The sequence below is a fragment of the Dama dama genome, chromosome 12 (genome assembly GCF_033118175.1).
Source record: "Dama dama isolate Ldn47 chromosome 12, ASM3311817v1, whole genome shotgun sequence".
Classification (NCBI taxonomy): domain Eukaryota; kingdom Metazoa; phylum Chordata; class Mammalia; order Artiodactyla; family Cervidae; genus Dama; species Dama dama.
In genome coordinates, this window is record NC_083692.1 from 52210776 (window position 1) to 52282864 (window position 72089).

Genomic DNA, 72089 nt, shown 5'->3' on the forward strand with positions numbered 1-72089 from the left:
AAGGCCCTTTACTTTCTTTTTAAACATTCATTTAAAAATTATTTATTTATCCATTTTTGGCTGCATCGGGTCTTAAGATGCTGCCTGTGGGATCTTCATTGTGGCACATGGTCTCAGTTGCTCCACAGCATGTGGGATCTTATTTTCCCAACCAGGGATCAAACCTGCATCCCCTGCATTGGGAGGGTGGGTTCTTAACTACTGGACCACCAGGGAAGTCCCAGGTCCTTTACTTTCAAGTAAATAGAGCGTGCCTCTTTGCCTTAGAATTTAATGTAACTACAGTGGATTCGTAAACAACATGAGTGTGAATTGTTGGCCACCTCATGCGAAGAGTTGACTCATTGGAAAAGACCCTGATGCTGGGAGGGGTTGGGGGCAGGAGGAGAAGGGGATGACAGAGGATGAGATGGCTGGATGGCATCATTGACTCGATGGGCATGAATTTGAGTAAACTCCAGGAGTTGTTGATGGACAGGGAGGCCTGGCATGCTGCAATTCATGGGGTCGCAAAGAGTCGGACACGATTGAGCGACTGAACTGAACTGAACTTATATGTGGATATTTTTCTAAAGTAAATATTACAGCACTACACAATCTATGGTTGGTTGAATCCATGGATGCTGAACAGGCAAGTATGGAGGAACCTTATGTATGGAGGACCAGAGGGCTGGCTGTAAATTACACATGGAATTTTGACTACCCAGAGATTTAGCGCCCTTCACCCTGACCTTGTTCAAGGATCACCTGTACTGTGAAAATTGTTAAAAATTCAACACAAATATAAGGTATTTTATTAGTACTCCTCAAGTTTAAGCACAGATCTGGCAACCCAATCCAAATACTGTCTTTCCTTCTCTGGGATGCTGGAATCTATAGCAAATTAGAATCTTCCCCAGGTATCTGAATAACAAACCAAGTAAAAATTATACTACTTTCTATTCAAGTGCCCAGGCCACAAATGTGCAAATCGGTTCAAAGTGAAGTCTCCCTCAATGAAATTTTCTTAACACTCTTCGGAATCTGTCTCCGCATGCAGACTTGGCCCCACTCTGTGCTATATTACCCTCGTGAGGCCAGGAGCTCCTGGAAGGCAAAGTGTGTATTTGGTTCACAGTTTCCCTCTCCCTGACACTCGCTTTGACACAGAGCAGGCCTCCAAAAATAGGTATTAGTGAACAGGCACAGGAGCACTGGAAGAGCTGAACCCTCGGAGGGCAGTGTGTGTTGATGGCCAGCTCTCTGCCACACTCACTACATTCTCCTTTTCAGCCCATCCGTGTGCCTTATAAGTAAATAGAAAATGCTAACCTTAGCATATTCAAAAGAACATTTTAGCATGCAGCAATTAGGTTATCTCTCGGTTATTTATTTCTTTGGCTTGTTATTAGCTCTACGCAGAATATTATTCTAATTATGTCAGCCCAATCAGCAGTATTGCATGTCCAGGCTCATTTCCATTAGTTTGAGCTTTGTCTTTCACACTGTGATACTAATTCAATGAGACATCAAACATTTAAATCGACCCGGGATGCCGAGGTCAGGCAGTTTTGCCCTTCCACTCTATTAGCACTCGGGTGTAATTGTGTTTGTCACTCCCCACATGACGGATAGTATCAGGGTGACCATCGGAGCACAAATGAGCAATGTGCTAATATATTATTTTGTTCTATAATATCAATATGTGTTTATTCAGTGCTGGTGCTGGCCAACTTGAAACGGTCACTTTAATACAGCCTCATCAAATGCTGCTACTCCCAGTGAAGTATTTGGAACATTTGCTAGATTTTCAATGGAACTGGACCAATGTAAGGAAAATAAAAATGGTTGCCAGGGAAAGGAACCATGAAGGTCTCAAAAGCCTCTAACAGCACCAGTGAGGACTTGGAGATCACAAAAACTGAAGGTACAATGCAACTTTCTTTCTCCTCAAAGCACTTCGCAAAATTCTTCCATTCTATGGCAAATAGTTTAAAAATCAAGGTGCAGCCTATGGTATCTGAACTAATACAAACTTGACCTGGAGTTAGTGGGCACTGTTGATTTTCATGACTCTGTTTTTGACAGTGAGGAAAATGGAGGAAATTGATAGGCCATGAAAAGAAAAGTTTTGGGAAATCTGTTACCTTGTTTTTGTTTCCATGACAGGTAGATATCTGACAACAAACTTTGTCCCTGAGACCTCAATGAACCCCATGTGTGCTCTTAGCTGTTATTTACTCTTATCACTATAAGAGTTACATTTGAATATTAGTATAACATAGTGTCACCCAGAGAGATACAGTTTCGATCCCTGGGTGGGGAAGATCCCCTGGAGAAGGAAATGGCAACCCACTCCAGAATTCTTGCCTGGGAAACCCCATGGACAGAGGAGCCTGGTGGACTCCAGTCCATGGGGTTGCAAAGAGTCAGACACAACTTAGCTACTAAAACAACAACTAACTGTTACCCATAGCCTTAGTTTATTATTCCACATTTTAACATCTCAAAAAGTAACTAGGGAAGCTGGTTTGCCAAGAGTCAATACAGCATACTGCCTGATCAGGAGGTCCTGTGAATTCCAACAGGAATTCTATTACTGGGTCTCAACGCCTTTTCACAATCACCATAGGGCAGACTTTGTCATTCTCACAGTGTAAATGAAAAACTTAAGGAACCTCCCTGGTGATCCAGTGGTTAAGACTTTGCCTTCCAATGCAGGGGGTGTGGGTTCAATCCGTAGTCAGGGAGCCAAGATCCCACATGCCTTGTGGCCAAAAATCCAAAACATAAAACAGAAGCAATGTTGTAACAAATTCAATAAAGACTTTTAAAATGGTCCACATCAAAAAAAAAAAAAAAAAAAATCTTAAAAAAACAAGAACTTAAGCCTGGAGAAGTTGGTGTCTAAGCTCAAGATCCCATAGCTTGTCAATGACAATGCCAGAGCTGAGTGTGGATTTTTAGATCCCTGTATGGTAATAACCTGTTCTAAAACCCCCATCTGTCTGCCCCCATCTCTCAACTGCAAGCCAGAAGTTCGGGTCAGACCTGCTCTGGTGACATCCCTTATCCAGGTTCTGCTTCAATCTTGGCTCCATGCACAGTCCATGTAGCCTGGGCTTGGCTCTTTGCCCAGGTGGACTTATCTATCTTCTCCAAATCATAAACTTCTTAAACTAATGCTTGCATGTGCAAAGATCTGCACTGAAAGAATGGAAGAGGATAAATCATCCCTAACCTCTACTGATAGGTTCAATGAATTATACCAATATATGTTAATTGGAAATTTGCTCTTTATAAATATAGATAAAGCTAAAAAAGACACAATTAAGTACTTCTTTAAAGTTTTTTTTTAAAATCTCACCACTGCTTTAAGTGACCCTTCAATGTCTTTTTGTTCTGTTGATTCTACCATTTTAAATGTAGATGCATCTTTTAATTTACTCTAAGGAATTAGCTGAGAATCACCCATTTTCTGTTTTGGTCTCAGTTTTGCATGCCAGAATTGCCTCTCATGTAGATACCATCCAAGTTTAAGATACAAAGTTTTAATAATTGGTCCCACATGAGGAAAAATGGAACTTTTAAGTTTATTACTGAGATTCGATGAGGAAACTGAAAGCAAACTCATAAAAAAGAATTTGATGCTATTACTAGTCAACAGTTTGGGTTCAAAAGAATGGAAGGAGCTTCATGTGGTTTAACAAATTTTCCCACAATATTTCTGCACATTGATACCTGCATACTGAAAGGAGCACATTAGACTTTTGTTCTCAAAAGATTGAAGTTGAGCAGAAATGCAAGCAGAAATAAGAGACCAACTCCAAGGTGAAGGTCAGCCCCCTGAGATACAGACACAGAACCTTTGAGTTCACAGCACTTTGGAAAGGTGACAGGAGCAGTAAATAAACCATCGGATTAGATGAGAGGTCAGCAACCTTTTAAAAGGGGTGTGCTAAAGAGCTGACCCCTTTCTTTCTGGCATGCTACTCCCTTACGGACCACGTCTTTGTAAAGTAAAAAAAGGTTGAACTGCCACCTGCCAATGATCAGCTCGGTGGCTGACCCTCATGGCTACTGGTGGTCTAGCCATCCATGTGCATGTCAGAGAGTTTGGCTTAACTGTCACCTGGGCAGTGATCGGTCAGGCTCCCTTGTACCACCATGGAGATGTGTGGTAGAGAGAGAAGAATTCATCACACCAACTTCCAACATGCTTCTGATGACAAAGAAATCACTAGAAGCATAAGATAATAGACATGATGATAAGATAATTCCTAAGATAATTCTTTACCAAAAGAAAGTGGGAAAAGGTTAATAGAACAAAACATCAGAAAAGTTAGTGATCATATCCTGTGCTTTCTTCCCCTCCTATCAAAAAGAAATCAGACAACGGAAATAATTGGACAAGTTCCCTCATGGAAGGAAGGTGGCACATGGAAATCATAGACGAGGAAATAAAGAAAAAAAGAAACTACAGTCAACATAAAATGCAAAAGTAGCCACTTATTTATGCACTCCTTCCATTTATAAAAGATGTGTTTCAGCCTCTGGCTGCATGTACATAATAATTAGTGGTAATGAATATAAATGATACTCACAACTCAACCTGTTTACAGAGTCCCCACCCACACCCCTCTCTGTATCATTCAGGGAAGAACTGGGTTTGGAAATGAGATATATGCTGTGTTTCAGAGCTTGACAATGACTCAGATGTTATCAAAACTGAGGACAAGGAAATCAACTAGCAATTAACATGGCATGATAAAGTCAAATTCAAGGAATTTGGCACTTGGAGTCCTAGGCACTGTCACAAAGGAGGACCCTCTTTCTCTGCAGATATTTGTCCACAGAGTAACACAATTATTCCTGCATAGCCCAGCACCTGAGAGATGCTGAGGGCAGAAATTCAAGGAGCAACTATACCAGCATAAGAGGTCTGACAAAAAGAACACAGAACATTGAAAAAAAAAAATGAAAAGAATGACATCTCATTAGTTTACTGGGACACTGCCCTCTGAGAACAGAAATAAACTACAAAGCTGTTTGCATTTATATGTCAACCTGAAGACACTTTCCTAAAGTTTGCTTTTTAGTCATTCTTGATTATCTGTAACATATTAAGAGATGAGAGCACAAAATCAAGCTAACAAGAATAGAAATGGATATCCTTCCTTTAAAGTTCTCCCTCAAAGCTCACTTTATTCCAGTAACTACTGGGCTCACATGTTACTCTTATTTATTCTTCCAAACAAAGGAGGACATCTGGTTTCCTAACTGAGAGGATATTTGAAGCCAGAAATTCGTATGTATAAGAAGTTAATAGTAACAGCACGAAGACAAAGGTAAGAGGTAATATATACAATGCTAGAGACAAAGTGTTAGTCGCTCAGTCGTGTCTGGCTCTTTGCAACCCCACGGACTGTGGCCCTCAGGGCTTCTCTTTCCATGAAATTCTCCAGGCAAGAATACTGGAGTGCATAGTCAGTCCCTTCTCCAGGGCATCTTTCTGACCCAGGGATCGAACCCAGGTCTCCTGAACTGCAGGCATATTCTTTACCATCTGAGCTACCAGGGAAGCTGGAGACTAAAAAACCCCAGAAAATCAGATATAAAATCTCTTGAAAACAATATCCAAGGACTATTTAGTATGAAGGAACGCATCTTTATAAAACTCAATAAACATACCTGAGAATTTTACATTACAAAAATGGGCTGGACTAGAAATGGAAAGATTAGTGATGTTTGGTATGTTTCGTTTAGTAAGAAATAAAGAGTGCCACACATCTTAGGAAGGGTTTGTATCCTCAGTTACATACACAAAACAAAGTCTGAGGGTTTAAAAGGGCCAGCCTCGGGTTTCCCTGGCAGTCCAGTAGTTAAGAATCGGCCTTGCAAAGCAGGGAACACCAATTCAATCCCTGTTCTGGGAAGATCCCACATGCCACAGGACAACTAAGCCTGTGTACCACAACTACTGAAGTCCTCACGACCTAGAGCCTGGGCTTGGCAACAAGAGCAGACACCCCAGTGAGGGGACTGTGCACTGCAACTATAGAGAGTAGTCTCTATCGCTGCAACCACAGAAAGCCCGCGCAGCAACGAAGACCAGCGCAGCTATAAATAAATATTAAAAAATAAAATAAAAAGGCCAGCCTCGGGTATTTGGAAAATTCATTCACAGATGTTCTGTTCACAGAACATCTCATTTTCCTGTGGGCCCAGGAACCAACGCTTAGGGCTCTGACATTCCTGAGAAAGCTTTCCTCACCACTGGATGCACCTGCTGTGTTTGAGGATCTTACAGTCTAGGACATTTCACAAGTGGAAGGGCCCTGAGAAATCAATGGTCTCAACCACGGAGAAAACAAGCCAGCCCAGGGCAAGGCGGGGACCTCCCAAAGTCGTGCAACGATGCAGGGGCAGAGGTGGAAGCGAGGATCCAAGACTCCAGTGGTTTCTATGAAATTAAGTACAGTGTACAAAGACAGCTACAAATTTGGCCCGTTCAAGCTTACTGCCTTTCTAGCTTAACCTTCTGAAGGAGAGAGAGAAATCACATAAGGGGGCAGGAAGCACCTGGGGCATACAGGCATGTGAATAACAGGAGGAAGCTGAGTTCATGTCACTTGCTAGATCCTAAAGCCCAAATCTTCTCACTTGCCCTTGCCCTTTTCTCTTTCTAAATCTGTGCTTCAAACTTGCCTCATCCAGGAAGCCCATCAGGCTAGTCTCTCCTACTCCCAACTCTTCCCAGCATCCCAACCCTTCCACTGACCAGCCAAGGGATAGCTGCCTGACAACTTAGGGTTCCATTTCTCCCTCTAAAAGATAGGAATGCCGAGATCTACTTGCTAGGATGGCTGTGAGTTTCAGGGGAGATAATTTGTGTAAAGGGCCTAGCACAACATCTGACAAATAATAACATATGATAAGTAAGTGCTCAGTTAAAGAAAGATATTAGTCCTTTATCTTGTCCGTTATCACAAGAGCAAATAAATCTCCACAGCGAAGTTGTTGGGTGAGTCTCTCTGGGAGACTTTAGCACATTATATTTAGTTTTTTCATTTTGTTTTTAATTTTTATTGGAGTATAGTTGTTTACTGTATGAACAGCAAACTCACTGGAAAAGATCTTGATACTGGGAAAGATTGAAGGCAAAAGAAGAGGGCGGCAGTGCATGAGATGGTTGGATGGCAACACCAACACAATGGACATGGACTTGGGCAAACTCTGGAAGATAGTGAAGGACAGGGAAGCCTGGCATGCTGCAATAAATGGGGTCACAAAGAGTCAGACATGACTTAGCAACTAAACAACAAATAGTAGCTTACAAAGTTGTGTTAGCTTCTATTGTACGGCAAAGTGAGTCAGCTATATAAATACACATAGCTCCTCTTTCTTGGATTTCCTTCCCATTTAGGTCACCACAGAGCACTAAGTAGAGTTCCCTGTGCTACACAGTCGGTCCTCATTAGTTACTGATTTTAGACATGTTGTTATTCGGTATTTTACACATAGTATATATGTCAATCCCAAGCTCCCAATTCATCCCACCCTCCTTCCCCCTTGATATCCATACATTTGCTCTCTATGTCTGTCTCTATTTCTGCTTTGTAAATAAGATAATCTATACCAATTTTTTCAGATTGTACATATATGCATTAATAGGTGATATTTTTTCTCTAACTTACTTCACTCTATATGACAGTCTCTAGGTCCATCCGCCATCTCTACAAATGACCCAATTTCTTTCCTTTTTATGGCAGAGTAATATTTAGTTTTGTTATTCTGGTATCTCTCTGGTCTAACCTCCCATGAGCTCCTGGAGACCAGGGGTCATCTGTGTGGATGTTTTTGCACGTGGGTTGAATTGAAGTCTTCTCTCTTGCCTTTCTTGTCTCACTTGATTGGAATCATCTCCAGAACAGGGATTCTGTATGTTTTTTTATGAATACAGTTAGCACAGGTTGGCTCCCTGGCATTGACTATGCCAAGCTGATAAATAGTAACTAAGTAACTAAGTTTAAGGGTTGTTAGAATCATTTATGAGGCAATTTCATATAAAGAAATTCATTTAATCCTCACAATTACCCTAGGAGGCAAGTAGGACTTTTATTATCATCTCCATTTTAGATAAGAGAAGAAAACAGAGGCTCAGGTAGGTAAAGTGACCTGCTTCTCACCTTGAGTGGGGCTTAAACACTTTTGGAATAAGGAGCAACCTTGCCTGGCTTGGCAGTTTTCAAAAGAGGGTATTAATCCTTTCCCTAGATGAACTTTAACACATATAACTGCTCCTGCACAGTACACATTCAACAAGGAGTCCCTAAACACACTTCTCTACAATTTCAACATCTCCCCACAGCAACTCGTTTTTACCTTATCAACCATCAATTGAAGAAAGGTTAGCAAACTACAACCAAATCTGACTTACTACTAGTTTTCAGGTGGTCTACAAGTTAAGGATTTTAAAGGGTTATAAAAAACTAAACAAAAACAAACAAGAAAATGCAACAGAGATGTATGAGGTCTACAAAGCCTGAAATATTTACTATCTAACTTGTTTAAAAAAAGGTTTGCTGGCTCCTCAATCAAACTGTGGTTCTCTTTGGCAGTCTGAACACTGAAGAGTTCAAACTATGGCCCTTCTCCAGCAATAGAATAGGACTTCATGCAATGTCTTTCGGGAACTTCACTCTGATTCCCATTTTGCTCTCAAAGGAAGTATCTGATGTGATTCTTTCAATGCTTAAAAAAATTAAGGCCACCACTGGTACTCCTAAAACACAAACCATTAATCTCATCGGTTCCTTTACCACCAAGTAATAATGTACAACAGACACCCCTCGTGTTGTCCCTGACCCAATGCATCCTTGGGCCTTAATCACATCCCATGATTCATTCTTAAGGGAGCTTCAAAACGTCCTGCCTAATGGCACTGTTCACTATTTTTAAAAATTATTTTAGTGCTTTATCTTATACCATAATAATCACTTTTGAAAATGAGCAAATACTTTCAGGAACAAGGATTTAAGGACTATACCTTGAATCATTTTCTTAGAATCTCCCAGGTACTACAGAGCCTGCTTGATCCAGCTCACTTCATTCTACCTCCAGGGCTTTCCGTTGCTATCCCTAAAAGTCAAGAAGGTTTTTTGTTTGTTTGTTTGTTTGTTTTTTAATTTTTATTATTATTATTATTTTTTCCAGTGGGTTTTGTCATACATTGATATGAATCAGCCATGGATTTACATGTATTCCCGATCAAGAAGGTTTTTAAATGGAAACAATTAGGGACCAAACCCTGTTGGTTAGTGACCCTCCCCAGCTGCAGCCCACTCTTTAGGAGTGGCTATTCTGAAACAGCCTCCTGGACTTTCTCTTAGATGGTCAGCTCTGGTAACTGTAGTTCCACCTTCTCGGATTCAACGAACTGTGGACTGAATCCGCAGGCGCGGAACCTGTGGTCCATTATACTCCATCATCTTACACAATGGACCTGAGAACTGCGGATTTTGTTATCCAGGGAGGGTTCCTGGAAGCAATTCGCCATGGATACTGAGGGATGACCGCGCTCACACTGAGGCACACACAGCACTCCAGCATTCCCCCCACTGCTGGAACTCCAGCTACTCACCCTTCCAAAGAAGAAAAGTGGGACAAAAACCCGTTCCCAGTTACATGAAGGAAATCCCTGGATGGGGGACCAGGTGGTTGGGTTTGGGTTCTTCTCTCACCACTCACCAGCTGTAAGACCTTGAATCAGTCACTTACCCTCTCTGACTCTGCATCCTTATCTAGAGGATTAGAGGGGTCACACCTGACTTATCCTCCTAGTGCTGTTATGAACTGCATAGGTGAGACTGGATGACAAAGTGTTTAGTCCACTAACATTTTGAAAGCCTGTACAACCGTAAGAGCCTGTTATCAGAGCAACAGCCATTCTGCAATCAGTCTGAGATGCTTGGAGCTGGAGTAATCAGTCTTCTCAGCACACCTGCCATCAGAATTTAGACATGTGGATTTTTCAGGGGAAAGAGATAAGAGTTTTGCTTTCTCCTCTACTTCATCTCTAAACCACATGGGTCTCCAAGGTCTCAAAGGACTTTTTATTTAAGGAAAAGACAGAAGACAATGCACACACCCCCAAAAGTCTATAAATGACCACCCATACCTCCATGGAGAATCTTTGATTAAAAAAAAAAAAAAAATGACATGAAGTCCTGCCACCAGGGAAGTCCCTAATGGTCCAGGGGTTAAGAATCTGCCTTTCAATGCAGGGGATGTGAGTTCAAACTCTGGTCAGGGAACTAAGATCCCATATGCCACAGGGCAACTAAACCTGTGTGCTGCAACTACTGAGCCCATGTGCTCTAGAGTCCACATGCCATAATGAAGACCTAGCACAGACAAAATTTTTTTAAATTTAACTAAAACAAAGTTTTTTAAAAAATATGGCAAAAGTATCCTTAACCATACTGCCATTTAGATGAGACAAAGTGATACCAACACCATGGTCGGTCCAGGGACCATCCAGAAAAAACTTACATATTATCAACTTCAAATTTCTGTGACTATGTCCTGTACATAGATACTCTCACATGAAATGAACATATCATTTGTGTGTTTTATATCTCTCTGCACTCACCTCAGCAATTAAGCCCCTGTGTACTGCATCTATTCACTTGAGAACATGTCTTTCATTTGACAGATCAAAAGATTTAGCATGTATTTTTCCTCCTCTTTCAAATCAGCCACTGCCTCTATGGAGCACTGATGCCCTTCCTTGAAAGTGCCGTTCTTTTTGAGTAGTTTTCACCTTGGGACTAAACATCTTTCACCTTCAGACTTGGTCATAACGTAGGCTGGTCCAGAAGAGATGGGTAAGGCCAGGGGGCCACCATCGTTTGCAAGGGGAGGAGGCTGTCTGGCATCATTTCAGGACCACTGGGAAAGTTAAAAGGAAGTTGCTAGCTACCAACGAGGGTTGCTCTATGGGTCCCCATGCACTCTTGCTTTTGTGCAAGCCCCCCGTTTCTCATGGGGCTTCCCAGGTGGCTCGGTGGTAAAGAATCCACTTGCAGTGCAGGAGATGAAGGTTCAATCCCTGGGTTGGGAAGATATCATGGAAAAGGAAATGGCAACCTGCTCCAATATTCTTGCCTGGGAAATCCCATGGACAGAAGAGCCTGAAGGGCTACAGTCTGTGGGGTCACAAGAGTGGCACAGGACTTAGTGACTAAACAACAACAACCTCTCTCACATGATACCAAATACCCTGCATCCCATAATTTCAGGAGATGTGTATAAAACCCTTTGCAGTTAATAGGTAAACATGTTTCAGTTTGTAAAAGCTTAAACATTAATTATTATAAATTTCATAGTTTCACATTTTCCTTTCAGTAATTCCTTTCCAGAATTCTAACATGTTATTAAGCTCTTGCAAATTTCAAAGCCCCCAGCTCTGTGTTTATGGATCCAATGGTTTAATCGTCCTATTGTCAACTCTCACTGCTTGGGCTATAAGAGAAGATTTTGAAAGAGGAGTGGGGGTAGGAAGGTATGAGGGAAGACCAGAGTTCCTGGAGCGGAAGGGCATAGGACCAAAACACTCAGAGTTGTCACAGTGTACGCTGCTCACTCCTATTCTCCCAGGACCAAATGTGCCACCAAATACTGGGGGAAAACTTGTGTTTAAAGTTGCTCCATTTCTCAGTACTGATCTCGTGTATCCTATAAATCTTCCCAAATTTGGCAACATGATGTACTCATACTGGAAAGAGAACTATGCTAAGAGCTATGGCTCCTGGCTAAGGATCCAGGTCTAGATGCACCTCCTGGCTCCATGACCCTGGCATTACAGACTTCCTACACCTCACTCATCCATAAAGAGGGGTCAATGCCATCAATCAGCCTTAGCGCTGTTGTAAGCGTGAAATGTTATGAGTTAAATGAAAGTTCTTTGTAAACTGTAAAGTGCTATAAAATGCAAAAGAACATTACTACTAAGTTCTCCTGGCCAGTCATGTGACAATTCACAGGACACACAGTTTGTAAGGAGACTATGTGTATACCCAGGGTTCCTCATGGTTCTTTGTGAGATAATTTCCAACTTCTTGCTAAAACTAACAGGAATTCCCCAGCGGTCCAGTGGTTAGGACTCTGTGTTTTCATTGCCAAGAGCTCAAGTTTGAGACCTAGTAAGGGAACTAAGATCGTATAGGCCTCCTGGGGTAGCCAAAAAAAAAGTGTGTTGGGTCGGGAGGGATGAAACTAATGGCATAAGAAGTCTTCAAACATGAGATGTAGAAAACTGACCTAGACTAAATGGTGGAAGTATCCTAATGTCCAATCAAGCACCTACATTCTACATGCATAAACATATATTCTATTTCATTTCTTTTGGTTTAAGGAACTCAGAGAATTTACTCATGCCTACCTCTGAAAAAGAAGGGTTGGAACTCTTGACTGTGAAACTGTCAGGAAGTCAATGACATGCATTTTATTTAGTCTGTATACAAAAACTCGTGCTATACTACAACCATGTTGCGTAGTCCACTTCTGCTTATTCCCCAAGAGTTTTTGTTTGTTGGGGGCATTTCATTTTGTTTTGCCAAAGAGCTCCTGAAAAGTGACAGAACATTCTCACAGAAGGCTGAAAACTGGTACCAGTTTACCCGACCTGACTGAGAGGGTTTTAAACTAAATTTAGGTAGGAAAAGGGAATAACAAAAAAATATCCAAAGAAAATCAACTTAAGGAGTTCCCAGTGGTCAAAGCTGAAACAATTTGGGCAACAAAGAAGGCAAATTAGTAGTGAATTATACCACCAGGGTATAAAATAAAAATCCTTGAGTCCATACTGATATAAATAAATATCTGAATAAGTAAATATATTTGGGAGAATAGACAAATCTACTGAGCAGAAGAATTTCAAGTAATTTATGTAGATGGGTGCCACAGCCTCAGGAGGGGGAGCCGACCTCTCCGTCCTTCCAGTGTGAGTCATGCAGGGACCTCCTTCCAGAGAGGACAGCATGAAAGGGGCGGGGGGCTGAGTGTCGACTTTGCCGTGGAGAAACCAGACAAACTACCTCAGCCAAGGGGTCGAGGTGAACACCAGCAGTGGTAAGTCATGTTGCTGGTATGTAGCCTCTGTTTACTATAACGAGAATGGCACTTGATCTCTGTGGTCTTCCTCCCCAAACCTACAGTCCTAGTCTAGTGAGGACAAAGCATCAGACAAATCTCAATAGAGAGACATTTTATAAAATTCCTGACCAGTACTCTTCAAAACTGTCAAACAGAAAAACAGGGAGAGCCTAAAAATTGTCACAGTGAAAAGGAGATTAAAGAAACATGACCACTAAATGTTAGGTATGATATTTATGTAGTATGTAGATATTTATGTAGTGTGATATTTCATCCAGTAGTATCTGGATGGGATCTGAACACAGAAAAAGACATTAGGAAAGAACTAAGGAAATCTGAATAAAGTATGGGCATGCTTACCAAGGATCCATATTGTTCAGTCAGACTATCAATAGTGGTTCATTAATTGAAACAAATGTGCTATCTTAAAGTAAGATGTTAATAACAGAGGAAACTAGATATAGATATACAGAAAGTTCCTGTACTAGCGCTTTAGTTTTTTTTTAAGTTTCAAAATATTCTAAAAAAAAAAGTTAATCTTTCAAAAAGATAAAAAAACTACCCCTTCATTCAATCAGCAAATATTTAAATGCCTACAATATGCTAATAACTGTCAGATAAAGTTCTTACTCTGATGAAGTTTATGTTCTAGTAGGAGAAGGCATCACAAATAATAAAGTAAATTCATAATATCGAATCCAAAGATGATTTTTAAGACAAGGAATAAAATGAGAACATCCCAAAGAGGCATGTGGTGCATTAAAATTTGGAAAACGCTTAGATTTTTAAGGCTCTATTTGTCATTACACAGCAAAAGGTTTTGTCTTTGGCCTTATCTAGGTTATCAAACAGATGGCTTGTAAAAATTTATTTTAAAAATTTTGTCATTATTAAGAATCAGCAAGTAGGGACTTCCCTGGTGGTCCAATGGTTAAGACTGTGCACTTCTAATGCAGGGATATGGGTTCAATTCCTGGTTGGGTAGCTAAGATTCTACATGCCTTGTGGCAAAAACAAATAAACAAACATAAAACAGAAAAAATACTGCAACAAATTTAATAGACTTCAAAACTGGCCCATGTTAAAAAAAAAAAAAAAAAGAATCGGCAAGTGCTCTCAGCAAAGAATGCAAAATCACACATTTCCTTCAATAATTTGGATGAATAGAAAGTAAGCTTTTCATAATTTTATGTAATAAATGACAACACAAATCCAAAGGGATCTTGACAGGGTAAAACTATGTAGTAATGTCAAGGGCGAAATTTAACAAAAATTTGGTTGCAAAATTTACACTCATGTCCAAACATTTCAGTTGCACAAATAAAAGATGAAGGATCAAAGTGAGTGGCATTTTCCATGAGCAAAGACTCAGAACTTTGGTTGACCATAGACTTGATTGGTGCCAACAGTTCAATGTGGTTAACGCCACTTCAGTCCAAACGGATAGGAATTAATGTACAGGTCAAAGAAGCTAGTAACCCTACTTATCTCTGCTGTTGTCAGGCCACACCTGGAGGTTCTTCACCATTTATAACCACCACATTCAAAAAGGAATATTGACAAATTAGTGTATGCAGAGGAATATGAAAGAACAGTAAAGACTCTGGTAACAAGTCGCTTACATGAGTAAAGAGTTTAAGAGGAAGAAATATTTACCATAAAAAAAAAAAGACTAAACAAAGGTGTATTAGGAGGTGGATATTTTGGGGCTATAAAATAGTTTAAAAAAAAAAAAAGTCACAAAGTCATGTCCAACTCTTTGAGACCCCATGGACTGCAGCCCTCCAGGCTCCTCTGTCCATGGAATTCTCCAGGCAAGAATACTAGAGTGGGTTGCCATTTCCTTCTCCAGGGGATCTTCCCAACTTAGGGATCAAACCCAGTTCTCCAAAATAGTAAAGAAGTTGATAAACCCTCTCCCCAGAAAACAATGATAAAACTGGACAAAACTGTCCAAAAAAAAAAAAGCAAACATATCAGGACTTTAGAAATTGATCAAATCCAAACAACAAATTGGGAAGAGTTTAATCATGAAAAGGTGCTGAAATAATGGGAGCATGTGGTATTCTTACCTGGGGTGGTCCTTATCCCTTCCACCCCACAGCTCAGTCAGTATGTACTATAATTTTACCAGAACATAGCTACTCAAGAAAACCAGCAGATTACGGTTAGAAAATGAGGTTCAAGTGGTCAGTGAATTTGAGAGGGAGAATAGAAAACCCACTCAAAGAAAGGAATAGGGAATTTCAGTATCTCTTCTAGTCTGAGTTTCTGGTCCTAGGTAGGAAGTGCAGCAACCACAAAAAGAACCAGAAATTTAGTGGGAAGGTACTTGACTAGTTTCCCACAGAACCCTGACTGGTTTCCTGATTATGTTCATGCACAGGGGAAGACAAAACAAGGCCTGAGAACAAGTAAAAACCGAGGCTAATCTGAAAACAACATGAACATTCCATGTGCTTTCCAATGGACACAGAGATCAACTGCAAAGAGTGGAAGCCTAGTGTTTGTGCAAAGTTCCTGGCCAATTATCAATTAACCAACAACATATACAGGCCCATGGGAAACCTCTCTAGGTGACCAGGTTGAAAAATAAAAACAACTGAAAAATCAGAGCATAGATATCACCAGTGGTAACACATCACAGGGCACACAGATGCCACAGATTAAATCCAAGAAAGTTACTTTAAAAAAAGAAAAGAATTTTTGGTTTCTACTGCAACATGTAAAGAACTCAGAAGTCATCACTCCCATCCTGAACACACAGAAAATCAACAGCTTTTCTTAGATCCATCAGATAATTGAACAAACAGGGCAAACCACCACCCTAGAAACTGGAGAGACAGGTCAATTCAAAGAATCATAAGAACAAAAGCCACGGGTGATAGTACTTCACCTATTAGTACCAGAATATTTAATAGCAGTTAAATGTTAATTTGTTCGTAGTGATGCTTTCTAAGGCCCACTTGACTTCACTTTCCAGGATGTCTGGCTCTAGGTGAGTGATCACACCATCATGATTATCTGGGTCATGAAGATCTTTTTTGTACAGTTCTTCTGTGTATTCTTGCCACCTCTTCTTAATATCTTCTGCTTCTGTTAGATCCATACCATTTCTGTCCTTTATCGAACCTGTCTTTGCCTGAAATGTTCCCTTGGTATCTCTAATTTTCTTCAAGAGATCTCTAGTCTTTCCCATTCTGTTGTTTTCCTCTATTTCTTGGCATCAATCGCTGAGGAAGGCTTTCTTATCTCTCCTTGCTATTCTTTGGAACTCTGCATTTAAATGGGAATATCTTTCCTTTTCTCCTTTGCTTTTCGCTTCTCTTCTTTTCACAGCTATTTGTAAGGCCTCCTCAGACAACCATTTTGCCTTCTTGCATTTCTTTTCCATGGGGATGGTCTTGATCCCTGTCTCCTGTACAATGTCATGAACTTCCATCCATAGTTCATCAGGAACTCTGTCTATCAAGTCTAGTCCTTTAAATCTATTTCTCACATCCACTGTATAGTCATAAGGGATTTGATTTAGGTCATACCTGAACGGTCTAGTGCTTTTCCCTACTTTCTTCAGTTTAAGTCTGAATTTGGCAATAAGGAGTTCATGATCAGAGCCACAGTCAGCTCCTGGTCTTGTTTCTGCTGACTGTATAGAGCTTCTCCATCTTTGGCTGCAAAGAATATAATCAATCTGATTTCGGTGTTGACCATCTGGTGATGTCCATGTGTAGAGTCTTCTCTTGTGTTGTTGGAAGAGGGTGTTTGCTATGACCAGTGTGTTCTCTTGGCAAAACTCTATTAGCTTTTGCCCTGCTTCATTCCATACTCCAAGGCCAAATTTGCCTGTTACTCCATCGAAAAAGAAAGAGAGTTCCAGAAAAACATTTATTTCTGCTTTACTGACTATGCCAAAGCCTTCAACTGTGTGGATCACAATAAACTGCGGAAAATTTTGAAAGAGATGGGAATACCAGACCACCTGACCTGCCTCTTGAGAAACCTGTATGCAGGTCAGGAAGCAGCAGTTAGAATTGGACATAGAACAACAGACTGGTTCCAAATAGGAAAAGGAGTACGTTAAGGCTGTATATTGTCACCCTGCTTATTTAACTTATATGCAGAGTACATCATGAGAAATGCTGGGCTGGACGAAGCACAAGCTGGAATCAAGATTGCCGGGAGAAATATCAAAAACCTCAGATATGCAGATGATACCACCCTTATGGCAGAGAGTGAAGAGGAACTAAAAAGCCTCTTGATGAAAGTGAAAGAGGAAAGTGAAAAAGTTGGCTTAAAGCTTAACATTCAGAAAACTAAGATCATGGCATCTGGTCCCATCACCTCATGGGAAATAGATGGGGAGACAGTGGAAACTGTGTCAGACTTTATTTTTTTGGGCTCCAAAATCACTGCAGATGGTGATTGCAGCCATGAAATTAAAAGACACTTACTCCTTGGAAGGAAAATTATGGCCAACCTAGATAGCATATTAAAAAGCAGAGACATTACTTTGCCAACAAAGGTCCATCTGGTCATGGCTACGGTTTTTCCAGTGGTCATGTATGGATGTGAGAGTTGGACTGTGAAGAAAGCTGAGTGCCAAAAAATTGATGCTTTTAAACTTTGGTGTTGGAGAAGCCTCTTGAGAGTCCCTTGGACTGCAAGGAGATCCAACCAGTCCATCCTAAAGGAGATCAGTCCTGGGTGTTCATTGGAAGGACTGATGCTGAAGCTGAAACTCCAGTACTTTGGTCACCTCATGCGAAGAGCTGACTCATTGGAAAAGATCCTGATGCTGGGAGGGATTGGGGGCAGGAGAAGGGGGCGTCAGAAGATGAGATGGCTGGATGGCATCACCAACTCGATGGGCATGAATTTGAGTAAACTCTGGGAGTTGGTGATGGACAGGGAGGCCTGGCGTGCTGCGATTCATGGGGTTGCAAAGAGTCGGACACGACTGAGCGACTGAACTGAACTGAAATGTTAATTTAAATAATGGTGATTAATAGCTGGATGCTGAGCATGGACCAGCTTGAGGGTTAAAAATTCTGGGGACTCAGTTTTTAGGAGTTGCCCACATTTTCACGAGATTTCCCTGCAGACCTTACCAGGTTCTCACAGCAAGAGGAAATTTTCCCCCCTCAAGCTAGGAGAGGAAGAAAGTAAGCATGAAATATGAAATACAAGCACAGTATTCTGTTCTTCATAACAAAGTTCTGCCCTCAACACCCTTACCTGCCCAGACCCTTTGCACAGGCATGCTTGTGAAGTCGCTTCAGTCTTGTCTGACTCTGTGCAACCCTATGGACTGTAGCCTGCCAGGGTCCTTTGTCTATGGGATTCTCCAGATCCTTTACCAGACCCTTATCTGACCTAGGAGAATGGAAATTAGACACCTTGAGCTCCCTGTAGCCTTTCTCTCTCACATCAGAGAAGATAAAGAAAAGGCTAAAAGATAATTCTGAAGGGATTCAACCCACCAAAAAAAAAAAAAAACACCCTAAAATTTAATCATAAAACTGTATATTGCTTACCCTTTCCAATACTTACCACCACATCAGCTAGGGTACAATATAATGACAGTGGATTACAACTGAGGGAGATGCAAGATCCCAACTATACTTAACAAAAAGTTTCTAGGGAAACCCAAAGAAACAGGGAAAACTGCAATAAGGACATGAAACTGAATCCTCCAGCACACATATCCAGGATAAACACTAAACACAGCTTAACTCCTAACTAGGTAAACATAAGACCATACCCTTAAAGTTCTTTTTTTTTTTTTAAACTCAGTACCTGTATATCAATGTGTCATGTTCAACTTGCAGCAAAAATGTACAAGTCATGTTAAGAGGCCAGAAAAAAAAAAAGGTCTGAAGAGACAAAGCAAAATCACAACTTTGACACTGACATTGGAAATAAGCTAAGGGATCAAATGGAAAAAATGTACAACATGCAAGAGCAGATGAGAAATATAAGCAAAGAGGTGGTAATTCCAAGAAAGAATCAGGGACTTCTCTAGTGGTCCAGTAGTTGATGGGCTATACTTTCAATGTGGGGGAGGGGGTGGGTTCAATCCTGGTCAAGGAACTAAGATCAGACATGCAGTGTGGTGTGGATAAAAAATTAAAAATAAAAAAAAACAGAAAAAATAATCAAAATGAAGTGCTAGAGAGCCAAAACACTTTAAAAGACATTAAGAATGCTTCTGATAACCTCATCAATAGACTGAGTATGGTTTAGAAAAACAGTGATCTTGAAAATACATCTGTAAAAATATCCCAAACTGAAAAGGAAAAATAAAATTTAAAATAAAAGCAATAGAATATCCAGTAACTGTGGGACAGCTGCAAAAGGTGTTACATACATATAATAAAAATGCAGAAGGAAAAGAAAGGTCAGAAAAGATATTTGAAATAATAATGGCAGTGTGTGTGTGCATGCATGCTAAGTCATTTCAGTCATGTCTGACTCTTTGTGACCCCGTGGACTGTAACCTGCCAGGCTCCTCTGTTCATGGGATTCTTCAGGCAAGAATACTGGAGTGGGTTGTCATGCCCTCCTCCAGGGGATCTTCCTGATTCAGGGATTGAACCCACATCTCCTGTAGCTACTGAACTGCAGGCAGATTCTTTACTGCCGAGCCACCAGGAAAGCCCCAATAAAGGCAGAGCATATTCCAAAATTCATGACAGATACCAATCCACATACCCAGAAAGCTCAGAGAACACCAAGTATATCAAATACAAAAATCTACACTGAGGAATATCACGTTGAAATTGCAGAAAACCATAGTCAAACAGGTAATCAAGAAAGAAGCTAAAGAGAGAAATCACTTTAGAGATGTACATATAGAGGAACAGGAATAAGAATTACACTGAACTTTTCTTCAGAAGCCACACAAGTGAGAAAAGATTGGAGTGAAATATATAAAGTGTTAAAGGAAAAATGCATCAATCTAGAGTTCTGTATCTTGTTAAATTATCCTTCATGGTAAAGTAGAAATAATGGCTTTATCAAGGAGAAAAAAGGTGGGGGTGGAATTTGTTGTCAAATCCATTATTTTAATTGGAGACTTCATCCTGTCTCAATAATAGACAAGTGATCCTTCATGTAGAAAATAAGTAAGGATGTTGCAGAACTGAACAGCACCCATCAATATAAACTGACACTCATAGAATACTTCACTCCAAAGCAGCAGAATATATATCCTTAATCTAATGTGGCACAAAGCCCCAAACAGATTCCATTTTGGTTAATATAATACAATGAATGAATTTAAAAGAATAGAAATCATAAAATATGATCTTAGACCACAGTGTAAAATGTGAAATGTCAGTCACTCAGTTGTGTCTGACTCTTTGCGACCCCATGGACTATACTGCAACAGACTTCTCTGTCTATGGAATTCTCCAAGCAAGAATACTGGAGTGGGTTGCAGTGCCCTTCTCCAAGGGATCTTCCCAACCCAGGGATCAACCCTGGGTCTCCCACACTGCAGGCAGATTCTTTACCATCTGAGCCACCAGGGAAACCCCTTAGACCACGATGGAATTAAATTAAAAATCAGTAACATAATATTACACAACCCACTTCTAAATAATACATGGGTCAAAGAAGATTTTTTTCAAAATTTTAAGAAAGCTAAATGGAAAGGAAGATACAACTTACTGAAATTTGTGAGATACAGAGAAAGCACAGTCTGGAGGGAAACTGATAGCATCAAATGCATATACTAGAAAAGAGGAAAAACTCTATAATCAACAACCCATGCTTTCATCTTAAGGGAAACAGAAAAAGAAAGGCATCATCAGCCTAAAACAAGCCAAAGAAAAATACAGTTAAAACTAGAGTAAACACCAATGAAATTGAAAATATGAAATCAATACAGAAAATAAACAAAACTAAAAGCAGTTTCTTTGAAAAGATCAACAAAATCAATAAACCTCTAGCAAGGCTAATCATGAAAAAAAGAGAAGAAAAAAATTATACTTAATCAGAAATGAAAGATGGGCCATCTCTACTGATCCCATAGACATCAAAAACATAGTAAAGGTATATTATTAACAGTTCCATGATAAACTTGATAACCTAGACAAAATGAGTCCATTTCTTCAAAGACATAACCTGCTGAAACTTACATAAGAATTAATAGATGGTTCTATTTCAAAATTTGAATAAATAATCAATACTCTTCTAAAGAGGAAGCACAAGGCCTAGGTAGGTTCACTCATGAATACTATGAAACATTTAAGGAAGAAATGACATCAATTCTCTGCAGTCTCTTTCAGAGGATAAAAGCAGAAATAATATTTCCTAACTCATTCTATGAGGCCAGTATTATCCTAATACCAAAACCAGACAAAGACATTATAAGAAAACTACTGACCAGTATCTCTAATGAACATAGATGTAAAAATCCTCAACAAAATGTTAACAAATGAAATCTAACAAATACATAAAAAGAATTATACACCATGAGCAAGTTGGATTTATCCCAGGTATGCAAGGCTGGTTCATCATTCAAAAATAATTAATGTAATCCATTACATCAAGAGATTAAAAAGAAAAATCACAGGATTATATCAATCCATGCAGAAAAAGCACTGACAAAATCTAATATCCATTTACAATAAAAACTCTCAGTAAACTAGGAATAGATGATAACTTTCTCAATTTGATAAAGAATATCTATATCATTGACTCGATGGACATGAGTTTGAGCAAACTCTGGGAGTTGGTGATGGACAGCAAAGCCTGGCCTGTTGCACTTCATGGGGTTGCACAGAGTCAGACATGACTGAGCGACTGAACTGAACTGATCTACAAAAAAAACCTACAGCTAATATTATACTTTATAGTGAGGAAGTAAAAAACTTTCCCACTAAAATCAGGTACAAAGCAAGAATGATCCGTCTAAAATGAGAACCACCATAGGATTTAGCAATTCCACTTCTGGGTGTTTATTCAAAGAAAATAAAAACATTAACATGTGACAAACCCACAGCAAGTATCACCCTCAATGGTGAAAAATTGAAAGCATTTCCCCTGAAATCAGGAACAAGACAAGGATGCCCACTCTCACCACTACTATTCAACATAGTGTTGGAAGTTTTGGCCACAGCAATCAGAGCAGAAAAAGAAGTAAAAGGAATCCAGATAGGAAAAGAAGAAGTGAAACTCTCGCTGTTTGCAGATGACATGATCCTCTACATAGAAAACCCTAAAGGCTCTACCAGAAAATTACTAGAGCTAATCCATGAATATAGTAAAGTTGCAGGATATAAAATTAACACACAAAAATCCCTTGCATTCCTATATACTAACAATGAAAAAACAGAAAGAGAAATTAAGGAAACAATACCATTCACCATTGCAACAAAAAGAATAAAATACTTAGGAATATATCTACCTAAAGAAACAAAAGACCTATACATAGAAAACTATAAAACACTGATGAAAGAAATCAAAGAGGACACAAATAGATGGAGAAACATACCATGCTCATGGATTGGAAGAATCAATATTGTCAAAATGGCTATTCTACCCAAAGCAGTCTATAGATTCAATGCAATCCCTACCAAGCTACCAACAGTATTTTTCACAGAACTAGAACAAATAATTTCACAATTTGTACGGAAATACAAAAAACCTTGAATAGCCAAAGTAATCTTGAGAAAGAAGAATGGAACTGGAGGAATCAACCTGCCTGACTTCAGACTCTACTACAAAGTCACAGTCATCAAGACAGTATGGCACTGGCACAAAGACAGAAATATAGATCATTGGAACAGAATAGAAAGCCCAGAGATAAATCCACGAACCTATGGACACCTTATCTTTGACAAAGGAGGCAAGGATATACAATGGAAAAAAGACAACCTCTTTAACAAGTGGTGCTGGGAAAGCTGGTCAACCACTTGTAAAAGAATGAAACTAGAACACTTTCTAACACCATACACAAAAATAAACTCAAAATGGATTAAAGATCTAAATGTAAGACCAGAAACTATAAAACTCCTAGAGGAGAACATAGGCAAAACACTCTCCGACATAAACCACAGCAAGATCCTCTATGACCCACCTCCCAGAATATTGGAAATAAAAGCAAAACTAAACAAATGGGACCTAATGAAACTTAAAAGCTTTTGCACTACAAAGGAAACTATAAGTAAGGTGAAAAGACAGTCCTCAGATTGGGAGAAAATAATAGCAAATGAAGAAACAAAGGATTAATCTCAAAAATATACAAGCAACTCCTGCAGCTCAATTCCAGAAAAATAAATGACCCAATCAAAAAATGGGCCAAAGAACTAAACAGACATTTCTCCAAAGAAGACATACAGATGGCTAACAAACACATGAAAAGATGCTCAACATCACTCATTATCAGAGAAATGCAAATCAAAACCACAATGAGGTACCATTACACGCCAGTCAGGATGGCTGCTATCCAAAAGTCTACAAGCAATAAATGCTGGAGAGGGTGTGGAGAAAAGGGAACTCTATTACACTGTTGGTGGGAATGCAAACTAGTACAGCCGCTATGGAAAACAGTGTGGAGATTTCTTAAAAAACTGGAAATAGAACTGCCATATGACCCAGCAATCCCACTTCTGGGCATACACACTGAGGAAACCAGATCTGAAAGAGACACGTGCACCCCAATGTTCATCGCAGCACTGTTTATAATAGCCAGGACATGGAAGCAACCTAGATGCCCATCAGCAGATGAATGGATAAGGAAGCTGTGGTACATATATACCATGGAATATTACTCAGCCATTAAAAAGAATTCATTTGAACCAGTTCTAATGAGATGGATGAAACTGGAGCCCATTATACAGAGTGAAGTAAGCCAGAAAGATAAAGAACATTACAGCATACTAACACATATATATGGAATTTAGAAAGATGGTAACAACAACCCTATATGCAAAACAGAAAAAGAGACACAGAAGTACAGAACAGACTTTTGAACTTTGTGGGAGAAGGTGAGGGTGGGATGTTGCAAAAGAACAGCATGTATATTATCTATGGTGAAACAGATCACCAGCCCAGGTGGGATGCATGAGACAAGTGCTCGAGCCTGGTGCACTGGGAAGACCCAGAGGAATCGGGTGGAGAGGGAGGTGGGAGGGGGGATCGGGATGGGGAATACGTGTAAATCTATTGCTGATTCATGTCAATGTATGACAAAACCCACTGGAAAAAAAAAAACATTAACATGAAAAGATATACGCATACCATGTTCATTATATCATTATTTACAATAGCCAAGAAATTTAAACAACCTAAGTATCCACAAATGTGATATATGTGATGGAATATTGACCAGATCAAAGTCACCCAATCTGTCTGACTCTTTGTGACCCCATGGACTGCAGCCTGCCAGGCTCCTCTATCCATGAAATTCTCTAGGCAAAAATATTGAAGTATCTTTGATGAAGAAGTATCCCTTCTCCAGGAATATTATTCAGCCTTAAAAAATAAGAAAACCTTGTTATTTGTAACAACATGAATAAAGACCTTGAGGGCATCTTGCTAAGTGGAATAAGTCAGACAGAGATAGACAAATGCTGTATCATCTCACTTACATGCAGAAGCTAAACAACAAACAAATTCAAAATTAAAAAGCATGAGTTCATGAATACAGAGAACAAATCAGCAATTATCAGAGGTGGGGGTGAGGAGTGGGTGAAATGGAAGGCGGTTAAAAAGTACAGACTCCCAGCTATAAAATAAATAAGTCATAGGATGTAATGTACAGCATGGTGATTAGAGTTAAAGAATACTGTAATGTATATTTGAAAGTTGCTAATAGAGTAAATCTTGAATATTTTCATCACAAGAAAAATATTTTGTAAATCAGAAGGACAGATGCAAATTAGATTTATTGTGGTAAAATTTGGGGGTCAAATTTGAAATTAAAAACCATACCATTTACATTAGCATGTAAATAATGAATTACTTATAACTCTAACAAAATATGTACAAGATCTGAGGAAAATTATAAAATCTCTGATGAATGAAATCAAAGAACTAAATAAATAGATATTTTATATTCATGGATAGGAAAATTCTATATTATCAATATGTTAGTTCTTCCAAAATTGTTTTACAGACAAAGCAAACTAAATCAAAACCCCAGAAAGTTATTTTATGGATTTCAACAAACTCATCCTAAAGTTTATATGGAAAAGCAAAAGATCCAAAATAGTCAACACAATATTAAAGAAGAACAAAGCTGGAGGAGTGGCACCACAACTTCAAGACTTACTATAAAGCCACATAGTCAAGACACTGTGGTACTGAAAAAGAATAAACAAATAGATCAATAGAACAAAGGGCCCAGAAATAACTCTCTATAACATAGTTAACTGATTTTTGACAAAGGAGTCAAAGCAAGACAAAGTTACAAAGATGGTCTCTTCAACAATGGTGCTAGAACAACTGAATATCCACATGCAAAAAAAATGAATAGACACGGAATATATATCCTTCACAAAAACTGATTCAAAGTGGATCACAGACCTAAATATAAAGTGCAAAATGATTAAAACTCCTAGAAGTTAACAAGAGTTAGATGACCTTGGGTGTGGCAATGACTTTCAAGATATTACATCAAAAGCATCATCCATGAAAGGAATAACTGATAAGCTGGACTTCATTTTAAAAACTTCAGGTCTATGAAAGACAATGTCATGAGAATTAGAAAACAAGCCTCACATGAGAAGAAATATTTCCAAAAGACATATCTGATAAAGAACTATTATTTAAAGTATACAAAGAACTTTTCAAACTCACTCATAAGGAAACAACCACCCTAGTTTTTAAAATGGGACCAAAGTCCACATCTCACCAAAGAAGATACATAGATGGCAAAAAGCATACGAAAAGATAGTCCATAGCATATGTCATCAGGGAAATGCAGATTAAAACAATGAGATACCACTACATACTTATTAGAATGACCAAAATCCAGAACAGTAACAATACCAAATGTTGGTGAGGTTGTGGAACAACAAGAATTCTCTTTCATCACTGGTGGGAATACAAAATGGTGCAGCCAATTCAGAAGATAGCCTGCTGGTTATGTTACAAAGTTATATACTTTTTTATATGATCCAGCATTTTCACTTTTTTGGTATTTACCCAAAGTAGTTGAAAATTTATATCCACCCAAAAAATCTACACATTGATGGTTATAGAAGCTTTATTCATAATTGCCAAACCATAGAAGCAACTAATATACCTTTTAGAAAGTGAATGGATAAACTGTGCTATATTCATACAACAAATATTATTCAGAGATAAAAAGATACAAATTATTAAGCCATGAAAAGACATACAGGATCCTTAATTACAAATTACTAAGTGAAAGAAGCCAATCTAAAATTGATGCTTTTGAACTGTGGTGTTGGGGAAGACTCTTGAGAGTCCCTTGGACTGCAAGGAGATCCAACCAGTCAATCCTAAAGGAAATCAGTCCTGAATATTCATTGGAAGGACTGATGCTGAAGCTGAAACTCCAATACTTTGGCCACCTGATGTGAAGAACCGACTCATTGGAAAAGACCCTGATGCTGGGAAAGATTGAAGGCAGGAGGAGAAGGGGACGACAGAGGATGAGATAATTGGATGGCATCACTGACTTGATGGACATGAGTTTGAGTAAACTCCGGGAGTTCGTGATGGGCAGGGAAGCCTGGCGTGCTGCGATTCATGGGCTCGCAAAGAGTCGGACACGACTGAGAGACTGAACTGACTGAACTGACTGACTTTTACTAGGAGATGAAAGGCACACAAAAGTTTCAGATTTGTCCTCTGTCCTTAAAACGCTGGAAAGACAATCTTTGTAGAAGCCAGTGAACATACCTGAAGCAATTAGCAGATAACAGACGTTGTACAATGAAGCCATAGATTGTAGGGTATAAATATAATTAAATTCTGTAGAAGTTAAATCACAGACAGCTTTAAGATCCACCAGGATTAAAACAAGCTACCTGATGGTGAAACCATACAACTGACTTAACTGTCCACACCCAAAGCAAGTTATTTTGAACCAGGTATTAAGTAGTCTTCTGAAGGCTTCTGACACCAACATGCTGTTAGATAATATTCATCAAGTAGTTTCACAGGAACAGGAGAAATTAGTGCTTTCAAAAGAAGTAATTTAAAACACGCTCCCCAAGATCATTTCCGGATGTGCAAATTCACAGCAGATTATTTCTTGAATTTTACTCATCTCTAAAATCTACATATGAGACACAGCAGTGAAAGTTTTGATAGATCAGTGCAACTTAAGCACTGCTATCATGACAGTCATCACCACTGGATTTTTTTTCTTTATATTTTTCCATCTGCAGTCTTGCCTTCTGTTGCTCTGGGATTTTTCAGAATGGCATCAACACAAAGACTTGTGTTATTTCAATACTGTATGGAAAAGCCTCCAAGCAAAGGAACTTTTTGGTGGCTCAGACAGTGAAGAGGAGAACTGGGTTTGATCGCTGAGTCAGAAAGATCCCCTGGAGAAAGAAATGGCAGCCCACTCCAGTATTCTTGCTTGGAAAATCCCATGGCTGGAGAAGCCTGGCAGACTGCAGGCCAGGGGGTCACGAAGAGTCGGACACGACTGAGTGACTTTCCTGTTCTTCTTCTGGGAGAATTAAAGTCCTTTAACATATGCACTGGTAGGGTTAATGAATCATCTGCTTTAAATACATTCTCATTTGAAGCTGACTCCAGTAATCAGTCGTGCGAGTTGCTTTTCCAAGAGTTGTCACCCACTCTCTCTTCCCCTCCTTGTTTCATCTCTTTTCCTCCCTCTCTTCATTAATGAACTTAATTTCAAGTGGTCTGAGGAGGCAATAGGTACATGGACTCCAGGAGATAACTGGTTCCCTTGCAAAGCTGACTAGCTCTTTTGGCACAGAACCCACAATCTTTGCTCCTTTAGTACCACGACCACTCATTGAGAGCTGAGAGGACCCATCTCCCCAACAACTAGTAAATGACCCGGTGAGAATTCACCTACCACAAACTCCATCAATGGCAGATCTGGTGTCTAAATTTGCAGATAATTTTTACCTGCTGGTACAGAGAGCTTTCAAGACAGAAGCCCCTATAGTAGAATAAAAACATCTCAAATACAACACTTCTCTTGATCCTGAGTAATTATCTACTCAACAGCTACTTGCTGTGAAAATTAACAAAAAATCATCTCCATTGCTTTGTTCATTCTACTTCTAACTAGCACATACTGATTTACCTCATTATTCCTCATACCCAAACCTCACTTTCTAGCAAACAAATCAACTTTTGGTGCCCTATGCAAAGGAATAATTCCCAAGCGTACTTAAAGAACTAAAACTAGTAACTGCCAATAAATATTTTTAAATTTTTTTCCTCTAGAGCAAATATGCTACAGTAGTATATTTTAAATCTGTTATTTTCCCTGATATCCTTCTGAAAGTTGCTCCATTTAAAAAATTTTCTCAGCTTAAATTTTCAACTAAATGGAATAAGTATCTGACAGAGTTCTGTTCTCCCTTCACTTTCTATGGTATTTCTTCCAAAGCTGTTTATTGTCATTCTGACTTCTAAACTGGTTTTATAATTATGCCACACATTCCTATCACAATGAATTTCCTTGACTTTAAAAATGTGTATATCCGAATTTTTTTAAAAAAATGTGTATATCAGAATTTAAACTCTGGACACCATAACATTTGTGGATTTACTTGCCTCTACTAGTACCAGGTATCAGCTCATATAATACTTTCAATTTATTTCTCTTTCAGAGAAAAAGCCTTAATAGAGTTAGTGAACAGCACTAATAGCCTAGGATCAAAATGACCCAAGAATGAAAGGAGTCATTTTTTTTTTTTTTTTTGCTTTATGTTAGAATCACAAATTTAACTTATGATGATTTGGAAGTGGAGGCAAATGTAACTTCTTTGTTTCATCTATATTTGATGTTTTCCTTCACAAGCACTTATCCGCTGTTAAGTGAGAAAGAAAGAGCTAAATATTTGAATTCAAAGCTCAGTCTGATCTGATTATTTCTTCAGTCCTTTTAGAAAATGTTCAGCCTGTCAGATAGCATTTCCTTCTTACTATTTCTCTCTTGTAAAAGAATTGATGCTTTTGAGTTGTGGTGCTGGAGAAGACCCTCGAGAGCCCCTTGGACAGCAAGGACAGCAAACCTGTCAATCCTAAAGGAAATCAATCCTGAACATTCATTGGAGGGACTGAAGCTGAAGCTCCAACACTTTGGCCACCTGATGCAAAGAGCCAACTCAATGGAAAAGACCCTGATGCTAGGGAAAATTGAGGGCAGGAGGAGAAGTGGTGACAGAGGATGAGATGGTTGGATGGCATCACCGACTCAATGGACATGAATTTGAGCAAACTCCGGGAGATGGTAAAGGACAGGGAAGCCTGGTGTGCTGCAGTCCACGGGGTCACAAGCTGGACACAAGTTAGCGACTAAACAATTTCTCTCTCAAGAGAACATTCTGGGTTTCTGGGCAGGATGGTGTCTACATATGCTGGTGAATGAGAGACAAATGGACCCGTTGGGCATGTGCTCGCTGACACCTGAGGGTCTCCAGGACAATGTCCAGCTGTTGTGGGTTCAACCAGACTCAAAGCTGGAATTTTCAGCTAGTGTAACTATTGTCCATTCTCTTGGTTTGGCCAGTACTCTGTCATGGCAAGACTGGCTATCTGCTCTGCAGCCCCAAAGACAAAGGCACGTTGCCCTTTCAGGGTAAGCCTCTCAGGCAGGTCCCTAGCCACTTCCCCCTGTCATGCCACAGGCCAGAATTTATTTCATGGGGCTGCACCCTAGGTTAATGAGGGAAAGTCTGGAAGATGACTCCATCCCAGAGTCTTCAAGGGGAGTTAGATAGGAGAGATGAAGTTGAAAGAATCCCTTAGGCTTCAATGTTACACTCACTCATATAACATGTGCAAATGCTCTGGCTCTTGATATTCTGGACATAACAGCACTCACTCCTCTGGCTTCATAATTTGACTACTGTTAGTTCCCTTTTGGATGTGCAAGCTTGCTCTTACTTGGCCTCAGCACATATTCTAAGGTACAGTTTCTACTGCTTTTGCCCTTGAACCACTCTTTCCTCACCAAAACATCTTAGGTATGAGGACTCAAAAATACACATAAGGACAGACTGACTAATACATAATAGAGTCCCATTCATTTGTGATGAGCTTCACTAAGGAATATTTTAAAAGAAATTCCACTTTTATAATTTTCTCACAATATCCATAATAACTCACAGGAAGCTAATTATATCATTCAATAAGCTTTAGGGAACAATATAGAAAAAAGAAAATAATTGTTTTTAAGTACTATATTATTCTTTTGTAAGTGAAAAGTTATTTAATGTGCTTGGGAATACTTAAAAACTGTTTTAGTCACTCATATAGCATACATAGAGCCTAACTTTCACTTGCAATCTTTATATTCATTATCATAGAAGTGAAGTTTGTTCTCTGCAAAGGAAACTACAGATAGGCCATAACGTCTAGTTTTAATCACATTACAAATGACTAAAGCAAAATTACTGAAATCTTCTAATTGCAAATCGAATGTAAACTGATGTCAAAGTGGAAATGTACACACACATATTGTTTAATAAAGAATGCTGAAAAATAATGAAAAGAATAATTTTCTAAAACCATGTAATTTTGTTGAACTTGAGACAAAGCTCCTGACTCAGTATGGCTGGGCCAGGTTGGAAGTTCTTACCCTGCCAATATCCTGCCTAGCTTTCCAAAAGTGATGGCCTTATCATTCAACTAAAAAATAAAAGATCTATGTATAGGTCCTTTGTTTCTTTAGGTAGATATACTCCTAAGTATTTTATTCTTTTTGTTGCAATGGTGAATGGTATTGTTTCCTTGATTTCTCTTTCTGTTTTTTCATTGTTAGTATATAGGAATGCAAGGGATTTCTGTGTGTTAATTTTATATCCTGCAACTTTACTATATTCATTGATTAGCTCTAGTAATTTTCTGGTAGAGTCTTTAGGGTTTTCTATATAGAGGATCATGTCATCTGCAAACAGTGAGAGTTTTACTTCTTCTTTTCCTATCTGGATTCCTTTTACTTCTTTTTCTGCTCTGATTGCTGTGGCCAGAACTTCCAACACTATGTTGAATAGTAGTGGTGAGAGTGGGCACCCTTGTCTTGTTCCTGATTTCAGGGGAAATGCCTTCAATTTTTCACCATTGAGGGTGATGCTTGCTGTGGGTTTGTCATATATAGCTTTTATTATGTTGAGGTATGTTCCTTCTATTCCTGCTTTTTGGAGAGTTTTAATCATAAATGAGTGTTGAATTTTGTCAAAGGCTTTCTCTGCATCTATTGAGATAATCATATGGTTTTTATCTTTCAATTTGTTAATGTGGTGTATTACATTGATTGATTTGCAGATATTAAAGAATCCTTGCATTCTTGGGATAAAGCCTACTTGGTCATGACACTGATGAAAGAAATCAAAGAGGACACAAACAGATGGAGAAACATACCGTGTTCATGGATTGGAAGAATTAATATTGTCAAAATGGCTATTCTACCCAAAGCAGTCTATAGATTCAATGCAATCCCTATCAAGCTACCAACGGTATTTTTCACAGAACTAGACCAAATAATTTCACAATTTGTACGGAAATACAAAAAACCTCAAATAGCCAAAGTAATCTTGAGAAAGAAGAATGGAACTGGAGGAATCAACCTGCCTGACTTCAGACTCTACTACAAAGCCACAGTCATCAAGACAGTATGGTACTGGCACAAAGACAGAAATATAGATCAATGGAACAGAATAGAAAGCCCAGAGATAAATCCACGAACCTATGGACACCTTATCTTTGACAAAGGAGGCAAGGATATACAATGGAAAAAAGACAACCTCTTTAACAAGTGGTGCTGGGAAAGCTGGTCAACCACTTGTAAAAGAATGAAACTAGAACACTTTCTAACACCATACACAAAAATAAACTCAAAATGGATTAAAGATCTAAATGTAAGACCAGAAACTATAAAACTCCTAGAGGAGAACATAGGCAAAACACTCTCCGACATAAACCACAGCAAGATCCTCTATGACCCACCTCCCAGAATATTGGAAATAAAAGCAAAACTAAACAAATGGGACCTAATGAAACTTAAAAGCTTTTGCACTACAAAGGAAACTATAAGTAAGGTGAAAAGACAGTCCTCAGATTGGGAGAAAATAATAGCAAATGAAGAAACAGACAAAGGATTAATCTCAAAAATATACAAGCAACTCCTGCAGCTCAATTCCAGAAAAATAAATGACCCAATCAAAAAATGGGCCAAAGAACTAAACAGACATTTCTCCAAAGAAGACATACAGATGGCTAACAAACACATGAAAAGATGCTCAACATCACTCATTATTAGAGAAATGCAAATCAAAACCACAATGAGGTACCATTACACGCCAGTCAGGATGGCTGCTATCCAAAAGTCTACAAGCAATAAATGCTGGAGAGGGTGTGGAGAAAAGGGAACCCTCTTACACTGTTGGTGGGAATGCAAACTAGTACAGCCGCTATGGAAAACAGTGTGGAGATTTCTTAAAAAACTGGAAATAGAACTGCCATATGACCCAGCAATCCCACTTCTGGGCATACACACTGAGGAAACCAGATCTGAAAGAGACACGTGCACCCCAATGTTCATCGCAGCATTGTTTATAATAGCCAGGACATGGAAGCAACCTAGATGCCCATCAGCAGATGAATGGATAAGGAAGCTGTGGTACATATACACCATGGAATATTACTCAGCCATTAAAAAGAATTCATTTGAACCAGTCCTAATGAGATGGATGAAGCTGGAGCCCATTATACAGAGTGAAGTAAGCCAGAAAGATAAAGAACATTACAGCATACTAACACATATATATGGAATTTAGAAAGGTGATAACGATAACCCTATATGCAAAACAGAAAAAGAGACACAGAAATACAAAACAGACTTTTGAACTTTGTGGGAGAATGTGAGGGTGGGATATTTCAAAAGAACAGCATGTATACTATCTATGGTGAAACAGATCACCAGCCCAGGTGGGATGCATGAGACAAGTGCTTGGGCATGGTGCACTGGGAAGACCCAGAGGAATCGGGTGGAGAGGGAGGTGGGAGGGGGGATCGGGATTGGGAATACATGTAAATCCATGGCTGATTCATATCAATGTATGTCAAAACCCACTGGAAAAAAAAAATAATAATAATAATAAAAATAAATTTAAAAAAATAAATAAAAAATAAAAGATCCACTGCCTAGAACACCACATCCACTTTTTTTTTTTTTAACATGCTGCTATAATATCTTAAAACATCTTATCAACAGACTAACCTAAACAAGATCAACCAGCAAAACTATTGTTTCCAAAGGCTTTGGGAAACACGGTCCATTCCAGATTACCAGTCTTATCCCTCCAGTGGAAAATGAGGCGGGCACAATTAAAATCTGGCCTTTGGGACTGCAAGACAAAACCAGGGATCACATCCTTCTCAGGCAACCAGTGTAAAAAATCTACAAAGCACTTTTAAAATAAGCAGACTAAATTCATCATGAGAAAAATACAGGAAAACTTCAATTAAGCAAGCAAAGTGAAAGTCGCTCAGTCGTGTCCAACTCTTTGCGACCCCATTAGATTCTCCAGGCAAGAATACTGGAATGGATTGCCATGCCCTCCTCCAGAGGATCTTCCTGACCAGGGATCAAACCTGCATCTCATGTCTCTCCTGGATTGGCAGGTGGGTTCCTTACCACTAGTGCCACCTGGGAAGCTAAATAACTAAGTGCTTTGTAAATAAGTTGTCCTTAGACATCTAAGACTACAGGATTAATTAAATCAATTATGGTACATTCACACAATAAAATACACATGAATAATTAAAATCATGTTCCAGAATTTTAACTGACAATGGAAGTGTTGTTACATAAAATCTTCACATATGAAAAGGTCATAAAAAAAGCAGGATCAACTTCTTTGTGTTTTTAAAAACATATATAGAGACTAGAAAACTAGACTATATAGACATCAAAAGACTGTTTATTTTACATTATATGGGGTTTTTTTTCTCCTTTTCATTTATCTCAGTTTTCTAAATATTACGCAATAAATGTTCAGTATTTTAATGTTAGAAAATATAATGATAGGAAAGTGATTAAGCTACTTAATTATATTTCCTAGTTTAACTGAAAAGTAGGCAAAAGAACTTTAGAATGGTTCAAGAATTTTCATCCACATCCTGGTTACTGGTGAACAAAACCTTATGATCTAATTATATTCAATGGGGCTTCCCTGATGGCTCAATAGTAAAGAATCTGCCTGCCAAAGCAGGAGACCAAGGTTCGATTCCTGATCCGGGAAGACCCCACATGCCTCAGAGCAACGAAGCTGGTACAACACAACTAGTGAGCGGGTGTTCAGAGCCCGGGAGCTTCAATCAGCTACTGAAGCCTGCCCACCCTAAAGCCCATGTTCCACAGCAAGAGAAGCCACCACAACGACAAGCCCTCTCATTGCACCGAGAGAGTAGCCCCAGCTTGCTGCAACTAGAGAAAAACCCACATAGCAACAAAGACACAGGACAGCCAAAAACAAATAATTATATTCTATGAAATCAGTCAGCCAATCAATTCTGATGCATGTGATATTCCAAAGGAGTTAAGTCTTAAGTTTTCACTTTCATTCAGTTACTACATCACTAAGCTAATAAAGAACTTGATAGAAATTCAGAACAAGTGCACACAATTATATCTTACTTTCTTATTTAAGCATCTCATAGGAACCACAACTTATGAAGATAAACATTACTCATCATATCCAGAGAACCATGAATGCTGGTGTTAAGGGTTTAATATTCACTAGTTCAAGCATCACAGTTTGGAATGGTATTTAGTAACTAAATTCCTATTTCTTGTTTACATGGTGTCTGTCTCAAAAGTTAAATGCAACACAAATTCCAAAGAGTTTAGTTCTTTGAGATTCTTGTTGCAATCCTGTTATAATGTAATGTCTGTTTTTGTTTTTGGCCATTTCAAATGTGCAAGTTCTATTTAAGCTCTTATAACCCCTTCTAGATTTTAAAAAATACATAGTCATTTACTTTTTAAAATAGGTTACAATATTCAGGTGGCTTAAACATCAAAAAGTAGAAGTTCCCCTCCCATCCACATACCTAACTACACAGTTCCCATCCTCCTTCAACAGACAATCCTCATTGTTAGCATCTTGTCTATCCTTCTAAAGAATTTTTTTTAAAGAATTTTTTAAATGTATATTCAAGCATAGTATATGATTGTATATATCTTATTTTCCCCCAAATATTATATTGCTATTTACCTTTTTATTACTTAACAATGTACCTTTGAGATCTTTCCAAAATAAGCATAGAAAGAACATCCACATTCTTTTCATAGTTGCACTGTTTTTTGTGTGAATATCCCATAGTTAATGAAACAATCCCCAACTGAAAGGCTGCTGGGTGCTTCCAAATTTTTGATAATGCTGTGATAAACTGTCTTGTGTGTGTAAATAAGTATTACTGCAAAGTAAAATGTTGAATTGCCAGGTCAAGGGTATATGCATTTTTAACTGTCACACCATTGCCACATTACTCTCCAAAGGAGTTGTACCAACTTAAACTCCCACCACCAGTGAGTGAAAATGCTTGTTTGTCCACAATCTTGCCACCATAATATGGTACCTAACTTGTAGCTTCTGCCAAACTGGTTACAAACAGTATCTCAGTATATTTTTGATAGACTTTTCTTATTATGTATAACATTGAGTATCTTATAATGTATTTAGGGATTCTGTGTGCTTCTCTTTTAGGTCAACTCTTCAATAAATGTTTTCTTACTGAAATTGAAGGAACTCTATAAACATTAAGGAAATTCAACATCTGCAGTACGAGCCTAAAACCTTTTACCCAATTTGCCATCTTTCTTTTGATTTTGCTTATCATGATTTTTGCCATGAATATGAACATAAAAACATGCATATTAATACATACACACAAATGTGTTAATCTTTTCCTTTAAGGCTTCTAGATTTTGTTATAGTTTACAAAACCTTTCTTCCTTATTCTGAGATATAGAGTTATTTTTTGTGCCTTCTTTAATTTAATGGGTTCATTTATTGATATTAAAATTTCTATGCATTTGGATTTTTTTTTTTGGTATATAGTGTGAAGTATGGATCCAGCTTTAATTCTTCCAGAGGCTACACTACTGTCTCATCAATAGTTTTTGAAAAGGTTATTTCTTGCTAATTTGCATTGCCACCTTTTACATATCAAAACTGTATATATTTTGAGATCTATTTCAGGATTTTCTAGTCTATCCCATTGTCCTAACTATATGCACTAATAACATTAATTTAAAACTAAAAGTCTATAACATACATTGACATCTGGAATATCTAGTCTCACTAATTTTTGCTCTTTACAAAGGTTTTCTGGCTGTTTTTAGGGGAAAAAAATTGCCTGATTCTGAAAAAACAAAAATCTCTTTTATATTTTTGAGGCACCATGTTAAATTTATAAATTAACTGACATCTCTACAATGTTGAGTCTGTTTAGACAAGAACAGAAAATGCCTTTTCCCATTTTTTTCAATTACTTTAAGTCCTTCAGGAATGATTTAAAGTTTTTTTCATATAAGGCTTGATTGCTAGATTTATTCCTAAGTGTGCTATCTTTGGGGTTGGTAATTGCAGATGCATGTTTTCCTTCCTTTTATGTACTGATTGTTCTTTGTATATATGAAAACTAGTCATTTCTGTTCATTTTACACCCTACTACCTTACTAAATTCTCTGCTTTCTTCTAGACTGTTTTTTCTCATAGGATTTTTAAGTATACATCAATGGCAACTGCCAACAGAAATAAGGTTTGCTCCTCTATAATTTTAATTTATTTATTTTAAGATGTTGAGGAGTGGTATCTCCAGCCTCCAACACAATGTTAACTACACTACATCTTTCTCTTATTCCTAACTTTAATAAATAATAAGTGAGGAATAAGTCTACAGTCTCCCCATTAAAAACAATACTTGTTTCAAAGAAAAACATGATTCTGAATTAGTGGGTTTGAGGTTGTCTTCCTTGGGAAGGGGGTGAGCCATTTCTCTACGTGTCAGGGAGAGGGACCAGATTATTCGGTGAAAAGAAATTTCCATTTCATTCTGGCACATAGAAGACTATGTTTCTTAGAGCCCTTGATTTTAGAAAAGACATGTGGCTTCTTGTGACCAATTGTTATCACCTTTGAGCCAAAGAACAGAAGAGAATGTGTAAGATTTCTATGTGCTTATTATCTCCTTTGATGGCAACTGAAGAAAGCATGAGTTTCAGATGATGTACACACACAAATGCCATGTTTCCAACACCCTCACCATGTGTGGCTTGTGAAAAGAGAGTTCCTTCTTACCAGCAACCAAAAAAATAAATAATAATTCTTGTTATTTTATCTGAGCCCCCTCAGTTTGGGAGCTGAGACAAAAATATTTTCTCTCAAAGAAATATATTATTTTACTGTGGATTTTCTATCAAGGATAAATGTTAAGTTTTTTTAAAAGTTCCTTAGATTTACCAATATTATAAATTATGATCAAAGATTTCTAATATTCAAATATGTGTTTCTAAAATAAAACTGCACATGATTTGTACTTTTAATATGTTTCTGGATTATGCTTGTGAACATTTTATTTAGAATTTTAAGGTCTATGATCATAAGTGAGATTGGTCTGTAATTTTCTTTTTTGTCTAATTCCTTTTAGGATTTGGTATCAGTTTTACACTTGCTTCTTACAGAGATGTTGGAGACTTTCTTCCTTATTTGATGTACTGGAACAACTGAATTATCTTTAAAGTGATTTGATCTTTAATGGCATCCTGGAATTTCTCTGTGAACCCATTGGGTCTTAGTATTTTACGGACTGGTTCTTGGTCAGTTTCCTCTGTTTGTACAATGGAGCTGCTTAGATTGCCAATATCCTTTGGAGTCTAGTTGATAAACTATTAATTTGCAGAGTAAATTATTAAATTTAGCAGAGTAGTTTCTTATAATTGTTCCAGTTTTTTCCTTTTCTATTAAACTCCCCTATTGTTCCCTAGTTTTTATATTTGCACTCTCTTCCTTTTTTTACTGAATAAATCTGCAAATAGTTTATCTTGCCAAAGCTTTTGGATTTATTATTTCTACTACATTCATTATTTTCTGTTTGTATTCTTTCCTGCATTCTCTCAATGCATTTCTCTTTTTATAACTTTTAAATTGATGTTTATATCATGATTTCTATTTTTATAGTGTGTGTATACACATACACATACATATACACATATACATATATAAATTTTCCAAGGATTACTTTAGTTACATCCCATAGTTTCTGATATATAGTATTTATATGATCATTTTCTAGCTATCCTGGCATTTAAGTTTATACTTTTTCTTTGACTCAGTTATGGCTTATTAGAGAATTTAATTACAAGAGGATACACAACAATTTTTTTCTGTCATTCTAATACTCCACATTAGTTTTCATTATACTGTTAAATATATTCAGTGCTTACCTCCAGTCCTGTCGCTGGTATTAACCTAGTCGTAGTCAGTTAAAATGTGTTTTCTAGCAATTTCCGCAGGAAGGACTCCTGATAGTGCTGCACCAAGTCATACGGGAGCCTGGGGCAAAAGGAAAAATCAGCAGTAATGACCCTGTTTTCCTGTTAAAGTTTTGATATTTTATTTAACATAGAGTTTTTCATTATTTAGTTTAACATTGCATTAAATATTATTGTTGATTATTGAACTTTCTGGTATTCTCTTAAATTCTGTGCCCAAAGCACTTAGTATTCCTTGGGTTCTGTAGGTTCATGTTTCTTATTTGAAGAATAGTGTGACTGACTCACTCTTTCTTTCCTTGAGGAACTTCCAGGTTGCTAGTGATTTATAATCTTCTAAAAGATACTGTAGAGAGACTTCCCTGGTGGTCCAGGGGTTAAGGCTTCATGCTGCCAGTGCCGGAGATTCAATCCTGGTCAGGGAACTAAGATCCCACACGCCATATGGCATGGCCAAAAGATAAAAAAGTAAATATTTATTAAAAATGTTTTAATTTTAAAAAAAGATTCTGTGAAAAGTCTGGATCCAGCCAATTTTTTTTCTTTTCTTTTTTTTAACTTTTTGTAACAATTCTTTATCTTCAAAATCTAACAACTTTTCCAGGACCTGTCTTGGTGTTGATCATTCTGGGTCACATTTCCTTGGCACACAGTATGACTATTAAATATAGAGATTCAAATCTTTTTCTTATTTGAACTGTATTTTAAAATATTAATATTTGTTGTGTACCATTTTTTGTTTTTTTTTTCTTTGGATATTCTACTTAAAAGTGCTTATTGGATCTCCCTTGTATATTTTAATTTTTAAATTCTTTGATTTCTACTTCACTATGTTCCCTTTTCTTTTTTTATCTTTTATGTCCCCAGCAATATTTTCCATATTGCTTCTTACTTCTTCCAGTTTTGTCTTTATTTCTGTGCTGTTTATTTTTTCCTTCTACTTCTTTCCTGATTTCCACCAGTTTATATTTCTTCTCTTCCTCCTATCTTACGACCTCTTTTTTCAAATACAGTACTGCACTTCCACCTGGTGGGAAGTGATTGGTTTACAGAGTTTTTGTTGTTGTTGTTTTGATATCAAAATGTTTATTCATAATTCTTATCTGCTTCATGACAACATCTCTGGTGAGTAATAATCATCTGCTAATACATTTTGCTGCACCTTCTCTTCCTTTTTCTTATAGTTTCTCTTTAGAGACATTGTTCTAGTTTCTTTTTTATTACTCATTATTGATAATACTAGAGGACTGAAAATTTTTTATCTGATGAGGTTAAAACAAAGCGAATTTGAACTTAAAACTACGAGGTACAATTTCTGGTGGATATATAATTCATGAGATAGCAGGATCACATGGAACAAACCTTCTTCCCAGCCTTACTTGGCTTAGCTTAGAGGGCCCGGGCAGCCAGGCAGTCAGCCCCAGGCAGAGCCTGGACAGTTCTATGCAGTCTTAACAGCCCAGGAGCAAAGACATATACAGACTGACACCACAGGTTCCTCACTAAAAGCTCAATCTAATCATTCTAAAACAAAGTTGTGGTTACCAAGTCCACCCACAGGCTCCAACAGCCCAAACCAATCTTTAGTGCCTATCTTAGTCTGCCCAGGGTGTCATAACAAAATACCACACTAAGAGGTGAGCAGCTTAAACAACAGACTTTTTAAAGCCTATTTTCCCCACACTTCTGGAAGCTAGAACTCCGTGATCAAGATGCGAGAGAATTCAGTTTCTGGTGCAGGCTCTCTTCCTGGCTTTCAGACAGCTACCACCTTGTTCTGGGCTCACATGGCCTTTCCTCAGCTCATGTGCATGGAGAAAGAAGGAGAGTGAGATCTCTGGTATCACAATTTTAAGGACACTAAACCTGCTGGGTCAGGGCTCCACCCTCATGGCCTCATATAACTTTCATTACTTTCTCATAGGCCCCGATCTCCAAATACAGTGACTTGAAGAGTTAGGGCTTCAACCTGTGAATGGGGGGAGGGGAGACACAAAAACATTTAGTTCGTAATAGTCCCCCAAATGTTGTCAAAACAAATTTAACTCTATCTATGGAGTTTCGGTATACAGATGGTGATTGCCAACCATCATCTCTTCCTTTCTTATTGACTGTTTCACCTCTGAGTGTGCTCAGTGAGTCTCCAAACCGGAGGGTAACTAAGTGGGAAAACACTTCCTGTTTCAAAAACAGTGTATTTAGTTCCATTGGCTCTAGAGTTGATGGACCTGATGTTGCCTTCTGTGGACAGTGCTATGCCCTCTTTCAGAGGTTTAAGTCTGTTAAGTCTTGTAAAACTGGTAGAGATGGAGAACTGAAAACCACTGATTTAACTTTCTATTTTCAGTGAATATAAGAGTGAGTGAAGTTGCTTAGTCATGTCCGACTCTTTGCAACCCCATGGACTGTAGCCTACCAGGCTCCTCTGTCCATGGGATTTTCCAGGCAAGAGTACTGGAGTGGGTTGCCATTTCCTTCTCCAGGGGATCTTGCCAACCCAGGGATCACACCCAGGTCTCCCGCATTGCAGGCAGACGCTTTACTGTCTGGGCCATCAGGGAGACCCTATAAATGTGCTCAATTATAATGTACTGTTCCAAAATATCTATTAATTGGTATACAGAAATATGCATATATCTATATACCCTGTGTAAAAACTGTCTCCTCTGTTGATATACAAACTCTTCACTCCCTAATAATTCTTCAGCAGAGATAGATCCTCCATCATCAGCAGAGGCTGATGACAGCTTCATAATAGAATGGGTGAGGATTACAAAAAAAAAAAAAAAAAAAAAAACCCAGGTTTGGATATCTATATGCCTCTCCATCAGCAAAGTCACTCCTTCAAGGTACCCTCACCTCTACTTTTGTGGGTTCTTTGACTCCCTCCCATCTGTCTGTAGGGCCCAGAAGGAAACTCTGATCCTTCAGCAAAACCAGCTCTTAGCAGTGGGTTTATGTGAGATATGTTGTCCCTTTGTTTGCTGCTGACAAGCGTAAAGAACCACTTTCACTGCTGATAATAATGGTTAATTTATCACATCCAGCGGAGGCTGACCTCTGGGTGTCCCAGCCCCTCCATCACCTTCACACCTGCTCAAGCTAATTGTTAGAGCCAAGTGTAAATGAAAATCAACTGGGCTAATAATGAATGGAGCCCATTACTCGCAACAGCACATTGCTTTACGAAGGTTTATCAAGAAACATTATAACCAGTCCCCTGGTCACAGTTCCCTGTTTCATAGATGAGAAAAAGCAAGCAAACAAGAGGGACCTGCCCATGAAAACAAGCACAGTGACTGGAAACAACGTCTGATTTTACCTCCCAGAGCTCTAGACCAGACAACCCTGCATTTTACCAAAATTCACTCATATATAAACAGAAAAAGGATTAAGATATTTCTCCAAATGTTGTTGTCAACTGTTTGTATAAGCAAATGAGATCATTACCAGATATGAAGACTCTAATTAATATGCTAATCTCATTCCTCCATCACAACCATTTTTAAGGCGGTTATCTCCATGGCTTCTCCAGTCACTGCCACCTGCCCTAGAACTGCCTTGCCATTCCCTTCTGAAAGCACAGACCCAGCTCCAAAATGTTAGAAATGAAAGGATGAGAACTCCCATTAAAGGAAACTGTGTCAAAAAAAAACTCAGAGAGCTTTACTTGATCTACTTCACTGAGCAAGAAACTGTTACTGAACTCCCAAACCAAAGGTAGTTAAGTTCTTGGCTCTCAGTACTATTAATAACAGCTCAGGTGGTGAATAAGTACATTATTTTCTCTTGTGATCTTTTACCAGAAACTTTTTTTTTAACTGCATAAGTTTACTTGCTTGTGGCTGCTTTAGCTAGGAAGGTGCAAGGTCCTGTGGACATGAGGGCTGCTGCTGCTGCGTCGCTTCAGTCGTGTCCGACTATGTGTGACCCCATAGACGGCAGCCCACCAGGCTCTGCCGTCCCTGGGATCCTCCAGGCAAGAACACTGGAGTGGGTTGCCATTTCCTTCTCCAATGCATGAAAGTGAAAAGTGAAAGTGAAGTCGCTCAGTCACGCCCGACTCTTCGCAACCCCATGGACTGCAGCCTACCAGGCTCATCTGTCCATGGGATTTTCCAGGCAAGAGTACTGGAGTGGGTTGCCATTGCCTTCTGCAACATGAGGACTACTTAATTTTTATTTGAGGCCAGAGTGAGAAGTTCAGGGAAATCAGGGCATTTTACACATGTGACTATGAGTGTTTGGACTAGGGGTATATTCAAACTGTGGTCTCCATTTTAATTGCCTTTTGACAACTGAGTATCTTCAAGAGGCAGATATTAGAGCACCAGGAATTGTCAACTATATTTGAAGAAACAGCTTGATGGAGTGCAAGAAATAGCTTCCAGTCCCCAAGGTAAGGAGTTGATATATTTAGGGAATGTTTTAAAGTTTTTTCATCTTATACTTTACCTGTTCATTTTTAATGCCACTTATAAGCAGTCACACACAAGTAAAGTAATGCTAAAAATTCTCCAACCTAGGTTGCAACAGTACATGAACTGAGAACTTCCAGATGTTCAAGCTGGATTTAGAAAAGGCAGAGGAACCAGAGATCAAATTGAACATCCATTCAATCATAGAAAAATGAAGAGAATTTCAGAAAAACTCTACTTCTGCTTCACTGACTTCACTAAAGCCTTTGACTGTGTGGATCACAACAAACCGTGGAAAATTCTTCAAGAGATGGGAATACCAGACCACCTGACCTGCCTCCTGAGAAATCTGTGCAGGTCAAGGAGAAACATTTAGAACTGGTTATGGAACAATGGACTGATTCCAAATTGGGAAAGGAGTACGTCAAGGTTGTATACTGTTACCCTGCTTATTTAATTTATATGCAGAGTACAGCATGTGAAATGCCAGGCTGAATGAAGCACAAGCTGGAATCAAGACTGCTGGGAAAAATATCAATAACCTCAGATACACAGATGACACCACCCTTATGGCAAAAAGTGAAGATGAACTAAAGAATCTCTTGATGAAAGTGAAAAAGGAGAGTGAAAAAGCTGGCTTAAAACAACATTCAAAAAACAAAAATCATGGCATCTGGTCCCATCACTTCATGGAAATAGATGGGGAAACAATGGAAACAGTGACAGACTATTTTCTTGGACTCCAAATCACTGCAGATGGTGACTGCAGCCATTAAATTAAAAGAAGCTTGCTCCTTGGAAATAAAACGATGACAAACCTAGACAGCATATTAAAAAAGCAGAGACATTACTTTGCCAACAAAGGTCCGTCTAGTCAAGGCTATGGTTTTTCCAGTAGTCATGTATGGATGTGAGAGTTGGACTGTGAAGAAAGCTGAGTGCCGAAGAATTGATACTTTTGAACTGTGGTGTTGGAGAAGACTCTTGAGAGTCCCTTGGACTGCAAGGAGATCCAACCAGTCAATACTAAAGGAAATCAGTCCTGAATGTTCATTGGAAGGCCTGATGCTGAAGCTCCAATACTTTGGCCAGCTGATGCGAAAAACTGACTCAATGGAAAAGACCCTGATGTTGGGCAAAATTGAAGGCAGGAGGAGAAGGGGATGACAGAGGATGAAATGGTTGGATGACATCACCAACTCAATGGACATGAGCTTGAGCAAGCTCCGGGAGTTGGTGATGGACAGGGAAGCCTGGCGTGCTGCAGTCCATGGGGTCGCAAAGGGTCAGACACAACTGAGTGACTAAACTGAACTGATAAGCAGTCGACATCCCCCCTTCAAGCCATAAATCAGAAGGAATATGCATCCCACAGTAAATTCAGCCATAGATGTAACACCTTTAATCCCACACGTCTGAGCAACATTTTTACAAACTTCTATCAACTGATTCTCTGCACTTCCAAACATGTCAGACCTCAAAATCAGCAGCTTAAGATCAATTGGGGCCAAATACCAAGTCACTCTGTTTTAGATTTGAATCGATCATTCATAGGATGCAAATAACCTCCTTACAACTTGACCAAGTGGAATTGATTCCCCATAACCTTGATTCTTGCCCAACTTTCCAGAAGACTACTGTTAAACCTTGCTGAAGACCCAGGGCTTTGCACTGACAAGATCTATACTTGTCATCTGCTTAAATATGGGCATCTTCCTTCCAGGTTTTGTATCTCATAGGCAGATATAAAAGAGAGATGTACTCATCAGGGGCATCTGTGTTATCTGCTTAATAGCCTTCAGTTTGAGGGGCACCATTCCAAATTTACACAGCACAGCCCCTGCCTGTAATGTGACAAGGCCAGGGAGGTGAGCATACACTGCCCTCAATAGCAGTGTCCAGCGATTCCAGAGGAACAAAGTATGAACTGTTGTTCAGGCTGGGGGAAGGAGGCAGGGAAGAGAGGGAAATTTCCATGGTCAAATGAGATGGGACAAAACTGGGTTTAACATTTACTAGGAGTCCTTTTATCAAGGAAGAATTTCTTAGGTCTAAAAAACGTTATCAGTCTTTTAATTTCCATGAATACAGAATCCTTGCTTCAGAACACTAGTAAACATCATAAATAACATTGGTATTCAACAGGACATCAGATGGAAACACTATTCTAAAAGGCCCTGCCCTATAAAAGATCCAATATACTACTCTAGTAGGGAAGAACAATTAACAAATCTATCTACTCACACTTAAGAGTGAGGGGTAGGGGCTTCCCTGGTGGCTCAGTGGTAAAGAATCTGCCTGCCAATGCAGGAGTTTGATCCTAATCTGAGAAGATTCCACATGCCACGGAGCAACTAAGTACATGCACCCCAACTACTGAGCCTGCATCCTAGGGCCCTCAAGCCACAATGACTAAGCTCGCATGCTGCAACAACCGAAGCCTGTGTGCCCTAGAGCCTGTGCTCTGCAATAAGAGAAGCCACTGCAATGAGACGTCTGAGCACCACAACTGGAGAGTAGCCCCCACACATCACAACTAGAGAAAAGCCCACATAGCAATGAAGACCCAGCACAACCAAAACTCAATACATAATTCAAACCAACCAACAAACAAAAACAGTGAGGGGAAAAAACTGTACTACCTTCATTTACAAACTGATATGAATGAGTTTCTCGATTTTGGATTGTTCAGGTACTGTTGCAATAAGCCCTCAGAGCAAACGATCTCCAAACCTCATCCACATATAACAACCAACATTTACTTCTCGTTGATGCATCTCTGAATGGGATGGAACCAATTGGCTTCAAGCTGTAGGTCAAATGCAGGTGTTTTCCAGGCATTTATCACTCAGGAATCCAGTCTAAAAAGCAGTGGCTACTGTGGGTGTGCTTTTCTTGTGGGATAAAACAGGAGCACAAAATTGCTGTCAGACATTTGCCAAACGTCATAAGCCTCAGTTCAGAACTGGTACACTATCACCTTTACTGTGTTTCATTAGCCAAAGCAAGTCGAATGGCTAAGCTCAACAACACGACAGGGAAATATTGCACCCACAGGAAAGCCAGGCAAGGGCTGGGAGGGAGGAACATGGTTGGCAAACGATATCCACCACAATGACCATAAATTCAAATCCAAAGTGTAACCATGTGTGGGAACAACTATACTTCTATTTTCTTAAAACACAAATGGCCCATTTAGTAATAATTCAAATATACTAATCGTTAGGCTTGGCCATAGGAATACAGACTCCATTTCTATTCTTTATTCTTCTTCCTGCCCTATACAAGTCAGTATTTGGTATTTCTAATCCAGGGGAGTTACATGTCAGGACATTTTCCAGTTGATTCCTCAGTATGTATTTTGAGTATCAACACCACCATCAACCTTTTATGTAAGAACAGTGACACATCTTGTACATAGCATAACAAATGACCACCAACTAATAGCTTAAGCCACATGTTGGTTATGTCCATACACAGCTAAGCAGGGCCTCTGCAAGGCTGTGATCCAGGCCTGGGTTCTCCTCTGCAAGCTTGGCTGGGAAAGCATATGCTTCCAGGGTCACTCAGGTTGTTGGCAGAATTCATGTGCTTGTAGTCATAAGACTCACGCCATCTTGCTTCTTCAAAGCTGGCAAGGAGAGTAAGACCTTAGATCAATTTTGCTAGCAATTGTGCTAGCAAGACAGAGCCTTATGTAACATAATATAATCCCAGGAGTAATAGCCCATTACCTTACCATATTCTATTGTTTATGCACAAGGGGTAGGGATTATACCAAGGCATAAATACCAGGATGCAGAGCTTATGGAGACCACCTTCAAGTACGTCCCTTGCAACAAGAAACCTAAAAAATATATTATTTGTGACTTACTCTACCCCAGGTTTGCCTAGCTTTTCTCAGTGGAGAGTCTTTCTCCATCATGTTCTAGAATTGCATTTACTTAGATGAAACCACGTTCACTGGGCAGTTCTATTTCACTTTGTATTTTAAGATCTTTTCAGGGTAGGAAACTAGCCGATGCTGTTCAATCACTGAGTGTAGTCAGTGTCATTAACACCTGAATGGCCAAGAAATCATTCCAGCCAGAAAAGACCCAAGTACCAATTATTAGACTGTCATGATTTATGTTTGTGCCTGATGTAACAGACATAAGTCAAATGCTTATATGGAAACATAGCCACTGCCTGACAAGAACTACTGAGTATGACTCATGCTGTGCCTACCCACAGCCAAAGCCATCAGTCAATTCCAAAGGTATAAACGTCAATTAAATAAATGGTTTGGCAGCCTAAATATTTAATAACTGGATGATGACTGGAATTTTCACTTTTCATTCAGTCACACAGACATGGTTTCGGTAAAAGAAATAACTGAAGTTTAGGGTAGTTTTCCTTTTCCTAAAAGTCATCCAACCCCAAACATTTGCTGAATGCCTACCATGATCTAAGTATTTTGCTTACTGTTGGGAATACAGAGATAGAGGACTCAAATTGTGTTTCGAAGGAAACCTATTCTTCACACTCTTTCTCTTTTAACTTCACGTTACCTACCCTGCAAATAAGCAATTTTCTCAGAAGCCATCAGCACCCAGGGGCCTTCCTCACTGCTCCTTTTCAAATATTTCTTATTGTTCAGAAAACCCTAATAATTAACCCAAAATCACTCTGTTGTGGCAAAACCTCAATAACTATACATCTCACTGGCTCTGAAGAGTAACTGGAATGAGATTACTGCCTTCTGTTGACAGAAACTTTGTATTTATCAAAATAATGAATGATGGAAAAATCCATATGATAAAAATTTATTACTATGCTGTCCATTATAATACCCCAGGATAAGAATATTTTGCATTTCCTACCATATATAAAATAGATAAACAAGAGATTTACTGTATAGCACAGGATATTGTATTCAGTATCTTGTAATAATCTTTAATGGAAAAGAATCTGAAAAAATATATATGTAAAAATGAATCACTTTGCTATACACTGGAAACTAATACAATACTGCAAATTAACTATACTTCAATAAAAATAAAAAAGAAAGACTGCTTTGTTCTACAAACACTTGAAAGCTAAAGATCACTTATAACAAACCAAGCAAATGCTTCAAAGTGTGATAAACAGGAAATGCCACATGGAGAGGGACGATCTCAGACCACTTAGCCCTTTCTTTCCCTATACTCTTTCTGGAAGTAATTTTATTTATTCCCTTGGCTTTTATGTACTAAATCTTCAGAGGGAAAACAGATAACTTACTTTAATAATCATTTATCATAAGCGTGGGATGGGGGGATGGTGAAACTCGACAAATACCAAGGACTCCTCTGTTCTTAAAGCCCCTTTATTCTCAAGGACTTCTTTATTCTAATGTAATGGCTCCTGAAAAACTTCCCTTTTCAAGGATACTTTTTTCAAACACAATCAATAATCTACAATCAACTTTGTAATCTCTTTGGAAACCAGGGCCTTTTTGGCTTTGGAGTTTTAAAGATAAAATGCACAGCTGGATTCCTACAGGCCAAATATTTAAATTTTTTAATTTGTGGGTTATGAATCAGATTACTAATATGGTGGTGTTTGATAGGTAATAGAAAGTCAAAATATAGTTTTTCAAATTATTAGTTTTAGAATTCCAGAGATAAAATGAGTTCTAAAGCACATCTGGAAATGATATGCTGGAAATGAGCTTTAAAGCACATCCACCCAGAGCTTGGGTCTCTTAAGCAACATCTGTAACAAGTGGTTGTCAGCCCTTGTTCCAACAGCCCCAGCAATGGGGAGCTCCCTACCTTTGGACCAGAGATCATTCTGTCTTCCCAAACCACTTTAAAGATGTTTTCACTGTTCTGAGTCAGTTCTTCTATAGCTTTAATCCTTGATCTTAGTTATAGTCCTTTGAGTCTCTTTGGACAAATATAATCCTTTCTTATGACAGTCCTCAAAATATGTGAAACCCCCTACCATATCCTCAACACTCCATTCTAAAGATGCTTTGCTCCTTGAATTATTCCTCATAGAACATATTTTTGGTTCTATCACTGCCCTGCTATCTAATCTCTGGGTCAGATGATTTTAACCAGGATTTTGTAAGAATCACAGCCATTCTTGTGATCAATAAGAAAAGAAAGGGTGAGCAGCGGTAACGACTGCACCCAGAATTAAGGATAACACTTTCTATATTATTCTATGCCACTGGCCAGGAAGAAACTAAAAATACCCAGGTGAGTATTTTGCTTCTGTGAAGGTAGTAAACCACATGATCCATAGTGGATTAAATGCTGAGAACCATTATTTTAAATGCACCCCAGTTTATTTATTCTTTGAAAAGTGTAGCAGCTGAAATGTAATGCAAAAACCCAGGTTAGCTAGGACAATGCAGACTGGTTCACTAAACAAAATATTTCTCCTCTTCCTACTAATCCTTGTCTTTCAGGAGTCACCTGGAATCTTAACTCTTACGTTAAACATTATTTCAGTTCAGTTCAGCCGCTCAGTTATATCTGCTTATTTGTGATCGCCATGTACTATAGCACGCCAGGCTTCTCTGTCCATCACTAACTCCCGGAGCTTACTCAAATTCATGTCCATTGAGTCAGTGATGCCATCCAACCATCTCATTCTCTGTTGTCCTCTTCTCCTCCTGCCTTTGATCTTTCCCAGCATCAGGGTCTTTTCCAAGGAGTCAGTTCTTCGCATCAGGTGGCCAAAGTTATTGGAGTTTCAGCTTCAGAATAAGTCCTTCCAATGAATATTCAGGACTGATTTCCTGTAGGAATGACTGGTTTGATCCCCTTGTAGTCTAAGGACTCTCAACAGTCTTCTTCAATACCACAGTTCAAAAGCATCAGTTCTTCAGCACTCAGCTTTTTTTATAGTCCAACTCTCACATCCATACATGACTACTGAAAAAAACCATAGCTTTGACTAGATGGACTTATGTCGGCAGAGTAATGTCTATGCTTTTTAATATGCTATCTAGGTTGGTCATAGCTTTTTTCCAAGGAGCAAGCATCTTTTAATTTTATGGCTGCAGTCACCATCTGTAGTGATTTTGGAGCCCCCCAAAATAAAGTCTGTCACTATTTCCATTATTTCCCCATCTATTTGCCATGAAGTGATGGGACCAGATGCCATGATCTTCATATTTTGAATGTTGAGTTTTAAGCCAGCTCTTTCACTCTCCTCTTTCACTTTTATCAAGAGGCTCTTTAGTTCTTCTTCACTTTCTGCCATAAGGGTGGTGCCATCTGCATATCTGAGGTTATTGATATTTCTCCCAGCAATCTTGATTCCAGCTTGTGCTTCATCCAGCATGGCATTTTGTATGATCTACTCTGCATATAAGTTAATAACCAGGCTGACAGTATACAGCCTTGACATACTCCTTTCTCAATTTGGAACCAGTCTGTTCCATGTCCAGTTCTAACTGTTGCTTCTTGACCTGCATACAGATGTCTCGGGTGGCAGGTCAGGTAGTCTGGTATTCCCATCTCATGAAGAATTTTCTACAGTTTGTTGTGATCTACACAGTCAAAAGCTTTGGCGTAATCAATAAAGCAGAAGTAGATGTTTTTCAGGTATTCTCTTGCTTTTTCAATGTTGGCAATTTGATCTCTGGTTCCTCTGCCTTTTCTAAATCCAGCTTGAACATCTGGAAGTTCATGGTTCACGTACTGTTGAGCCTAGCTTGGAGAATTTTTATCATTACTTTGCTAGCATGTGAGATGAGTGCAATTGTGTGGTAGTTTGAACATTCTTTGGCATTGCCCTTCTTTGGGATTGGAATGAAAACTGGCCTTTTCCAGTCCTGTGGTCATTGCTGAGTTTTCCAAATTTGCTGGCATACTGAATACAGCACTTTCACAGCATCATCTTTTAGGATTTGAAATAGCTCAGCTAGAATTCCATCACCTCCACTAGCTTTGTTGGTAGTGATGCTTCCTAAGGCCCACTTGACTTCACATTCCAGGATGTCTGGCTCTGGGTGAGTAATCACACCATTGTGATTATCTGGTTCATGAAGATCTTTTTTGTAGAGTTCTTCTGTGTATTCTTGCCACCTCTTCTTAATACGTTCTGCTTCTGTTAGATCCATACCATTTCTGTCCTTTATTGTGACCATCTTTGCATGCAATGTTCCCTTGGTATCTCTAATTTTCTTGAAGATATCTCTAGTCTTTTCCATTCTTTTGTTTTCTTCTATTTCTTTGCATTGCTCACTGAGGAAGGCTTTCTTATCTCTCCTTGTTATACTTTGGAACTCTGCATTCAAAATGGTATATCTTTGCTTTTCTCCTTTGCCTTTAGCTTCTCTTCTTTTCACAGCTATTTGTAAGGCCTCCTTAGACAGCCATTTTCCCTCTTTGCATTTCTTTTTCTTGGGGATGGTTTTGATCACTGTCTCTTGTACAATGTCACGAACCTCCATCCATTGTTCTTCAGGCACTCTGTCTATCAGATCTAATCCCTTGAATCTATTTGTCACTTCCACTGTATAATTCTAAGGGATTTGATTTAGGTCATACCTGAATGGTCTAGTGGTTTTCCATACTTTCTTCATTTTAAGTCTGAATTTTTCAATAAGGAGTTCATGATCTGAGCCACAGTCAGCTCCCAGTCTTGTTTTTGTTGACTGTATAGAGCTTATCTATCTCTGGCTGCAAAGAAAATAATCAATCTGATTTTGCTATTGACCATCTGGTGATGTCCATGTGTAGAGTTGTCCCTTGTGTTGTTGGAAGAGGGTGTTTGCTATGACCAGTGTGTTCTCTTGGCAAAACTCTGTTAACCTTTGCCTTGCTTCATTTTGTATTCCAAGGCCAAATTTGCCAGTTACTCCAGGTATCTCTTGACTTCCTACTTTTGCATTCCAGTCCCCTATAATGAAAAGGACATCTTTTTTGGATGTTAGTTCTAGAAGGTCTTGTAGGTCTTCATAGAACCATTCAACTTCAGCTTCTTTGGCATTAGTGATTGGGGCATAGACTTGGATTACTGTGGTACTGAATTACTTGCCTTGGAAATGAACAGAGATCATTCTGTCATTTTTGAGACTGCACCCAAGTACTGCATTTTGGACTCTTTTTTGACTATGAGGGCTACTCCATTTCTTCTAAGGGATTCTTGCCCACAATAATAGATATAATGGTCATTTGAATTAAATTCACCCATTCCAGTCCATTTTAGTTCACTGATTTCTAAAATGTCAATGTTCACTCTTGCCATCTTGTTTGACGAGTTCTAATTTACCTTGATTCATGGACCTAACATTCCAGGTTCCTATGCAATATTGTTCTTTACAGCATTGGACTTTACTTCCATCACCCATCACATCCACAACTTGGCATTGTCTTTGCTTTGGCTCTGTCTCTTCATTCTTTCTGGAGCTATTTGTCCACTCTTCTCCAGTAGCCTACTGGGCACCTACCAACCTGGGGAGTTCATCTTTCAGTGTCATATCTTTTTGCCTTTTTATACTGTTCATGGGGCTCTCAAGGCAAGAATACTGAAGTGGTTTGCCATTCCCTTCTCTAGTGGACCTCATTTTGTCAGAACTCTCCACCATGACCGGTCTGTCTTGGGTGGCCCTAAACAGCATGGCTCATAGTTTCACTGAATTAGACAAGGCTGTGGTCTATATGATCAGTTTGATTAGTTTTCTGTGATTGTGGTATTCATTCTGTATGCCCTCTGACACCTAAGGATAAGAGGCTTATGGAAGCTTCCTGTTGGGAGAGACTGACTGTGGGGGAAACTGGGTCTTGCTCTAATGGGCAGGGCCGTGCTCAGTAAATCTTTAATCCAATTTTCTGCTGATGAAACCTTAACTGGGAGAGATAAGTTTTGAATTCCCAAAGTGCTTCCGTTGGATGCAGGACTAATTTAGACTCCAAGGTCCTCTACTTCCAGCCATGCATCCTTGAACAGAGTTCCTGACCATTCCTCCCAACCTTTCCAGAGCTTACCTTCCTAAGGACTAACATGGGTGTTCTTCTACATCACCAGGCAGCTCTGAATTTCTTAACATAGTATTTGGCAATATTAATTAATTGCCTTTCTTTTAGTCTGCTCTAAACTGTGCTCAAAACACTGATGTGCTAAGCTCCAAATACAGGGTATATCCAGAAGTATGGGCCCAGGAGAGAAGATACTATTGTAAGAAACTGCAATAAGAGTCAACATAATATTATTGCATTGGCCATCTGGGGAAATCATCCTAGGATGTTACCCACAGTTATGGATGACTTGTGATGTAAGACTTATGGTGCCAACCCAAAATGCTCTCTGCAATGTGTCAATCCAAATTAATAGCTATCATCAGATGATCAACAAACTTGCCACATGCATTACCTTAAGAAATGTAATGACAAATGCTTCTAGTTTACAGTAAAATTGTCCACGAGATTGGTGCTCTAATTCTAGATAATGCCAACTTCTATGACAGACAAGCCCTTGGATGGGAGAAGGGCAATTCATCAAGCCATCACTCAAGAATCTTCAGTTCCTCTCCTCAAACCTGGGACTCAGGGAGCAACCTTATCATGTGTAGCACAATCTTCTGAGTATATAAACACAAAGGAGAGTCTGCCAGCCACACTCTCCCACCACCAATTAATACATCAACACTCCAGTTTGCACATCGGTCTCTTGGGGGCTTTGTACATGTGAATTGATTCCTTAGCCTAATCCCCTCTGGGAAAATGAATTGAATTCTGTTCTTGAAAAGCTGAAATGTAAGACCAGAAACTATAAAACTCCTAGAGGAGAACATAGGCAAAACACTCTCCGACATAAACCACAGCAAGATCCTCTATGACCCACCTCCCAGAATATTGGAAATAAAAGCAAAACTAAACAAATGGGACCTAATGAAACTTAAAAGCTTTTGCACTACAAAGGAAACTATAAGTAAGGTGAAAAGACAGCCCTCAGATTGGGAGAAAATAATAGCAAATGAAGAAACAGACAAAGGATTAATCTCAAAAATATACAAGCAACTCCTGCAGCTCAATTCCAGAAAAATAAATGACCCAATCAAAAAATGGGCCAAAGAACTAAACAGACACTTCTCCAAAGAAGACATACAGATGGCTAACAAACACATGAAAAGATGCTCAACATCACTCATTATTAGAGAAATGCAAATCAAAACCACAATGAGGTACCATTACACGCCAGCCAGGATGGCTGCTATCCAAAAGTCTATAAGCAATAAATGCTGGAGAGGGTGTGGAGAAAAGGGAACCCTCTTACACTGTTGGTGGGAATGCAAACTAGTACAGCCGCTATGGAAAACAGTGTGGAGATTTCTTAAAAAACTGGAAATAGAACTGCCATATGACCCAGCAATCCCACTTCTGGGCATACATACTGAGGAAACCAGATCTGAAAGAGACACGTGCACCCCAATGTTCATCGCAGCACTGTTTATAATAGCCAGGACATGGAAGCAACCTAGATGCCCATCAGCAGATGAATGGATAAGGAAGCTGTGGTACATATACACCATGGAATATTACTCAGCCATTAAAAAGAATTCATTTGAACCAGTCCTAATGAGATGGATGAAGCTGGAGCCCATTATACAGAGTGAAGTAAGCCAGAAAGATAAAGAACATTACAGCATACTGACACATGTATATGGAATTTAGAAAGGTGATAACGATAACCCTATATGCAGAACAGAAAAAGAGACACAGAAATACAGAACAGACTTTTGAACTTTGTGGGAGAATGTGAGGGTGGGATATTTCAAAAGAACAGCATGTATACTATCTATGGTGAAACAGATCACCAGCCCAGGAGGGATGCACGAGACAAGTGCTCCGGCCTCGTGCACTGGGAAGACCCAGAGGAATCGGGTGGAGAGGGAGGTGGGAGGGGGGAAAAAAAAAAAAAAAGAAAAAAAAAAAGAAAAGCTGAGCTATACAATCTGTGCTATCCAGACTCCCACACTGGCAGTGACTCTAAATGCCCTGGAAGCCCTAACAACAATACCTATGTATTGGTGCCTCCCCGACCATGTAGGAGGGGAGTAACTTGGAACCCCTTTATCCCCCACCAGACCCTCCTCTGCACTACTTACCAACTCTGCTCCCTCCAAGCAAGGAAGAGTTCCTGCTCTGGTCAGATTTATTTATTTTTTTTTCTGGTCAGATTTAGACACCTGACAGGCCACTCACAAGACAGGGTGGTCCTTAGCAGCCTGACTGACCTCTTTACCCCCTTCCCCTGGTCACCTGGCTCTCAGGTATGGCCTTCATCTCTTTACCTCCTCTGAGATAGGAGTACAACTGGGATGACAAACCTGATCACTTTCTACTCTGTTCCCACAGGCTCAATGGAATTCCCGGTTTCAATGCTCAACTTAGTCATAAGATAGGTTTGAATGGAATAGGATATATCATTTGACCTTAAGCACAAGTCACCTTTCTCTTTCTAACTTTTATCAGAGAACTCTAGCAAAACCCCATCCCCTTAAACCCTAAAAACTTGCCAATTGGTTTCATTTATGTTAATTTTCCCAAAGAGAATATAAATCTCCCTGAAAATGTGGCTGATTTCTGGATTCTTCCTGTACTTTTTTTTTCTTTCATAGTGCCTAGCACTAAATATTTGTTCACTGAGGCCATTTAAACTTCACTTGGTATAGATATATTATTTTTATCTTAAGCTTCTGATCTTTTCTCATTAGCCCAAATCAATCATCATAGTTGGGTTCTTGGTGCTAATGCAATTATAACACAAATTCAACTTGGAACTGGAATTGTGGGACAGGACTAACTACAAGGTGATCCTTGAAGTGACCCAAACTACAGTTAGATACTAAGAGTTCCTAACAAAAATTAACAAAAAATTTTAAAATCTCACAGAAAAGGCACAGCTCCCCTAAAATTCATTTGAACATTCTAATTTGAAAAACATTGATGAATACACAGAATAAATCAGAGATGATGAATAGATGCCGATAATGGATAAAGAGGTATCAGATATCCACACCCTCAAAATACACACATTACTTGAACTTCAAGGACCAGAGTGAATTAATATTCATGAGGCAGAAAGAGACAGCCAGTTTAGGGAGAGAACTACCTAGGGCAACAAAGGACACCCAGGGAGGAAGGGGGTGTGGGATGAGTTGGGACATAGGAATTGACATACATATACTATTGATACCATGAATAACATAGATTACTAATGAGAACTTACTGTATAGCTCAGGGAACACTACTCAGTGCTCTGCGGTGACCTGAATGAGAAGGAAATCCAAAAAAGAGAGGACATGTGCAAATGTATAGCTGATTCACTTTGCTATACAGTAGAAACTAACACAACATTGTAAAACAATTATACTCCAATGAAAATGAATAAAAACTAAAAAGGATATTGATAAATACAAAAAGCTATGACAAATCTAGACAGCATACTGAAAAGCAGATACATTACTTTGCCAACAAAGGTCCATCTAGTCAAAGCTATGGGTTTGACTAGATGTATGGATGTGGTATGGATGTATGATGTATGGATGTGAAAGTTGGACCATAAAGAAGGCTGAGTGTCAAAGAATTGATGCTTTTGAAATGTGGTGCTGGAGGAGACTCTTGAGAGTCCCCTGGACTTCAAGGAGATCAAACCAGTCAATCCTAAAGGAAACCAGTCCTAAATATGGAAGAACTGATGCTGAAGCTGAAGCGCCAATACTTTGGCCACCTGATGCAAAGATCCAACTCATCAGAAATGACCCTGATGCTGGCAAAGATTGAAGGCAGGAGGAGAAGGGGACGACAGAAGGCAAGATAGTTGGATGGCATCACTGACTCAATGAACATGAGTTTGAGCAAACTCCGGGAGATGGTAAAGGACAGGGAAGCCTGGTGTGCTGCAGTCCATGGGGTTAAAATGAGTCAGACACAACTCAGCAACGAACAACAAAATACAAAAAAAAAACCAACAAAGGAGACCCAAGTCAGACCTCCTGCCATGGTTTCCTGAAGCTTCCCGATTCTTGCCTGGGTCACAAGCCTGACACAGCTGGGTGTGTGGTCAGGGAGCAGGCTGTGACATTGCCCGTATTCCAGTCCCAGTTCTGCACCACCAGCTGTGGCTTGGGAAACTTACTGGACTTCTTCAGCCTCCCTCTCCCCATCTGTAGTACTGGGATTACAATGGCTTACTTACATACATGACACACACCATGCAGCTAATTATCCTGGGGCCTTGACTCTTATTAACTTTCCAGAGCCATTCTTCAGACCTCCCTATCAACAGAGAAGAGGATTCCTCCTCCGGCTTAGGCTAACCCTTCCATCTTGGCCTGGGACTCCACCATCCTTCCCCCGCTTTGGAGAGGCACTCAGCTGGTTACCCCTTCCCTGTCTGCTACACACATCCACTCAGCATCCCAGTGCCCTCTTTCACCTGAAAGTCTCCTCCATCAACACGATATCCCTCTGCAAATACTTTCCTACATCTATCTTGTTCTTCAGAGAAACTAATAGAAAAAGTGGTAATTTTTTTCAAAGGCCAATTCATAACAGGGTTATAAACTCTACACCTATCCTCTGTTCATTTCTCCACTCTGGCAGCCTAGAGACTGACCCACACTCCACTGAAATTGCTCTCCACAGGCTGATAGTGCCTCCCTGGTGCCAGATCCAATGGCCATGTGTCACTGACAGTTGTGTTCTGGACAGCAACGTCAGACTACACTGAGCCCTCTCTCCTGGTGTTCTGTCCCCTAGGGTTTCATGATACCATAGTCTCCTTATTTTCTTCCCACCTCCTTAATCACTTTTTCTCTGCTGCTGCTGCTAAGTCGCTTCAGTCGTGTCCGACTCTGTGCGACCCCATAGACGGCAGCCCACCAGGCTCCCCCGTCCCTGGGATTCTCCAGGCAAGAACACTGGAGTGGGTTGCGTTTCCTTCTCCAATGCATGAAAGTGACAGTGAAGTCGCTCATGTCTGACTCTTAGCGACCCCGTGGACTGCAGCCCACCAGGCTCCTCCGTCCATGGGATTTTCCAGGCAAGAGTACTAGAGTGGGGTGCCATTGCCTTCTCCGATCTTCACTTGAATGTCCTACAAACATCTGAAATTCCACGTACCTGAAACTAAATACCTAAATTTTCTTCCAAAATCTGCTACTACTCTTGTCTTCCCTACGCTCATATCTGACAAATCAAAAATGCACTTCTGCATTTGGAAATGTGAGTTTTTTGAACCTCAAGCACACACACGGATATACATACATCAAAATTTTAGCAGGATTACTCCGAAGTATTTGAAATGTTTTTAAAGGGCCTAGAAAAGGAAGGAATCCTATCCCCTTCCTCTACCTGAAAGCAGACTCAGTTCCTTTTCAATGAGATTTACCTTTTTATCTTTAACACTCATCCCCAGATATCAGCTCCTCCAAGAAGGCTTCCCTGAGCCCCTGAGAGCACAATACACAGCTCTCCCCCATGACCCGCTATTTCAACCATTGCATTGTTGAATATCTTAGTAACTTACTATCCTCACCACCAGTTAACAGAGCTTTCTCCCTCATCAGGATCTGAGCTACTGTTTTATTAATATTTATCTTTGTAATCCCAGTGCCTGACATAAACAAGTGCTCAATGATGTTGGCAGAATGAATGCATGGCAAATGCTAAAAAGCTGGATGAGGCAGGAGAGTCCATGATTGAAATTAGAGGCTGAGCATTTTACTTCAGATTCTGTGACTCACTGTGTGACCTTGGCAAGTCTTCTTACCCCCTAGGCCTGGGTTTTTACGTCTTTTAAGGAAACGGGAACAACAACAGTATCACCTTCCCCACAGGGTTACTGAGACAATTAAATGAGATGAAGTCCATAACATTTCTTAGCAGGTTCTGTAATATTTTGGGGAATCTACTGGGTCAGTGAATAGAAGGCAACAGAGCAGGGGAGGTGAGAAGACAGAGGAAATTTACAAAGTTCTACTCATGTGATATAAACTCCAGTTCCCTATCTCCTCCATTTTGAAAATGAAAACCATGTCAAGATAACAAAGATAATCTAAAGGATTGTTGGCTAACAATGTGATTAGTGATTAACGGGGTTTAGGCGGGAGGAGGCACTGAATAGAGATAGGAATGGAATACTGGTGCCTTTGTGGTGCTTGAGCTTTCTCAGGAGGTGAGGAGAAGGGCCAAAGACCTGGAGCACTAGAATATGTTTTCTCCCTGAAAAAGATCACAGTGCTATACCTAACCCAAATGGAATTAAAATGGTTAAAGTCACAAAGCAGCTCAGCATTCATTAGGGATTCGGGCACAGGCGATGCTCAAGCACTAATATTAACTATGGTTCTTAGCCTTTGGAGTTGGCGAGATGAACCCAGCTTCCTGCAGACCAAACACTTATGCTAATTGGGGAGAAACTTTCTGAAAAAATTTTTTTAAAAAGGCAGCCAAATCTAAGAGACCTGTCAACGCCAGGGTCATCAGTGAAGTGATAACCAGCAAAGAGCTGAAATCAAAGGCTGCATCTGCCTCCCTGTGCACATTCTGTTCAGTGGGAGCCCACGGTGGTCACAGTTCCTTTAACAATATTTATAATGAAGGAACGACGTCGGAGATGTCAACCTTGATTATTCATAAAGCGTCCTCCTGCTCAGATCCACCCCGGGGCTAACAGTAAAAGTACCTGATTCCCAATTCTCAAACACAAAAGCACACAGAGCTTGAAAGAGGAGCTGACTAATAAAGTTTGCATATCCCTAAGAAAAGGAGCATCCAAGGAAGAAGAAAAGGAATGGCAAGATTAAACAAAAACAGTAAGCTTGGATGGGAAATGATAAAAATTTTAAAAGGCAAGAACTTAAATCTATTTTCCTCTTTTTTTCCTAACGTCCTTGTTCATTTACATTTCAGTATAAGCCATTCGGAGGAAACAGCTGTTTCATCTCCGACTAGAACGCTGAGGTGCTTTGAACACTTACTGTGGGAGCATAATGTTGCTAAACTCTATTCTGGAGAGGAGTCTAGTGGCTTTAAATTGTGAGGAGAGGCAGAGAGAGGCCTTCATCTCTGGTTCTATTAGACAAGGAGGCCTCAGAGCAGAGGCTTTGAGGACTCACTGAGGTGGTCTATGTGGGGTGAAGAGTCCCAGGCCAGCTCTGGAGTTTACACCCACCTTCTCCAGCCCCCTAGAGCTCTATGACCTAGTTACTTATTCTTTCTCAGTTTCCTCACTTGTAAGATGGGAAGAATAATATCACCTCCTAGGGCTCTGAGAATATTTAATAAATGAGGAAAATAAAACCCAGAGCTGGGATGATGAAAGTTAAAGCATTAGTCTCTCAGTCATGTCTGACTTTTTGCAACCCCATGGACTGTCACCCAGGCTCCTCTGTCCACAGAATTCTCCAGGAAAGAATACTGGAGTGGGTAGCCATTCCCTTTCTCCAGGGGATCCTCCCAACCCAGGGATTGAACCTGGGTCTCCTGCATTGCAGACAGATTCTTTACTGTCTGAGCTACCAGAGAAGCTGGGATGATAGTCAGCACTTAACGCCACTTGGGCTTCCCTTGTAGCTTAGTCGGTAAAGAATCTGGCCTGCAGTATGGGAGACCCAGGTTCGATCCCTGGTTGGGAAGATCCCCTGGAGAAGGAAATGGCAACCCATTCCAGTATCCTTGCCTGGAAAATCTCATGGACAGAGGACTCTGGTGGGCTGCAGTCCATGGAGTCGCAAAGAGTTGGGCACAACTGAGCGACTAACATTTACTAATGCCACTTACTTGCTGTTATTATCAATCCCGAGAAGTCTGGTCAAGTAGAAATTGAATTGTTTGCTTTTGGAGTTGATTTTAATAGAGCTATGGTTTGAGCTTATGGTAATAACATGTTGACTGTCAAATATCCTAACTCTTCTCTCCTGGGCACACACTGGACCAGATTCCCGGTCCCTATGGTTGGGTAGGGTCGTGTGACTAGTTCTGACAAATAATTGTGAGAAGAAATACTATGTACCACTTTTAGGCCAGAGCTTTAATCGGCAGTGTAAAACCTGCCAGAACTCTCTTGCTGTTGCCATGATATCTACAAATGTTCAAAAACGATGGACCATTCCATCAACCTGTTCCGGGGTTTATAAATCTCTTGAATTTTAGCTGATTGAATATCTTTTCTCATTTTTGGAAACCCTTAGTTAGTAGCTATTCAAATATTGGTTCTGCCTCATTATCTCTATTGGATGTGACCACAAAAGACATGTACAGGGTGTTCTTGCAGCAAATGCTCACAATAGTTAAAAATGAGAAGCAACATCAAAATTCATCAATGAGAGGATCACTAAAGTGAATTATATTCATTCAGTGAAATATTACATAGCAGTTAAAATGTGAACCAATCATATACAAATAAATATGTACAATTCACAAAAATCTCATAAGAATAAAGTATTTTTTAATATAAAAATGCTACATATATTTAGAGGCACATAAAAATGTAGTTAAAAGTATAAAAGTATGCATGTGTGTATGCTCAGTTGCTTAATTTGTGTCCAACTCGTCGTGACCCTATGGACTGTAACCCTCTGGGCTCCACTGTCTCCAAGCAAAAATACTGGAGTGGCTTGCCATGCCCTCCTCCAGGGGACCATCCTGACCCAGGGATCAAATCCACATCACCTGCATTGTAGGCAGATTCTTTACTGCTGAGCCACTGGGGAAGCCAATATAAAAGTATACATGAGAATTATAAATATAAAATCAGAATACGGGTGGCTTCTGAAGGAAAAAAAAAAGTATTACAATCAGAGGTTGAGTATTAACTCTAAATATAACATCTTATTACTTAAAAAAAGAAAAATATGAAGTATATATCACAAAAAGATTATAACTTTGTATGTTTGAAATTTTTCAAAATTTTTAAACAAACATGACTAAATGAACATACAAAGATACATGCCAAGGCATGTTCCACTAAATAACAGAGTCATTCCTGAACATAATTTATTTAAAAGGTACTTGTTATTTCGGTCTAGTCTCTACAGAGATCCAAAACTACAATAGGTTAGACAAGTCATAAGTTTCTCTTCTGTGATCATAGTCTAGGAGCTGGTCGTCCAGGACTGGCAGCACAGTTCTGCCATCTTCAACCCCATGTTTCCACAACAAAATAGATTGATGCTCCACTGTCTCCATCACATCTACAGAAGAGCCGATGGGAGAGCAAGAAAATGTCGAGGAGACTACACTTCATTCCTTTTAAGGTTATAACATGAAATTGCCACACATAGCTCCTTTTCATATCATATTTGTGAGAACTTTACTGCGTGGCCACATCTTGTAAGGGAATGTGACAAATGTACTCTCTGGCTGGGAAATCACACAACCAGCTAAACCTTGCAGTTCTACTGGGTTGGCCAAAAAGTTCATTTAGATTCATCCATCACATCTTATGGAAATACCCAAAAGAACTTTTTGGCCAACCCAATATTACTAAAGGAAGAATTAAAGAATGGATACAGCTGAACCACAAGCCACCTCTGCCATAGGCTAGATTAGGCAGAACTATGACAGAGGTGCAGCAGGAACATTTACAAAGGGGAAGCTTGTCCTTCTGTCTTTATCTTGGGATCCACCTCACAAATAGTCTCTGCTCATCTTTCATTTCCAGAGGTGCCTAGCTCTAGTCTTACTCAGCTGTCCTGCATCCCATTAGCACCTTCCAAGAGCCAGATACTCTATGAGGTGCTAGAAGTTCAAAGATGGAATGACATGGACCTTGCCTTCAAGAGAAAAACATAATTACGACACCCATGGTCAGCACTAAAATGTAGTATCGGTGGTTTAATCTGAGCATTGGGGTGGATCTATGAGCCAGTCAAAAGAGCCTCTGAAGACTTCTCTGTAAAGTCTCTCCAGGCTTCACAGAGCATGTGGTCCTGGAAGTGAGGCTTGCAGTTTGCGAAGGAAGCTCTCAGGGAGATAAGGTTCTGACCAGAGAGAATAAAATATGCAGAGAAGTGGAAGCATAACATGTACAAGAAAACAAAGATGTTCAGTGTGATGTAAATTAATAACATAGTGAGCCAAAAAGGAAGCTGGTAGCTTGCATGAATATCTTGCATAGCTTGCATAAATATCTTTCTAGAAATGCCATTTCATCATTACCTGTTCATCTATGTATTTTTATAAGTACTAATCAAGACTTGAGGCAGCTTCCAGACTGTCATCTGACCAAGCTTATCCGTATTAGATAGCCCCTTGACTAATGTTCATAAAGCCCACCGTACCTCTCTCCCAAACTTTCATCGCCATTGTAGTTCATTATGTCAACAAGTTTCAGTGTTTGTAAACTCCATGACTGATTCATTAGTCTGTCTCCAGTGCCTCATGCAGAGCTGGCCCATAGTAGGCACAGAAGAAATATGTATAGAAAGAGTGAATAAATAAATGAAAAAGTAAATGACTGACACCCAACAGGATTCATAACCTGACCCTCCTACACTGTTGGTGGTAATGTAAATTGGCACAGTTACTATGGAGAACAGTTTGGAGGTTCCTCAAAAATCTAAAACTTGAGTTCCCATATGATCCTGCAATCCCACTGTGGGGCATGTATCTGGAGAAAACTAATTTGAAAAGATATATGCACCCCAACATCCATAGCAACACTACTTACAACAGCCAAGACATGGAAGCAACCTAAACACCTATCCATAGAAGAATGGATAAGGAAGATATGGTAGGGACTTCCCTGGAGGTCTGGTGGTTAAGACTCTGTGGTTCCACTGTAGGGGGTGTGGGTTTGATCTCTGTCAGGGAACTAAGATCCTGTATGTCGTGAGGTGCAGCCAAAAAATAAAATAAAAAATAAAAAGATGAAGTAAATATATGCAATGGACTATTACTCAGCCATAAAAAAGAATGAAATAATGCCCTTTCCAGCAACATGGATGGACCTAGAGATTGTCATACAAGTGAAGTGAAGTCAGAAGAAAGTGAAGTCAGAGACAGACAAATATCATATGACACCTCTTATATGCAGAATCTAAAATATATATATACAAATGAACTTATTTATAAACAGAAATAGGGTCACAGATATAGAAAACATCTACCAAGAGGAAAGGTGGGAAGAAGCGATAAATTGGAAGTTTGAAATTGACAGATATACATTACTATATTTAAAATAACAAACAAGGACCTACTGTATAGCAGAGGTAACTCTACTCAATATTCTGTAATAATATAAATGGGAAAAGAATTTTAAAAGAACAGATACATGTATAACAATCATTTTGCTGTACATCTGAAACTAACACAACATTGTAAATCAACTACAGTCCAATATAAAATAAAACTGAAAAGTTATCATTACCAAAGGGGAATGGGGGTGAGGAAAGATAAATTAGGAGTTTGGTATTAACATATACACACTACTATATATAAAATATAGATTGCCAACAAGGACCTAGTATATAGCACAGAGGACTATACTCAATATCTTGTAATTACCAATAATGGAAATCAATCTGAGGGACTTCTCTGGTGGTCTAGTGGCTAAGACTCTGCATTCCCAATGCAGGGGGGCCTAGGTTTGATTCCCAGTTAGGGAACTAGATCCTGCATGCCTCAACTAGGACCCAGTGCAGTCAATTAAATAAATATTTTTTAAAAAGAACCTGAAAAAGAATAAGTATATACATACACACTATTTTAGTAACACAAGATAATGTCAAAGCTCTTTTTTGTGCAACTATTTCATGATGGGAGAATAAATTCTTTTAATCACTTTTTTTTTTTTTTTACTAATTGTTCATCATTACTCATGTCCATATTGTCAGCTGTTTCTACGTAAATAAACTATATACCTGTAGACACCAGCAACAGAGGACTTGTCTGAGAGAGAAAAGTAGCAAAGAATATATAATATTGTCACCTGCTCTCCTGCACTATAAATTCTGCTTGTATAAAGTAGATATTCCAGAAGAGAAAGACAGTCAGTCCCTCCTTTGCTCACATTCACGTTCATTTTTTAGCTAGAAAAAAAATAATTATTAAAATTCCAAGCAAAAGCCCTTATGCATAAGGCATGAATAAAAGACTATTTGCTATACAAGAGCTGATTTGGCTATGAACAGGAGAAAGGTGGAAAGAGAGAGAGAGAGTCCAGAGGTAATTCAAAGAATGCCGACAGAATGTAAGTGAAGCTAATCGCGTCAATTCTCTTTGAACGGCTCCTGCCCTTTTTTATTACTGATTCCACATGCAGCTGGTGACGTGGCTCTGCTCCACACTCAACTTAAAGCCATCAGAAATTCTCTCTGCGGAACTTCCATGGAGGATTCCACCTGGTGTAAGTAAGCCACATTTCATTTTTACAGTGGCCTAATTAAGGTGTTCCAGTCCACACTGGTTCCATAAATGGTACCATAAAAAGCTGCTATTTACAAATTTTGCAAGCAAGCAATGGATTCCACTACCCTACAAGGAGCAAAATGCCATTTAAAAATTGCCATCATGAAAGAGCACTGGACAAGTTGTCAGCAACCCACTTCACCCAACATTCAGTAAAGACCAACCCAGATTCCTGCCTGCCTAGATACTGGAACTTCTCCACCAGGTAGCTCAAATTTTTAATTTTAAAATGCCCAAATTTTAGCAAAATGCCAAATTTTATCCTCACCTCTATTCCAATGACCCAAGAAGTAGTTTCAGAAGATGACCAAGTTCCTCCCATACCAACAAACATAGGAAGTGAGGTAGCCATTTTTCACCCTCGAAAGGATTAGCTCATTAACTGAGGATCCAAAGCTCCAGGTAACATCCAGCCTCAAGTGAGTAATCCCAGCTGCTGCCACTCCTGGTGACATGAAGCGACATTTCACAAAAAGTGTTTTACCGATTAATGTTTTGCTTCTTTATGCATCTGGAGGTTGATCACCCTATAAAGTGAAAGTTAAGTCTTTCAGTCATGTCCAACTCTTTGCAACCCGATGGACTATAGCCCGCCAGACTCCTCCATCCATGGGATCATCACCTTATACCACAGTTTTAATTCATTTCACAGCTGGTCATGCTCCTTTTTAATATGTGCGAAAACGGACCTTTAAATATAGGTTTCAAAACAAACTTTTCCTTCCAAAGATGACTCCTTTTTTTTCTTTCAACTTCTTTGTCCCAGAAAAGGTTGCTTGCTTGTTTTGTTTTTTAACTTGTGTTATCAAGTAAACAGTGTTCCCAAGCAGACAGGCCGCAGGTAAAGCAGGTCAGTTTTCCTCCCCTTTTTATATGGTTCATGGGCTTGAATAACTGCGGTGGTTTGCCATTCTCTCCACCAGGGGACCACATTTTGTCAGAACTCTGCACTGTGATCTGTCTCTCTTGGGTGACCCTGCATGGCATGGCTCATAGCTTCATTGAGTTATACAAGCCCCTTCACCATGACAAGGCAGTGATCCACGAAGCGGTTTTTTGGGAAAGACTGAAGGCAAATGAGAAGAGGGCGGCAGAGGATGAGATGATTGAATAGCATCACCGACTCAAGTAGACATGAGCCTGGGCAAACTCTGGGAGACAGTGAGGGACAGGGAGGCCTGTAGTTCATAGGTCACAAAGAGCTGGGCGTGACTTAGTGACTGAGTAACAACTTCCTCCCCTGTGTGAGTGCTATAGAGCAGAGGTATCTGCTTCACCATCAGGGCAGATTTGAACATCCATACCCACTCAGGACAGAAAAAGAATATGGGTCTCATTTTTCCATAAGTACATGTGAGAAAGTAACCCAAAATTAGGCAACTGTGCAACCATTCTTGTGACCACTCAAAAATAAAGCACCATCCACAACCCCAAATGGAAGACTTTTTCTTTCCTAAAGAAACATATTATGTAAACATTTTAAATACCCTAACAAACATTCAAACAGGCTTGCAGAACTTTGGCCTAATCACTAAAACATTTGGGCTGTCATATATAAATTTCATGCCCCTTCTATGGAAATGACTGTTCAGAAGGCAAAAAAAAAAAAAAAAAAAAGTTGAGGGTTACATTGGCCAAATTCTTTGGTTGCCAGCTTTAAAGTTTTTCCATCCTGTGAAAGGCATTCATACATTTAAAGGACTCTGTCCACTGTCCCCCACTTCTTCTATTTTGTCAACAGCAACAACCTAAGAAATAAAATGTATAAGGCACCACACATTACATCCTCCAAATTCATTTCTTCATCTATCAATCATGCAGTGCTTCTTACTACTGAAGATTTCAAATACTTCTTACCTATGGCTTCCATTCCATGCCTGCATGCTCAGTCTCTAAGTCGGGTCCAACTCTTTGCGACCCCATGGACTGCAGCTCGCCAGACTCCTCTGTTCCTGGGATTTCCCAGGCAAGAATACCAGAGTGGGTTGCCATTCCCTTCTCCAGGGAATCTTTTTCCAACCCAGGGATTGAACCTCTATCTCCTGCGTTGGCAGGCAGATTCTTTACCATATAGCTACCTGGCAAGCCCTTCCAAACCACAACTGTACCTAAATCAAAGATAAGGTATACTGGAACTGAGAAGAAAGTAAGAAATTTAGATTCCTTTTTCTATCTCTAATGGCCAGGACACTTGAAGGATGTCCTTTTATATTTTTAATCCCAGGTCCCTAGAAGCAAAATGTATAAGTATTCATGGCATAAAACAAAGGGAATCAAAAGAATAATTTCATGCCACAACTATTATTATGAGCGATCAAATGGCTGTTTAGAAGGCAGTTCACACTTTAACCACTTTTGGAAACAGATGGTTCTAAATGTGACTAATTTTCCTCAACATTTAACAGCAGCACCAGAAATTAAACATGTTACAGAAACCATTAAGGTTAGGTCCCACCCCTGTTTTTATCAGTGTTGTCTATTAGGGAAATCATACCACATTAACGTATTTACATTAATTGAAGGAGGAAGCTTGAAGAAAATCAAGAATTAGCTATTAACTGCATATTCCAAAGGGAAGGCTGGCTTCTCCTTTCCCATTTTAAATCAAACACTTGCTGGTTTCCCTTCTGGCCAAAGAAAGTTGATGGATCAAGTTCAGGTTTTAAAATAAATTCCCTTAGCGAGAATCCTGATGCATTCCCAGGAGCTATAGCATATTTCCGCCTCAGATGAATAAGAATATCCTACTTGTAAATGTCTTTGTCTATCAAATAGTAAGAGGGCTTGAAGCAGCAATCCCAACTCTAATCCTGGTTTTGTCTGAACCTACAGCAAACAATCAAGGAAGAATGCAGATTTATTCACTCCTCCTGGTGGCTTCCCCAGTGACTCAGATGGTAAAGAATCTGCCTGCAATGCAGGAGAGCCAGGTTTGATCCCTGGGTTGGGAAGATCCCCTGGCAAAGAGAATATTCTTGCCTGGAGAATTCCATGGACAGAGAAGCCTGGTGGGCTACAGTCTATGGGGTCGCAAAGATTCGGACACAGCGGAATGACTAACACTTTCACTTTCACCTGGTGGTTTACACAGGCACGGTTCCAACTCCAAGCCTTGATATGCACTGGCTGTATTGACTTTTCTTAACTAGCCAGCTTCAGTGAAAATTGTTTCCCCAAGCCCTCTGTGTTCATATATGACTTAGATAATATAAAAATGTAAAGTGTTTGTAAAGACTTCTGAAATCCTTCATTCTAAAGATGTGATCATCATTAGTATCTCCTGTCCTTCCTTTTAAGGATGCATTTAAAATGATTTATGAAGAAATACAGATATGGATGTTATGTTTGAATCTCAAAATGTCAACCTCAAAATAAGCAGGGGGACTGGGCGTCACCTACCATTCCCAACAAAGGCAGAGGGACAGCAAAAGTCCTGAGACAGGTGAATGGGGGTGAGGAAGGAAACAGGGAACCTGATGAGCTCAAAGCCTTAGGGTCCTTCAGTCTGAGAAGATGTAGAATGAAAAGAGGGATGACCAAGGATGACCAAAGTCTTTAAGCTCATTAGGAAGAGAGAAAGCATCAACAAGAGCTTGTTCACACAACTCGAATAGAACTGGGGGGACTTCCCTGGTGGTCTAGTGGTAAAGAATATGCCTTGCAATGCAAGGAATGAGGGTTTGACCCCTGGTTGGGGAACTAGGATCCCACATGCTGCAGAGCAATTAAGCTCAAGCATCACAACTACTGAGCCCGCACACCGCAACTAGAGAGTTTATGCATTGCAGCTAAAGATGACGCGAGGAAGGTCCCACAGCTGCAACTAGACCCGACATAGCCAGATAAGTAAGAACTAGGGAATGGCTGGGGGTCTGAAAAGAGGGGCAATTTTGACATTGCAAACAGCAGCATTTAGGATAAAACAGTGCTTTCCACAGGAAATCGATGTAAGCAAATAATTTCCTCCAGCCTCCTCCCTTTTTGTAATGATCAAATGAACTAATATCTGTAAAGTTCTAGAAGAGTATACATGCTAAGTGATCAATGGCTACTTATTATCAACATCATCATCATCAATTCCTCCTACCAAACTACAAGATTCTTAGAGCCTGGGTTTTATCTCATTCACATTTTAATTCCCGCACAGTGCCCTGCACAGAAAACATGTGTGGGCCAACATTAAACAACCAGCTCTCCAGGGATGGGGAAAACTGATGTGGAGTGATGACCAGTTTCCATGGTATAAATACCCCCATCAGGATGAAGTTCAAGTAACCAAGATGATGTCACTGAAAATGGTATTGGGAAGAGATGCACATCTTCCTTTCTTGGGGGCTGTAAAAGCTGCTCCAGTCCATGACTGGATTCATTTAGTAAATAATTATGGAACTGAAAATGGGCCAAACCTTAAATGATTTTATATGATGGCCAGCAGAGAGCCAGGTACATGACTGTTGGGAGTAGAAGCATCCATTCACCATCACCTGTACTGTCAGCAAAATAATCAAGTTTTTCTCCCAACCAAGAATTTGACCTCTTCATCATTCATTATGTCACTATGACCAAAGAATTCTACTTGTAACTTTAGCAGAAAACCTTGTCATAACAAGATACATGGGAGCTGTATGTGCCCATAAACAAAAACTACATGCTATGGTATTTACTGTCACCAATAAAATATATACTATGGGTTAATAAACCAGGAACACTAAGTAATAAATGAAATGAATATGAGTCACTCAAGAGAAAAAACCACAAAGCATTAGAACACTTAGTGAATTCTCAGTTAATATAATTTCTTCTTGTGAAGAAGCCTTCCTTCTACACAGACTCAAGGCCCTGTTGTCCTTGAATGGTCCACATCAACTTCCTCTTGATCTACTAATAGTCTAGTCCCACACTAGGTCCCTCCCAGGGCATGCTGCCTCAGCCACTTGGGCATGGCAGCAGGTCACTCTAGGGGTTCTGTCTCCCTGCATTTCACTGAGCTCTCCCTAACCTTTTCTGAAGGTACTCAGAAACAGAAATGTACTTTGAACTGTTTTTCTGCTTAGCAAAATCTCTGCCTGAAATCTGTTTTCTTTCCCTCCTCTTTTAAAATGAGGCCCAGCTTAAAGATTCTGAACTTAGCAGGAGACTACATTGGATCTCCTGCTAAGTGAATTGGTGGAGAGACTTCATTGATCACTCGTTGATCAATATGTCAGTCATGGGGCTGGTGATAAGATGAGGGTAGGATGCATGGGTATTAAGACAATATGATATGTTTTCTGACTTTAACAATCTTGCCACCCAGTAGGAGAGCTAAACAAACAAAACTCTAATATTTTAATTTTAAGTAGATAATTTGAATATAATATGATACAACAGGGAAACACATGGGCAGTAGATGCTGAAGGAACTAAAAGGAAGTCACTAAACCCAGTCTGTGAGTTGGATGGAGTCACAGGAGGTTTCCTATATAGATGAGCCTGACCCTGGGTTTTTGCTTGTTTCTTTTTTAATGCAGGATTTATCAAGGTAACATTTATACACAGTAAAAATTATATTTTTAGGTATACAATTTTATGAATTTTAACAAATGCACATGGGTACACAACTAATAGCCCAATCAAGAGATAGGATATTTCCATTCCCTTAAAACGCTCCCTTAAACCCTGTTGTGGTCAAACTCTTTCCTCCATATTCAGCCACTGGCAATCCCTGATATGATTTCTATGCCTATAGTTTTGCCTTTTTCAGAATGTCCTCCGATAAAGGGAATCATAGAGTATGTAGCTCTTTGTGTCTAGCCTTTTTTATTCATCATAAATGCTTCTGAGACTTACCCATGTTGTTGTGCACATCAGTAGTTTGTTCGTTTCTATCACTGAGTAATATTCCATTGCATGCAAGTATCCCAGTTTGTTTATCCATACATCAGTTGAGGGACTTTTGGACTGTTTTCATTTTGGGCAACTATAAATAATGCTGCTGCAAACAAAAATAAAAGAAAATGAGCCCCAGCTTTGGTTGCTTTCAACTGTGAGGAGGAACACTATTTTTGTTCTCATTTCTGTTTCAAACTGCTCGGTCTTTCTTGATGTATCTCCCTCAGTCTCCTCTTGACTTCTCTCAATCTCTGAGCAAGTGTGAATTTCTGCGTGTCTATTTAATCAGAGTGCTTCTTTGGCATGAGATGTAACTTACAATGAAAAGCTTCTCTCAGTTAATGCCTCACTAACCAAACTCTTTCCTTCCTTTAAGAAAAAGTCTTCACACTTCAGGCAGAAATCATCATACTCTGCCAGTACGTCATGTATCTCTCACCTCCGGACATCTCTGAATGTTTTTCCCTCCTGGTCCCAGTTAAAATGGTCCATACCTCTCTTCTCCTTAAAGAAGATACACAGCTTTTCCAGGTCTAATAAACAGATAACCAAGACTACCAAAAAAAAA

General features: G+C 39.4%; 1 long non-coding RNA gene across 1 annotated transcript; it reads right to left on the bottom strand.

The window, feature by feature from the left end:
• Window positions 1–9048: 9048 nt before the first annotated feature.
• Window positions 9049–39449, bottom strand: LOC133067230 (uncharacterized). The gene is made up of 3 exons (XR_009695224.1): window positions 39122–39449; window positions 38786–38894; window positions 9049–9120 (listed from the first exon to the last, which is right to left on the bottom strand). It is a non-coding gene; the product is annotated as an uncharacterized LOC133067230 (long non-coding RNA).
• Window positions 39450–72089: the final 32640 nt, after the last annotated feature.